A 60,641-nucleotide genomic window follows, 5' to 3' on the forward strand; every position below is an offset into this window, starting at 1 on the left:
TAAAAGCATTGCACAGTTCTGTCTTTTATACAGAACTGGTTTCAGCCAATCCCAGCGGTGGGCTGGCCCAACAGACACGCCCATTTTTCACCCAGACACATGTCAGAATGCATCTCATCTTGCTGGGCTGCCTCAATTCAGCACGGTCAACAAACCGTCCGGTGGGCGTTACAGTTAATCTGCTCATCCGACGGTGTTACGGAGAGTTCTGTCTACAAACGTCCATGTCACGGCATGGCACAACAGCCCTGCTGTGGGACTATAATCTGCCACAGCAGCAGTTAACCTCAGGTTACAGGAGCATTCTGAAACAAAACCATTCCAACGTTTTGCAACATCTACACCTAGAGCCCTTGGGGCCTAATTCAGGTTGAAGTCAACCATGCTGACTTCTCGCCAACTCATGTAGAGTGGCATGTATTCAGGTTTCAGTAGGCATACGTTTTTTAGGCATGACACACGCAGGAAGATAACATCATGGGCTGGTTCACCTACCCGGACAAAATAAGAGCAGATAGAAAACCCTCACAAGTCAAGTTTGATCTCATGGTAATAAAGGTCATCAGGATCGGTTTTAAAGAGGAGAGGTATAGAGATCTTAAAAAAGAAAAATATGCATCTGTGGCAAGGCCGGCACCAGCACCACAGCTGGCCACATTCCTGCATTGCGTGGCAGGGAAGGGAAACACTTGTTGGACAGGTCATCCGTTTTACAGAGTAAAGCTGATGATGCAAACTTCAGGTGTGTCAGGCGAGTCAACCGTCAGGTGAGTCACCTTTGAGTATCGAAGCGTAGCGAAGACATTGTTCCCCAGAAACCAGGTTTGCCTGAATGCAAAGAGTGTATCTGATATCAGGGTGTTTCCTGTTTGACTGTCACATCTCTGAACGCCAGCTGTTTGATCAGCTGTCAGGACTGGGGGGGGGGGGGGGGGCGTGGTCGAGGCATGCACACACCTGGTCTACATACTTGATCCATTTTGCTTAGGCAGGGTTCTAACTGACTGAAATGTCCCGGAAGAGTCCAAGTGGCAGCGAGGATAAGAGCAGTATGAATTCTCTAAATACCGAGGAAAGACTTCCTTTCTTATCTCCTTAAGCATAGGTTACACTGGATCATCCTTTAAGAATGAAAAGGGAGATGAAGGCGGCCCACAATTCCTTGCGGCAGGAACATTCAAAACGTTGCACAATTCATGAAAAGGACAGATCAACATGACCGACAACTATTTGAATACAATCTGGCTAATTTGGATCTACATTGTAGTTCCATAAAGATGAGCGTGTCACATTGAACCTTTATCAATGTCACAAACATTTGGTTTCTCTTTAGTGAATGGTAGCCTATATTCCTATTTATTTATATTCCAAGGTGTGGGTTGCCCTTGTGCTATGGTTGGTATGAGGCAGTCATGGATTTCTGGTATTTAGATTGACTTGGCTTCCTGCTTAACATTCACAGGGCTATATGCCACTGATAGACCTGGCCGCCTCCCTCAATCCCACTCAGTTTCTCTCTCCTTCCTGTCACTGAATCGTATTTGACTTCTGTTTGCGTGTCAAGCTTTTTTTCATCTCTCAGCAGTTTCATATTTTCTAAACTCCTTGCCGTCCCTTTTCTTTCAGCCTTTTTCACGCTCTATGTCTTTACTCGCTTCCTTTTCTCTCCCATCTCCTGCCGAGCTGCGCGGCTCGGCCGGTCTAGGAATCCGTTTGTAAAAAGGGAAAGGAGGGGAATAGCGGAGTGATCGTATTGGCTCCTGGGGTTCTGATCATCGTGTCCCCTCATCTCGTAGACAGACAGAAGGAAGGACGTCCGACTGTCTGCGCGCACCTTAGATACATATAGCTTACTAATAAAGTTACTCCGTGGCCGCCCAGAGAGAACCAAGAAACCCGCTGATACTGGCAGTTTCAACGGCTACACGATGATTACAATCCAGCAGCCAATAAGAACACTCTGCTATTCCCTTGCATTCTCTAACCCTTTTACAAACACTCGTCGTTAAACCGGCTCAGCCGCACGGCTCAGCATGAGGTATAAAGAGAGAGAGCGAGTAGAGAAAAAGAGCGTGAAAAGGTTGAGAGAGAAAAGCGAAAGCGAGGAGTTGAGAAAATATGAAAGAACTGCAAAGAAATATAAGAAAGATTGACAGACCATCATAATTGCACATAGAGAGAATTGAGATTGAGTGAAAGAAAGAGCGACAGAACGAGAGAAGGAGCTTGAGAGAACCAGTGAGATTGACACAGGCAGCCAGGTCTATGCTGGCGCGTGGCATAGAACCCTCTGAATGTTGAGCAGGGAGCCAAGTCAATCTAAAGACCAGCGCTCCATGACAGCCTCATAGCAACCATCGCAAAAAGACAGCCAAAACCTTCCTAAAGAGATGGCCTTCTAACAGAGGCCCAGGGTCAACATACCAGTGGTAAACAATGAATTGACATAAGCGTTCAATACTCTCAATTAATCCAAACGTATAATACACCTCCATAGCTGGCCGCAGGGGGCGCATGGACACATTGGCTCGTAGCCTCAATATAGTGGACAAGAACAAGATGTACTATCAACTTAAACTATTTGAAGGATTGTGGATTTTATTTTGAAATAATGTCGAGTGCTAGCCAATACAGAAAAGCTGATCATTGATATATTTTTTTTTTTACCTCAAACAAGATCATTTTTGTGTTGGCAGTAAGCAGGAGGCGATGAGGGCGCAGTTTCTATACAGTATCCAAATTTACAGTATCCAATTTACACAAATTCTAATTCAAGAGGGGGGGGGGGGGGGGGGGGGGGGGTAGAAACAAATAAAAGGGCCCGAGCCCAGCTACGAAAAATATATAATTATATTAAACCGACAGGTTGTGTGTAGTTTAAGTAAGGAAAAACGTTAATGTATTAAAATAATTTAATAAAATAACTAATTCTTAAGATCGTTATACAGCCATAGGTGGCTGTTCTTTATTCCGAATAGTTCTTTATTCCTTTATTCCGCCCATTCTCTCAACTGAGCATAATTTACAAAAGATTACTGATATGTTAACTAACTATTTTCAGGACAATTAAATACTTAACCCCTTATTCATGGCCACAAGTTGCAGCTGGTGGGCTTGACCAAAAATACTTCTCTCTAATACGCGCTACAACAATGGGAAACCCCAAACCCCAATTAGTGTTCAACTCTCTTCCCCGAAAGCAGGACTTTACAACGTTTTTTTAAAAAAGTGCAACCTCTGGAGAAAAACTCAAGCTAAACATTCAGATGACCCTTGGAGATCACCAGCTGTTGATGAGGTTTCCCCCTGGTTACATGGCCATTTCGACACACAAAGCGCTGCAAGCCAATAAATCAAAACCACACATGCCCTCACCCCCTTGTACAATCTACAAGTGAAGCCCTAGTCAATGCAGAAGTTTGTACTTACCTTTCTGAGAGCTAGTTGATTTGTGATGGCCTGGAACATGATGTCCACGCTTTAAACACACTTGGAAGCAACGTATGGATGTGGGCGTGGCCACGTGGTCACGTGTAGCCGCACATAGAGGCGGCACACAAAAGACATGCACCATGGTGGGTTCACCTTCATCCATGCGTTGCTTATCTCAATGCCATTTAATAACACCGTGCAAGTCGGCATCCTAGCAGATGTTTTCGCTGGTAGGCCTATATTGGGTAGTTGGTTTGTTCATTTGGTATTGGGTGTGTAGGTAGCGTATTCATGACCAGTTGTGTGTGTATGAGTGTGTGTGGACGGGGGTGGGGGGTGGGGGGGAGTCGTTTCAGTCATAATTACTCACCTGACCAAGTCATCTGGAAACCAATACAACGTGTCTCCCTTTCTTTACATCACAAACATACACAAACAAATACAACACGCGCAAGCGCACACACTATTCCTATCTTTGTCGCTCTCTCCCTCTCAAAAATGAAAATTCAAAAAAGCCTAAGAAACATGGCAGTTGGTTTGCATGTGGTGTGTTTTCAATGTTCATGCATGTCTGTGTAATCCAAGGGAAGTGTGTATTCTTGATGTTAATTTGGTATGACTGGCAGGAAGTTAGAAAGTGCAGCTCAGTTTCCAGTTGGTTATGTGTACAGTGGGCACACACAGTCTGTCTTCTCTGGGGAGCCAGATCTGTATGTGGCCAGGTTGTGTTTACTGAGTCTATTCATGTCCAATATGGTATTCCCCCCCCCCCCCCCCCCCCCCCCCCCCCCTCATAATTTGCCTGATGGGGTGGTTGTTGTGTGTTGGACAGAGTCCCAGGACCAGAAGGCTAAGTGGACTACTTCTGGTTGTCACCATGTTGGTGAGGACCTTGTTGTAGAGCCTGTTGCTGTCACTTTCCTTCAGGTGGTTGTACAATTTCAGCGCTCTCTCCTGGATTGGAATAATGATTGGATATCATCCCATTTCTGCTCTGCATGCATTATTTGATGTTATCCATTGGACTATGTGGATAGATTTGCAGAATTCTGCATGGAGAGTTTAATTTAGATGTTTTTCGAATTTTATAAAATCTTGGTGGACCCCAGACCCCACAACCATAGAAGGCAATGGGTCCTATTACCCACAGATTTTGAACCAGGTGTTAAATGGGATGTCTAGTTTGACGTTTCTTTTTTTATAGGCATAATTGGTACTCCTTGCCTTGTCTCCCAGGTCATTTCAAAGTTGTTGTACCGTGCCATGGCATGACTTTCTGGAAGAAAATAATGATTATCGAGAAAAGGTCACTTAATCTTTTTAGTCTGCTGGATAGACAGCGACATCTAGTGGAGATAAATCAATAGAAAAAACTAAGAATATAAGCCTTTGCGCTAATTATTTAGTAGGCCTACGATTAAATACTTATGTGCAGGGTTAATGAATAATAGGCCTCTTTCATTTTAAATATTCAATTGTATCTAAAATAGTTGCACTGCACAATCACAAAAATACATTTGCTGTAAAGAAAGTTATTTGGAAAGTAAACAGCAAGGCAACTCAGTAATTATACACACTAAAAGAGTGAAAGGGTTGACCATGGCTGGGTTGGGGGCTATAAGGCATGGTTGCTTCAACTTTCCTGGCTGCAGGTGTTACGTTAGCATCCAAACCTTTCCATTTAAGAGAGGAAGGGAGCCATATATTTATCAACTACTAAGTCACTATATCATTTCTGATATTATTACTAAAATAATTTTCTGCCACAACCTGATTGCTTTTTACTCGGGGTAGTCAACGTGGGCAGTGACCCAAGTACCAGATGGGCCATGCTGGATTCAGTGTCAAACTTATTGTGAATGTTAAAAATGTACCCTAGTTGAATCAACTACTAAACAATTTCCCTTAGCGTCTGCTTTTGTGATCTGTACTTTGGATTTTTTAATTTTGGAATAATATATAGTACTTTATTTTACCCAGTCGGGAAGATCCTAGCTACTGTAGACCATCCTGATATTCACATTGGCCTTTTACAGAGAAACCGAATGTGAACCTGTGCTGTGGAAATAGTAATTCTAACGCTTATATACAATTATAAACATTACATTAACCTTGTTTATACAATTACTAGTCAATCTAAAAGGAGCCGTTTACATTCTCCTTGGACCTAAAGATAGATCCCTTACTCTGATATGTTAAGATGGTTTACATTTGCATTCCCACTTAATCCAGTCTGGTACTCAGGCCATGCCAATCAACTGACTTCTTTAGCTGTGTTGCAGCCTTGCTTGCATACATGGCCACTTACTCCATTAGTTTATCGAAGTTTAACTTGGCCTCTCCAGCCAATCCTTAGCTCTCCACAATGGTCACTCCAACTCACCTTTGGTACCTGTGTATTCACTACCCACAATGCAAACATTTCCCTGTAAGAATCTTGTTCAGCCAGTCTCACTGAATGTGGTAATTTGATACCTGTACTTAATCATATGTACTGACTCAAATGTTAAAATCAACTGTTTTGCTGGCAGCATGCCCTAAAAATAAATTTCTCTTCACCTTGTGACATCAGGATGGTCTCACAACTCTAGGGTATTGTGATGCAACAGCATCAAGCACAGGACAAATAAAATGTTATGCGTTCAGTCTTTCAGATCACTTACCAATAATTTAGTGAATCAAGTGAATTACCACATAAGAAATTTTTCATAACTAACTCTGCTGGCCAAGAGTAGTCAAGCACTGCACCGCAATCTTATTGGTTTAAGTTTTATTGAGTAAGAATCAGGTGATTTAGGAAATAATTAAATAAGTTGCTCAATGATGCTACCAGACATAAAGAAAGCACAGAACAAATACCACCGGACGGACCCGAATTAACTTCACATTCACGGCTACGACCTTACTGTACACGGTTCGAACATCGACCTATTTCTTCAAAAAAACCCTCAAGTGAATTTGGAACAATTTATTCAAGAACATTTAGATCCACGAGTCAGAAAAAGGTTTTTCATACAAGCTACACAACATAATTTAAAAAGCTTCAGTCAACGTTCGGTCAAATGATAAACTTCACATCAGGTCACGGTGCTGGAGAGGTTGTTTTTTAAACTGTTGACCAAATACGACGTCTTTCTTACGGACCGGCGTTTCCCCCGGTGTGGGCGAGCCAACATACAGTGTACGCTAGACGATCGCTATGCTAATCCTGGTTCTTTAGTCGATGGGAGAATGCCACCACTTCCTGTCCCCCCGCCAACACTTTAGTAACTCGCTTTAGCTGCCTTGAGATAATGTTTGGGATTAAAATTAAAGATTAAAAAATCCACAATGTAGGAAAATATCTGTATTAATCAGCAGTTAAAAAAAACAAGATTAGACAAGTTGATAGTTGTCTGGACGGCATCCTTTAAAAATGACATTCAAAATAAAAAATAAATTGGATATGAACATGAGAACCCCCCGCCCCACCCCCTCAAACCCTCAACATCAAGTGCCCTAAAGACAGCCCTAAAGATAAAACATTTTTAATATAAAACTTGGTAAAAAATACTTGAATCTGTACAGTCACCAAGTACACACATGGAGGAAAACTTCAACCGCCGGCTTATTTGGCGTCTCCTGCTGCCTCCACCTTTGGTGCCTGTAAATGAGATAAACCACAGTTAGGGCTGCCTACGGTCCCCAGACACTCAGCCCTCCTCTGTCCTCTATCCTATACCCAGAATACTGTCCTGGGATACACTCATCATCCTCATTCGCGTAAATGCACCCCTCTGGTGGTCGTCATTAATAAAGTCATATACTACACCCCTCACTGCATTGTCATAATAAAGTCCTGTAATCAGCTGTTATTGCATCCTCAGTAAAACAAAGTCCTATAATACAACCCTCCGGTGTTGGTCATTGATAGTCCTGTGATACAACACACACCAATCGTACTCATTTAGTCTTCTACCACCCTTAAACATTGGTTTGTACATGTGTATCCATGTGGATGTACACACCTCGGTCTTGGCGTCTCCGTTCTCAGCTGGGGCGGCCTTCTTTCCCTTGGCTACCTTCTATAAAACAAGTCACTCAATTAACACCAATAGCATACAGACATCTTTATTTATACTAATAAACAGACCGTGAGCAACAATATTACAGCAACAATTTGTGATTACGTATTTAATATCAGTATGTTTATGTTAGTGTATAATGATTAAATATAGCATTAAATAACTGATAATATTGTGATATGTATGTATTATAAGTCGATATGTCTTTAATAACGGCATCAGTGATAACAGAATATGTATTTCGTGACAGTATCAAACCGTGACATAACAAAATAGGTATGTAATCAGTCAATCAATCAATTCTTACTTTTGGTGCAGCCTTCTTGGCTACTTTAGCGGCTGGGTTGGCTGAGTCTGGCTTCTAGAAAGGAAAACCACATAACAGATGTAAGTTTTACTACAGAAATACACATTCACTACATAACACAAACATTGCATACTTTAATAAGAAATTAAAATTAAATAATGAACAGGAAAAGTCTGTCTTACATCTGCCAAACGCGAAGACCGCCGGGCTGGCTGTAGAGGGAAACAATATCTTATTAGAACAATTCTGTAATTCTGCATAATACAATCGCTACACAGTTTCTTATTTTGATGTTTGTAATAGTATTATTCAACATCACAATGCAAATTAAATCACAATGCAAATAACTACATACCGCAGCGGCAGTTTTGGCGTCATTCTGAAAAAGATACAAATTAAAAAATATTAGATACACAAGAAATCAAACTGATATTTTTCAATCTATCGGGAAAGGTCTGAATAACTTCAGTGGGTAACAGTTACAAACAAACTAGAGCTTAATAACGACAACATTGTTGTTTTACAGCATAACCATGAAACCATTTGTTACAAAACTATTTTGATGAAGATTAACATAAAAGTTCAGTGGAATAAAGTTAAAATAACTATGTAAAACTAAGTAATATAGAGAATTATTAAGGCGCGTAAAGTGCACAGCGAGGACAAGTCTGTTGTCTCGAGCCTCACAAAGGGCTTCCCGCGCATATTCGAATTCAAACATACCTCGCGCCGTCACCATGACATCGCTTTGGCGCGCGGACACTCTTTGTTGTGCTGTAGCCGACAGCTGCTCGCGAGATAACATTACAGAGCCCGACTAAAGGCATGGACCAGCTATACATGATTTAACTATACCGAGCTTGTATTCGACCGGGAAAGAACACACCTATAAAAACGTGAGATGTTTTAAAATTGAGAGTCAAAATAAGCTCCAAGAGACCGTCCCTGCCCCGTTTGCGATAATAACGTGTCAGTGTTATAGCGTGTTTATAACGTAACTACGGCACCACGAAGTCTCGCCCCGTCGTAGCAAACTTAAGCTGTGATTGACCGAAAACAAAGTTTTACTGCACATTTTTCCTGCGCGCCCTTTTGATTATGAAAATATAATATGTCACCACGCGTTATCCAAAGTCCGTGGTAAATATCGCATACGTTTACCGCTTCCCCACCCCCCGCCGATTGTAAATACAACTATTAAGGTCAGTCGACCCTCCCCCCATATCTACCAAGTTTAAAGGAAGCGCTTCTTCTAAGTTGCCGAAGTCAAGTATTACATTGTGAATAAAACATCGAAATATGTCGATTTAGAATGTGGTATTTTTTAAACCATCGAGGAAATAACGTCGGCCGACTTATATTATTATTGCGCGGGCAGGCTCATCATATGACGACCTAAGGCGCTGTCAATGCAACCAAATAGAGCGCCAATATTTTGCATCGTGCGAATAAGAACATCGGGAACTTGGATTTTAAGAAAATTAATTATACGGCTATAGTGTGCAGATAAAATGCTACTATGACTTGGATTTAGACCGTGTGTTCGATGCCTAATAAGGATCTCCACTGTTTGACCGCCATGTCAGCTCTTCTCTGGTCTGCAACCTAACCCTAAACCCCTGTAAACAAAACAACGGAATTTATCGAAAATGTTTTTATCTTACCTTTCTTTTGGGCATGGTTGGTTTTGTTGGTGGGCAGATTCAGTGAGTAAAATACAAATTAAGTGTAAGACTGCGTCGTCCCGGGATATTTGACCACTATACGTTAGGAGTGTACGGTGGCGAGTGTAAATTCGACGCGACGATTTAATAGTTTATACATCGGAATATAAGAACGCAACCGGTTCCAACTGGTTCAGTATTTTGAAGTCACTCATTGGATGTAAATATATCACGTGGTTTCGGGCACCGCCCATTCTTTAAAGAGACAGCGTTCCCAAAAGTCCCCCCAAACTCTCCAAAGACTCGCAGGGTGAAGTCAGGGAGTCATTCCGTCATTTGTTTGTTCCTTCTCAGAATGTAACTCTTCAAGAATAGTTTTAGAATATTTACTTATATACTATACTTACTAATGGTTGTTATACAAGGTTAGGACTTGATTTTGTTGTAAGATAATTCTATGGTCATTATAGAACTATGCTACAACATACAAAAAAATGCTTCATGAGTGGAGCAAACCCACATTTGATAGTTTTTAGTTTTAAAACCAAACTTCCTTCATGTTCTTCCACGATCTAATTACAATAAACCCCTCAAATTATTGAAAAACAAAAGTACTGTTGCAAGGACTTCAGAAAACATAACATGAATCAGGCCGCTTTTTACTAACATTAATATACATATAATCACAACATTAGCATCACTATCATTAAAGTTGGTCAAAATATAGTTCTGTAAACTGTCAACACAACAGCATAAAGAATGGCACGTTGTGCTTTCAGACCAAGCTCATTCTTATGGCTGGTGGCCTTAGTAACGTAATCCAAACATTTATATCTTTCTGCTCTGTCCCACGTGTCGAACACAACAGATTTATGAGCTACACCTTGACCAGTTTTGGACATTGAAACATTTTATCTACAAACATAAATACCCCTCTTAGAGCCCCATAGGGGTCAAATTGCCCTCCTTCCGTCCTCGTAGAAATCACAGATAAAAAAAAAATCAACTTCGGCCCAGACTGTCTGACTGTCAGACCTCTCTTCCGGTTGCCATGGCAGCACAGAGTGGAAGAGGAAGTGGAGGGCGGGGGGGTGGTAAGCACCGTGCTACCCTATGCTACGGTGGCTTGACTGGCGAGCTGGGTGAGAAAAGAGTCTCTCTTGTTCCGCAGCGCTTCCAGGAAGTCCTTCACCCTCGCCTCCCGCCGCAAGCCGTACTCCACGACCGCTTCCTGTCTCCGAGGGCCGTCGGCTGGCTTGCCGTTTCCATGGTGATGCAGGAGTTCGGCGACGCAGGCGTGGTCCCCCTCCAGCTGCTGCCGGCGCTGCTCGTCCTGGTGGAGCTCGCGGGCTTTCTGCAAAACCCACAGAGGAACACGATGTAGAGCCCAGGGTGTAGTTGTGTCACCGTGACGGAGGCGTGGTTACACTGGTACTGGACGATGGTGTGGTAGGGGGAAGTAGTGTTCAGGATAATGTGGTAGTGGGTAGGGTGGTGTTAGGGTGTAGTCGTGGTACCGTGACGGAGGCGTGGTTACACTGGTACTGGACGATGGTGTGGTAGTGTTCAGGATAATTTAGTAGTAGGTAGAGTGGTGTTAGGGTGTAGTCTTGGTACCGTGATGGGAGGCGTGGTTACACTGGTTCTCGGTGTTGATGTGGTGTAGTAGGTTGTAGTTGTGTATAGGATGATATGATGGCGGGTAGGGTGGTGTTAGGGTGTAGTTGTGTTACCATGATGGAGGCATGGTTACACTGGTACTGGATGACAGCATCACAGAGGTTCCAGAAGGAATACTCGGGCCAGAGGACCGACTGGAACACCAAGCAGGAGTGGGACGTCTGGTGAGATACACACACGCACACAGTTATAATAAATCACACGCACACTTGTATATGTAATACTAGCTGTAACAGAGGAGTTAAGGGAAGAAAATATGGGAAATAACTGCTCTAACAGGCTACTTGCTAAAACAAGCTTACTGTTGGTAAGAGACCCAACCAGTTGGTCACGCCGTTAGATCGTTAGATAATATAAATCAGATTATATCACAGCATTGTTAAATACTTAATCCTGATGTTCTGCAGATTTATCTGGTTGATAGATTTTAGATTTTCTTATTATTTGACCCTTGTTTTCAATGTTGACTGATTTGGAACTGTTAAAGGGCAGAGAAGACCCGATACGGACAAATAATGCACATCCTTGGAACGTTAATGACCAATCGGGATCAAGCGTTTTAACAATGCTGTGATACCATTTTCAAATACATTTTCTACAAATGTTTTTACAAATACAAAAATACAGTCAAACATAACGACGACTTGATGGTTTCTTGACAATGCAAAAAAAATAATATTACAAGGTAATCTAAAAAAATTCAGGTAATCAAGTAGATAAAAAATGAATAATGTTGGTAACTGTTTTATTAGCAGAAAAAAACACTCTGAGGTGTCCCGTTATTGTAAATTATCTTTGGTGGTGGTGACATTATTTTCAAATAAAGGGGGACAACCCGTCGTGGTTTATCCCTTACTTAAGTCAACAGCTCTCTCAACCTACTGAATAAAGTTCAACATCAGATCAGAGCCAGTGTTGACATAAAGCATTAAATAAATAGGTAGTGAATAATACATTTTGTGGCTCTACACAGCTCTTTCTGTTTCTGGCCAAGACAACACATTGACGATTTAAGAACCAAGGGTGTGCATTTTTATAAGCAGTATCTCATAGAACTATGATCTGGTCATGTTCAGAAGACTGAGCAGACTTCAATATGAATTATTAATATCCTATTTAATTTATTCATATATGTATTATCTTAAACAAATACTTGATGGTATGCTGCTAAAACAATTAACATTTCTCAAAATATATTTTTATTGTTAAATGTTTATGTTTTACTAAATCTGATATGTTGATGTGTTATTAAGTCTTCCAGCACTGAGGCAAGATAGAAAAAGACTCAGATTGATTCTCAGATCGACTCTCCCGTCGAACCCTAAGGAACATGTCAGAAAACATCCACAGCAACATGGACAGGAAATGCAACCCCCTAGCTTCCGGTCCGTACCTGCCAGAGGAGAAAGTCACTGAGGCGCACCTCCCCGGAGGTTCGGATGAGGAGGTCGGGGTTTGGGGAGTTACTGCTGTACAGACACTCACTGAGCAGGGCCTCGGACACGTCACTACACCGCACAGGGAGAAGAAGAGTTAGCCGTCACGGTGATCAAATAAAACTTCATTCATAGAGTGGGGGACATGAGGGAAAGAGCATCATGCTGATCACATGTACATGAACATATAATTATACGCCAAAGCATCTTACAATTCCATCAGTGTGTTCTTAGCATGGTGGGACCACAGTGCGAATCAAAGCCCCAAACCTGGCAGTGTTAATGTCTTGTTCTACAAGTTGAACTAGAAAGGGACCAAAACTCTTAACCCTGGCGTGGTTAACACTTTGATCTACCAGTGGATGTTGAATCCCAAACCCTGGCAGAGTTAGGGCGCACTCACACTAGGCCTACGATAGAGATTTTAATTCTATCGCTCTATCGCGATAATGCATGTTGATGACGCAAAATACAATGTTTAATTTTTGGTTTGGTGCAATTCCTTTTCACATTGCAATTTTCGCAACAGTGCCAGAATTCGTCAACAAACCTGCATGTGTGTAAAGAACGTTAACCCATTTGTACCAGCTGCGCGGAGCAATATTGTATCTACTAGATACAATGTTGCGCCGCAATGGTAAACACGCATTGATGCGCAATCCGGTCTTAAAGGTAAACACGCACAGATGCGTGATCCGGTCTGAATGGGTTAAATCATTGGACAAAAAGGTCTGGGGCGTTGTAAAGCGTTAAAGAAAAAGGGGGGGGTGGGGAAGCACCGGTGAAAGTAAACAATCATGGATATCCAGCGTGATAAACATTGATCTGCGGACTTGTCCAACTCCTTCTCCCTCATCCTGACTTGGAATGTGTTAAATGCATCGGCATTTTTAAGTTATGTTTTCCAGCATACTTTTTACTTGCTTTTGTCGGACCGTCGGGTGGTGGCTCAACATGGAGCAAAGAGGAGACGGAATGTCTTTTGGATATCGGACCCAAATATCCAAAAGACGTTCCGTCTCCTCTTTGCTCCATATTGAGCAACGTCTCCGAGACCACCTCTCCGGCTGGGTCAACCTCCTTTTGATGGTTAAAAATATCACGTAATCGACAAAAATCTTAACAATCAATGATCGATCATCAATTAATCATGCCCATCCCTAATTGTCAGTACAGTGTCTGTTCCTTATCTAGAAAGACACCCGTTTTTCCTGTTCTCTGCATCTTGGGTGGCATTTAAGAACCAAGGACTTAAACTAAGTGTAGTGCCTTTTAGAATGGTTTGCACTAAAGGAAAGAAACCCAATACTAATTTTATTTATCTGCAACATTATGTTGTATGATGACAGTGTTTCACAATAAATGTTCTCGAAATGACATACTATATTTCTCTTTTTTTTAAATACATTTAGCAGTTTGGCTTTCCTTAGGGTCTATGTAACCTGTTCTGAAACGGTTATTTTATGATTTTATATCGTGATATATATAGTTATCGCAAGAGGCTGCAATGTATATCGCAATATGGATTTTAGGCCATATCGCCCATCTCTACACTAGGCCATCTGTACCGTGCCCAAGTCCGTTTCACACCTGTACCATGCTCAAGTCTAGATCGTTTGGCTAGTGTGAGCACGCCAACCGTACTCAAGTACAGTTCAAATCCGTGGCCTGAGCACACTTCGGAGAGGTGTGCTCAGGCCACAGTACAGATGCTAATGAGCCGACACGCGCACACCCACGGCTACGCAACCTGAGCTGGATGACGTATAGTCCCTGCGACCTTTCTTTCCCATTGAACAATAAACATGACGGCAAGCGGTTCACGAGTGGGTTCACGTTGGTGCGAAGTGAAGTCGAGTTTTTGATCAAAAATCCCCCGTTCGTCCCGGCGCAGGCTTTCTTGGTTCACTGGAGAAGGCGGGGCTGCGCACGGAGTCTAGACCTCTTTAGAATAATTTGTGTACTTGCGAATGTTTATACATTTTTATGATTGAAGACACCAGCATGCAAGAATAAGTTCACGTCTGAGTGTAGACTACAAACGCGATCAACTATTTACAAGTGCAAAAACGCCAACATATTCTTTATTTTGCTGACCACTTGTTTTTTATCCCGACAAAAGCCTCGTAAGGACAGTCCCTCTGCGTCTCTCTCGTAGATCGCACCATCTTTCAACGTCTTTGTTTTTAATACGACTGCATCACCTTCTCTCACATCATCATCAGCTCGCGGATTTAACTTTCTCTCCAGTTATAACTGCTCATGATCATATCGCTGCGTTGTCTCTGTGGAGACTACGCAGCGATATATTTTGTCTCCACAGAGACAAAATATAAAAATAAAAAATTTAACAATAAAAAAAGGCGTGCATAAAACGGCATATTTGGCAGTGTACAAACACTCAGTGAGAGAGGGCTGTATCTGAGTAGAACGGCTCCAAATAAGCAACAAAGTCAGTAAAGTGTCAATTGTGTTCTCTGTGTTGTTCTACAAAGCAGCGGACGCTTGGTGGCGACGTATTATGATGTGATGACGTCTGTACAAGAGGCAACCGTACTCAGGCCCAGTTGAGATTGCCTAGTGTGAGCACAGGCCGGTGCACAGGGGGGGGGCAATCGTACTTGAGCACGGTACAGGTGTGAAACGGACTTTGGCATGGTACAGATGGCCTAGTGTGGGTGCGCCCTTAATGTTTAGCTGTCCCAGTGCGAATCAAAACACTACCCCTGACAGTGTTATGCCTCGCTCTATTAGTTGAGCTGGTTCAGACCTAATGTATTCACATGATCATTAAAAGGTCCATCACATTTCCTTTATTTACAGCATATATGTGTACATAATGACATTCCAGCCAGCTAGTTCCAGTCAGGAAGGTTCTGGTGTGATTCCCGTAGGCATTCTTTCATTCTTTCATCTCTGGTTTATGGTCCGCAATAAGGGAAAAGGTGTGTGTTTGCGTGTATGTCTGAATGCTTGTTTGAATATGCATGAAAGGGGTAGTCCACCATTTTAGTTCTAGTGCGAGTTGTAGTATCATATGGTCTTCAAGACAGCATTGAACTTGGAAATAACAAGCTCCGAAATGGTCTCGGAATGGTTGTGAGAGTGGTGCATGTGAGTTGGGAACGGTTTCCCTACTGTCATGCAAAGTTGTGTTTGTGGTCTTGAATGCGGTATCATTTTAGTTTACCTGGCTTTGATGAGCCCTTGCTCCACCCCCCATGCCATCTCTCTCACCGCGTTGGCCATCTCATGTCTCGAAGTGTAGGCAAAACACACGTTCAGAAAACATCTGAAAAACAAAAAACATTAATCTACGACATGAGATCATAAACACTTCTTTATATTAACTAAATTTTATTTCAACAAGATTCACTTATTTACTCATTGTATTTGACTGTTAATAAGATAGTGTATGTCTGTAGCTACTTTTAGTACTAAAAGTTTGGTTGTGTCTGGTAGCGGGTGAAAGGCTGCTAGTTTGATCCTCAGCCCCTCTGAGATATGTTGTGTATAGTAGTTAGCGTGCTAAACTACAAATTGTGTAGTTCTCTTTGGAAGGGTGTGTTAGCGGTTAGAGAGCCAAGCTAAGGACTAGTGTACAAGCTGTGTTTGGTAGTAAGCGTGCTTAGCCAGGACTAGTGCAGCGGTTGTAGTCGGTCTTGACCGTTAACATGCTAAATTAGGATTAGCATACCTGTTGTGCATGTTTGTGAGCATTAACATACTATGCTAGGACTAAAGGGCTGATTATGGTCCCACGTTCACGTAATGACCACGCCGACGCTTCGACGCAGTCCTGAACCTTTATGGTTCTGCGTCGGGTATTAGTAAGCAGACCAATCACAGCCCTTGCTGCTGCGTCGCCTCGACGGAATGTTCCAATTTTTGGGAGGCGCTCGTCAGGCCCTTGTGTTGGACGCAAGGAGGGTCCACAAGGACGCAAGGGGTCCGTAACCTCCTTGAATTGCGTGAAGGTGGGACCATAATCGGCCCTTTACGTACCGGTTGTGTTCTCTGGTTGCGACCACGGCCTTAGCAATGAGCTGCTGGAGGTCGAGGGGCAGTAGGGTGAGGTCACCGAGGACACGGATACACACACCGTGTTTCTCCAGCTTATCCCTACAGTCACACACACACACACACACAAAACAGGAAGATTCCCAAATTCAATTCTCAATTGTTACGTCTTCTTATTCAACTACTGTCCGTTATTTTCTGCTGCGGCACCCATATTTTCCGTCTGGGATTAATAAAGTACCATTATATCTTAAACTGCTGACTATAAGATATTACTTAATTATTGAAGACGGAAAATTATTTAACTGAATAAAAAAAAGGACATACAGAAAAGATACCTAAATACACAATATGCAATGTTAATTTTAATGCAAACAATACTCATACTGGGTGCAAGAGAAGGGTTGGTCATCTTGAGAGGGTTTATTGACCTTAAAGCTCCCCAAACACAGGGCAACATTGTCTAAAACTAATTGATAAGAATTCCATGCCATCATTATGTATTTTCTGCTCCTAAATGTCCTTGAAGGAAGGATCCTTCTTCTGTGTTGCTTCTCAATGTTTTGGCCCTCTGGCTTTGGGGATTTTTTGGTCCCAGAGGGCTTTAAATTAGGAACATTTGTAGGAACATAGTCGTATAATATGGGTCTCGGAATTCATTTGGAATTGTGATTAAGGGCTACACCAATAAAGTTAATATACTGAAGGAATAATATAATTGATAATATAACATCTGAAAGACATCCCTGTCCTCATGTGAGCCAAGCGTGACATTGCCATGAAAACCACAACTGAAAGACACAAAACAGCTAATTTCTTGTTTCCTCTTATATCAGAGTGTCCTTTTGTGTATTTAGTAATACACGGTATATACTTGGTTCCAACACAATTCCTCTTCTGGTTCAAGGAACAGATGAGTCATGGGAGGTCTAGAGAAGGGGACGTTCACGTCATGTTACATTTTGACATTTCGAAGACTGTGTGTGTGTGTGTGTGTGTGTGTGTGTGTGTGTTTGTGAAGTACTGACCGCTCATCAAGCAGTCTGAGGAACTTGAGTTTGGCGAGCTCCATCAATCCGTCCACCTCCTCGCGCGAGCGGTTGAAGTTCTCAATGCTGAAGGCATAAACAGTCACCTCCGGGATGTCCAGCTGGAGGCACCAGCGCAGCGTCTGCACCGGAACAAAGACAGGAGTAGGGGTGAGACAGTCAGTACAGAGACAGGAGTAGGGGTGAGACAGTCAGTACAGAGACAGGAGTAGGGGTGAGACAGTCAATACAGAGACAGGAGTAGGGGTGAGACAGTCAGTACAGAGACAGGAGTAGGAGTGAGACAGTCAGTACAGAGACAGGAGTAGGGGGGAGACAGTCAGTACAGAGACAGGAGTAGGGGTGAGACAGTCAGTACAGAGACAGGAGTAGGGGTGAGACAGTCAGTACAGAGACAGGAGTAGGGGTGAGACAGTCAGTACAGAGACAGGAGTAGGGGTGAGACAGTCAGTACAGAGACAGGAGTAGGGGGGAGACAGTCAGTACACAGACAGGAGTAGGGGTGAGACAGTCAGTACAGAGACAGGAGTAGGGGGGAGACAGTCAGTACAGAGACAGGAGTAGGGGTGAGACAGTCAGTACAGAGACAGGAGTAGGGGTGAGACAGTCAGTACAGAGACAGGAGTAGGGGTGAGACAGTCAGTACAGAGACAGGAGTAGGGGGGAGACAGTCAGTACAGAGACAGGAGTAGGGGTGAGACAGTCAGTACAGAGACAGGAGTAGGGGTGAGACAGTCAGTACAGAGACAGGAGTAGGGGGGAGACAGTCAGTACAGAGACAGGAGTAGGGGTGAGACAGTCAGTACAGAGACAGGAGTAGGGGTGAGACAGTCAGTACAGAGACAGGAGTAGGGGTGAGACAGTCAGTACAGAGACAGGAGTAGGGGTGAGACAGTCAGTACAGAGACAGGAGTAGGGGTGAGACAGTCAGTACAGAGACAGGAGTAGGGGTGAGACAGTCAGTACAGAGACAGGAGTAGGGGTGAGACAGTCAGTAAAGAGACAGGAGTAGGGGTGAGACAGTCAGTACAGAGACAGGAGTAGGGGTGAGACAGTCAGTACAGAGACAGGAGTAGGGGTGAGACAGTCAGTACAGAGACAGGAGTAGGGGTGAGACAGTCAGTACAGAGACAGGAGTAGGGGTGAGACAGTCAGTACAGAGACAGGAGTAGGGGGGAGACAGTCAGTACACAGACAGGAGTAGGGGTGAGACAGTCAGTACAGAGACAGGAGTAGAGGTGAGACAGTCAGTACAGAGACAGGAGTAGGGGGGAGACAGTCAGTACAGAGACAGGAGTAGGGGTGAGACAGTCAGTACAGAGACAGGAGTAGGGGTGAGACAGTCAGTACACAGACAGGAGTAGGGGTGAGACAGTCAGTACAGAGACAGGAGTAGGGGGGAGACAGTCAGTACAGAGACAGGAGTAGGGGGGAGACAGTCAGTACAGAGACAGGAGTAGGGGTGAGACAGTCAGTACAGAGACAGGAGTAGGGGTGAGACAGTCAGTACAGAGACAGGAGTAGGGGTGAGACAGTCAGTACAGAGACAGGAGTAGGGGTGAGACAGTCAGTACAGAGACAGGAGTAGGGGGGAGACAGTCAGTACAGAGACAGGAGTAGGGGGGAGACAGTCAGTACAGAGACAGGAGTAGGGGGGAGACAGTCAGTACAGAGACAGGAGTAGGGGTGAGACAGTCAGTACAGAGACAGGAGTAGGGGGGAGACAGTCAGTACAGAGACAGGAGTAGGGGTGAGACAGTCAGTACAGAGATGGGTAGGGGTTGGAGAGTGTCTCCTTCACCTCTGCTAGTTTGTTGAATCCCTGGGAGTGTCCCTCCTGCCTATCAACGTGTTTCTTGCGAGCAAAGCGTCGGTTTCCATCCATGATGAAGGCAACATGTTTGGGAACAGGACCGGCCTGGGGGGGGGGGGGGCGGACAGGAGGGTCAACTTCAACGTTTTTTTTTGTCTGACGCCAATACTGGTCTGCACCATGACAAGCTGGTGTTGTCAGACTATGAAACATATAATTGCTTAAAGTAGAGAAATTATTAAAAGGGTATTTTTGTATTCAAATTTACATTTTCCAGGTAAGAAGTTGGGATTTAAAATCTCCTTTAAAAGGTTGTCCTCGCCAAAAAGGCAGCTAGCACAGGGTCACATACACAAGAACGTACAACATTATAGTACAAACGTAGAAAAGTGACCAGAACATTACTAATATTAAAACCAGGAGTAGTAAAGTACAGGGTACAACTGACTGCTCAAGAATAGCCAACTGGATCCGTGTGATTCTGTATGGTTAGGATAGTATTACATAAAGAATGTCTTCTTACCTTGAGGACGTTTGCCGAGAGACGCTCAATAAGGTTTAATTCTCCTTCTCTTATCCACGACATCTTCAACCATTAAACGCTGTGAAAGATATCCACCAAAGGTAAGAGAATACAGCCATTGACCAGAGCACATTGACTGTGCTGAATGTCTATGGTCCTCCCATGTCAAAATAAATACATAGTAAATCCACATAAAGTAAAAGCTATACATTCAAAAACAGAGGCTGATTTCAAGAACTGAAGCAAAACATTGGTAATTTTCATTCAAACCCTGCAGTCGTGCACTTGTCAATTGTTAATGTATGATCACAAGACACTTAGACAAATCATTGCATAAAAAACACACCAACCTACACAACGTCTCCAAGCAATGCTCCGATACATACAGCAAAACGCTGCTGCAACCCATTCGTTTACTGCTATTGAAATATCTCCAATACTTTAAAACACAATTATATCGCTAATACTTTAAACCCATTTCATATCTTCCAACTCACAGCTTTTACGCTGACGTCCTCTTCCTCATGCGAGGCAGTGACGCTGGCATATGTGCGGGGACGACTTCCGGTGAACGTTTCCGCAGATGTCCGTGTCATGGGGATAGGTTGTTTTGGTGCGGCCACGTTACCGTAATAACCATGTTCCGAACTGTAAATAACGTTCTCGCCATCATTCAACTTGAAAATACAATGTATCTTAGTATATGATTTAATTCTGCGCACTATTCAATGCTGTTAGAAAAACTTAAATTCTAATATTCTACTAGCATATTACCATAAGCTACATTTCCATCTAGAATATCTTTAATGATCCCGGGGTTAAATTGTTTATGTTACAATCATTTGGCTCTAGAAAATAAAAACTTAGAAAATTGGAAATGTAGGTAAGAAATGAAATAATAACACATCGTATTTGGCCTCAAGTTGAAGACTTGATAAATTGTTCAATCTGTGGTGTCGTATCCGCAGTCTACCTCTGGGTGGAGACTGATAACCGAACTGGGCTTTTGAATCTTTGGGAGGCGGAGAAGAAGCGTGGGGGTCTGGGGGCCTTTTTTGTTCGGCTGGAGAGTCCTGTCTGAGCGGCCAGCAGGAGGACAACACACCGCATAGGGACTGCAGCTTCACCGACACTCCGCCACTGCGTTCTCCGCGGAACTGATAACCGCCCACAGGATCTATTTGAACACCACCACCAGGCTCGGAAACGTACTGTTACTGGCCCCTTTGGATCCTGGGTCAACCTCCAGGTTTTATCCGCCGTTAGCCAGAGTTTTTGCTGCGGGGTCTGGGGGTGTGTTGGACAGCGGGCGGGCGTTCAGCTGCACGCTGCCTGGAGGGGGCTGGAAGTCCGATCCGCTGCCAGCCTGAAGCGGCCGGCGCGGTGGCCGCAGAACTTGGACTAGTCGGCCTGTATCCTCGCAGCTAAGTGGATGGGATGGAGCCAGGAACGTCTGGCGCTGGTAGGTCCATTTATAACCCCTTTATATGTCCTATGATCATCTGCCCCTTCTGTTTGTGTAAGCTTTTACACTCTGGTGGATACTGGAAGTGACCACTCGAGCTCCTTGGCCCTTCGGACCAGGGAGGATATTCTGAAGGAAACCCGTCCGTTTGAGCAATCGAACCGCGATGGATAATTCCCAGCACTTATCTCGCACTAAGCAGACCCCATCCTGGTTTAATAGAGAGATACCTTGGATTTATAGCCATCGATTGTTCTCTGGGTTAGTTGACAATGTCCACCGGCGGGGTCGTGGGTCAGGGGGTCCTGGGAACCTCCGGAGAGGATGGCGGTACATCCCCAGAGGTGAAGCCCGCCTTGGAGTCTCATTGGGCTGAGCCAGCAGCTGGCGGGTCTCCTCTCTCCCTGGGCACCAGACCCCCCTCACACTATTCTATTATGGAGGCCCCAGGGATGTCAGAGGCGCGAACTACCAACACTGAGACGGTGATTTGAACTCCAGCACTGGCCTGCGATCTAAAGTGATGGATAAATTAAATATTTTTTTCGCATTTAAAGCAGAAATTGAACTCCAGTGGAGAACGGAACTTTTAGAGACTGGAGGTGTCATAATTACATTCAGGTCACTATTACCATTACCCAGCACATTGTTACAACTACTACCATATGCAGAAGGCCTGTTCATTTTTATAAGATACACGTCAATTCATACATTTTATGATACAATTATGCATACCAGGTGTAAATAAAGTTTTCCGGGTCTGAAGTTCAATAGCCAAACTTTGTTGTGGATAGTCAACAGATTGTGTTTCAGAGCAGGCCAAAGGTGTGTGTGTGTGTGTGTGTGTGTGTGCGTGTGTCTGTGTGTGTGTGTGTGTGTGTGTGCGCATCTCTTACAAGCCTGAATAGTGCTTGTAAGAGATGCTGATTCACTTTTAATATAAGCCCATGTCTGAATGTGGCGCCCCCCAAAGAGTGTCTTCATGGGAGTTTTTTTATTTCAAGGTCTGGGGGGGAAGGGCCCTAGGGGTCTCTCATCTCCACGCCTCTCAGGTCCTTGTGTGAAGACCAAGTTAGGATTGGGTTTAGCTAACAGACTTAATAGGTCCAGAACAAAACACACTGGTCCACAACAATACTCTTATCCAGAACAATACTCTGGTCCAGATCACTACGTGTGTCCACACCAACTTGCTGGTCCACAACAATCTGTGTGGTCTCTTGTTGGCATCTTACTGATAAGATGATCAAATATATAAAAATACATTAATATTGAATATGAATATTATAACTTGTATATCATCCCTGTGCTTAGTCATCACAAAATCGATAAGACAATTCTACTAAAATAAAACTCCCAGAATCCTGTATAGTCACAGCAACCAAATTATGCTAAATAAGATTTTATATGACTACTTTTTTTATCCATGGGATAAACAAAGCGATGGGAAAAATGGGTGTGGCAGAGAGAACGGACAGATAAAAACTTAAAAAATGATAAAAAAGAATATTTTTTTTCTAAAAAAACATACACAAAAGAAAGTAGGAGTAGTAGATGCAAAAATAAATGTGAACATTTTTGACAGAACGCTTAGGTACATTGTTACATTATATTGTGAGTCTTTTGCGATGATTGTCAATTAGCATTGAGAGGTGGTGACTTAACTCCAGAGAAACATTATGTAGGCTTCTGCCCAGTGGTTCACACTTGCAACGATCACCAGGGATTCATTTTAGATCAATAATCAGGAGCAGCAGACTCACCTGTAGCTCCCCCTCTACCTCCTGGGTAAGATTGACACATCAGAGCCCCTTGACAGGCATTCCCCCCTGCATCTCTCTGTCTTACTCACTTACCTGTTAGTCATCCAGCAGGGATGCTGTCATCCAAAGAGACTGGCAGTGAAATTAGGTACACATTAAGGAGCCGTAGGGGTTAGGGGGCCTACAGGTTGGACTGCGGACATCGGGGATCGAACCCAGAACCTTTCAGCTCAGAGTCAAACACCCATAAACCATGAGACTAGCCCCCCCCGCCCCCCCCCCATGTTTTAGCAGTTGGTTGGAGGTGTGTGTGTGTGTGTGTGTGTGTGTGTGACAGCTATTGTCTGTAGAGATGTGTGAGTCCTGCCACGCCTCTCTCACCATCTGCCTTCCCTGGCACTCTGCTGTCAGGGCGTGCACGTAGGCTGTGCATGTTAGTGACCATGACTTTGTGTGTGTGTGTGTGTGTGTGGACTCCAGGCGAACAAGCTGGGTTAGCAGGGTCCGTGTTTATCCAGACTGTCCTGTCACGCACATCTCACACCGTCTATCACTGTGGTTTAAAATTAGAAGTTGTGGTTTGGTGATGCACTAAACCACCACCGACCCCCCCCCCCCCCCCCAAACACACACACACACACACACACACACACACAGATATATACTCCGAGGTCTCCTGATCTCCATGACAATACTTGTTGCCGTGGTGTTGCCATGGTGAGGCTGGGAATGTGGAGGGGCCCGTGTGTGTGTCCGTGTGTTTGTGTGTGTGTGTGTGTGTGTGTGTGGGGCAGCTGGGGTCTTTGTTGGGAGGGAGAGGGCCGTTCTCTGGGACCTGAAAGGTTAAGACTCGGGGCCCCTCGGCTAGGAGTCACCGGGAGCTTCTCGGGCCCCTGTTCTGCTACGACCCAAACCGTGGGATTACCATCAGCAGTAGCTCCTTGCTAGTGGGGGTGCTATTATAGCGCTTCCTGCCCTCCTAGGCTAACTCTAGCCCAATCAGTCCGCCTTCATCCACATCAAACCTTTGAACTAATATCACACCTATATTTAATTATAATTGATCATAATCTAGAAGTATTTCTATTTCTGGCCTGAACGTTATTGATCAGAAGCAATCAACATAACACGCATGCATGGTTTACATTTAAGCTTTGTAGGTGAAGATAAACATTTTTAGTCACATTGCCCTTGGTTATGCTTAGCCCCTGTAGGTAACCACCTGGCTGACTTAGCACCCTGTACGGCTAGCATGCCCTCCATGGCTGTAGGCTAACCTTCATGCTAACCCTGGTGTCTATGTTATAGAACACCCTCACTGTCCGGAGGGTGGTAGTCGCTTAACAAGTATCTGGTGTAATTCTTTGTTGTGCTGCTGGTTGCAAATCAGTGTTAAATATTCTTTTATCTTCTGCTTCCCGCCTTTCGAACACCACGGCCCCCCTTCGTCTCATTGTTCCTTCTCTCTCTCTCACTCTGTCCCTTTCTGTCCCTCTCGCTCGCTCTCTCTCACTGTCTCTGTCTTCCTATCTGTCTCCATCACTCTTAATCTATTGCCGCCCGTTTCTTTTTCTCTCTACATCTGTCTGTCTGTCTGTCTGTCTGTCTGTCTGTCTGTCTGTCTCTCTGTCTGTCTGTCGCTCTCTTTGCCTTTCCCTCCACTTCCCTCTTTCTCTTCTTGTCTATTTTCTTCTCTCTCTATAATGAAACCTCTCTCTCTTCCTTGTTCCACCTGGTTTGGTCCATGCCTCTCACCACCTGTCCCCTTTCCCTCCAGTGCCCCCCATGGGGGCCTTCCCCCCTCCCCTGCAGCAGGTGTTCCAGGCACCGCGGAGACCAGGTATGGGGACGGTGGGGAAGCCCATCAAGCTGCTGGCCAACTACTTTGAGGTGGAGATCCCCAAGATGGACGTCTTCCACTACGAGGTTGACATCAAGCCGGACAAGTGCCCCCGCAGGGTCAACAGGTGAGAGATCTTCCCATACCAACACACACCTCAGTACCTCATAAAGGTTTCAGCTCTTGGAGAGAATAAATCTTGAAGAACATTAGTAAAGGCTTCAGGTCTTGGAGAGAATAACTCTCGAAGAACATTTAAAGGTTACAATTACAATTACAATTAGGGCATTTAGCAGACGCTTTTATCCAAAGCGACTTACATCGGTTAATGCAGACATTGACACACCGACGGCAGAGTCAACCATGCAAGGCGACAGCCAGCTCGTCAGGAGCAGTTAGGGTTAAGTGTCTTGCTCAGGGACACATCAACACGATGTGTCCCTGAGCAAGCCACTCAACTAGCGAGAAGGAGCTGGGGACCGAACTAGCAACCTTTCGGTTACAAGACAGTAAAGGACATCAGACATTAGTAAAGGTTCTAATTCTTGGAGAGATTAACTCTTGGAGAACATTAGTAAAGGTTCAGCTCTTGGAGAGGAAAATTCTTGGATAACATTAGTAAATATTTCAGCTCTTGGAGAGGATAACTCTTGGAGCACATAAATGTTTGCTCTTGGAGAGGATAACTCTTGGAGAACATAAAGGTTCAGCTCTTGGAGAGGATAGCTTTTGGAGAACATTAGTAAAGGCTTCAGCTCTTGGAGTGGATAGCTGTTGGAGAACATTAGTAAAGGCTTCAGCTCTTGGAGAACATTAGTAAAGGCTTCAGCTCTTGGAGAACATTAGTAAAGGCTTCGGCCCTTGGAGAGGATAGCTCTTGGATAACATTAGTAAAGGCTTCAGCTCTTGGAGAGGATAGCTCTTGGAGAACATTAGTAACGATTCTGCTTCTTGGAGAGGATAGCTCTTGGAGAACATTAATAAAGGCTTCAGCCCTTGGAGAGGATTGCTCTTGGAGAACATTAGTAAAGGCTTCAGCTCTTGGAGAGGATAGCTCTTGGAGAACATTAGTAAAGGTTCTGCTTCTTGGAGAGGATAGCTCTTGGAGAACATTAGTAAAGGTTCGGTTTCTTGGAGCGTGCACAGTTACTCTTTGAGGGCTTTTGTGTTGTGGTGGAGCACCCTGTGGGTCTGAATGGTTGGAGACAAAGGTTGTGAGAAGGTTGCCCCAGGTCAAGGTCTCATAACCTTCTCTTTTCAGACCAGCACCCCTCCTCCTCCTCCTCCTCCTCCTCCTCCTCCTCCTCCTCCTCTTCTTTCTCCTCTCTTTGCTTCTGCCCCTTTCTCCATGACCATGAAATATTGCTTGGACCAGATGCAAGGCGCTTGATCAATATCCTCCAGCCCCCCACCACCTCCCTGGGAGCTCACTGATAGGGTGTCACGTATCACTAAGACCATGGGAGCTTGTGGGGTCGGTGGTCCATGTTAACTCTAGCCCCCCCTATTGGGAGGTGTGTGCGTGTGCGTGTGTGCGTGTGCGTGTGCGCGCGTGTGTGTGTGTGTGCGCGCGTGCGTGTGTCTATTCCAGAGAGGGGGTTGTGTTAACTGTGTGTGTGTGTGTGTTCCAGAGAGGTGGTTTTGTTACCTATATACGTGTGAGTGTGTATTCCAGAGAGGTGGTTGTGTTAACTGTGTGTGTGTGTGTGTTCCAGAGAGGTGGTTTTGTTACCTATATACGTGTGAGTGTGTATTCCAGAGAGGTGGTTGTGTTAACTGTGTGTGTGTGTGTGTGTTCCAGAGAGGTGGTTTTGTTACCTATATACGTGTGAGTGTGTATTCCAGAGAGGTGGTTCTGTTAACTGTGTGTGTGTATGTGTTTCAGAGAGGTGGTTTTGTTACCTATATACGTGTGAGTGTGTATTCCAGAGAGGTGGTTGGGTTAACTGTGTGTGTGTGTGTGTGTGTGTTCCAGAGAGGTGGTTGAGTACATGGTCCAACACTTCAAGCCACAGCTGTTTGGTGACAGGAAGCCGGTGTACGACGGGAAGAAGAACATCTATACCGTGCTTGCACTCCCTATAGGGAGCGAGAAGGTACAGTGATTAACGTCATGTCATAAAAAATGGTGCATTGCCATGGTTACGTGTGATGACGAGTGTTTCTACCTAACAAGCTTAACCACACATCGCCATGTGAACAAACGTATTATTATTATTTAATATTTACTAACCGTAGAAGTGTGTGGAAAGTCATTGCGTATCCTACACTGACCAAGAAATTTCAGATTTCTCTTCATTACCAGTGGAGTGTCAGTGTTACTGTAGCTCACGGTAACACCAGGTAGTAGTCTATAGATCACAGTAACACCAGGTAGTAGTCTGTAGCTCAGACCACAGTCACACCAGGTAGTAGTCTGTAACTCAGACCACAGTAACACCAGGTAGTAGTCTGTAGCTCAGACCACAGTCACACCAGGTAGTAGTCTGTAACTCAGACCACAGTAACACCAGGTAGTAGTTTGTAACTCAGACCACAGTAACACCAGGTAGTAGTCTGTAACTCAGACCACAGTAACACCAGGTAGTAGTCTGTAACTCAGACCACAGTAACACCAGGTAGTAGGCTGTAACTCAGACCATAGTTACACCAGGTAGTAGTCTGTAACTCAGACCACAGTAACACCAGGTAGTAGGCTGTAACTCAGACCACAGTAACACCAGGTAGTAGTCTGTAACTCAGACCACAGTAACACCAGGTAGTAGTCTGTAACTCAGACCACAGTAACACCAGGTAGTAGTCTGTAACTCAGACCACAGTAACACCAGGTAGTAGGCTGTAACTCAGACCACAGTTACACCAGGTAGTAGTCTGTAACTCAGACCACAGTAACACCAGGTAGTAGTCTGTAACTCAGACCACAGTCACACCAGGTAGTAGTCTGTAACTCAGACCACAGTAACACCAGGTAGTAGGCTGTAACTCAGACCACAGTAACACCAGGTAGTAGGCTGTAACTGAGACCACAGTAATACCAGGTAGTAGTCTGTAACTCAGACCACAGTCACACCAGGTAGTAGTCTGTAACTCAGACCACAGTAACACCAGGTAGTAGGCTGTAACTCAGACCACAGTTACACCAGGTAGTAGTCTGTAACTCAGACCACAGTAACACCAGGTAGTAGTCTGTAACTCAGACCACAGTCACACCAGGTAGTAGTCTGTAACTCAGACCACAGTCACACCAGGTGGTAGACCACATTAACGCCAGTTCCCTTCCCGCAGGTGGACTTTGAGGTGACCATCCCAGGCGAGGGAAAGGACCGGATCTTCAAGGTGTCAATCCGCTGGCTAGCCAAGGTGTCCTGGCGTCTCCTGCAGGAGACGCTGGTCAGCGGGCGAATGCAGGTTCCCCTCGACTCAGTCCAGGCTCTGGACGTAGCCATGCGCCACCTTGCCTCTATGAGGTAGCTACGCCTACACCTTAGCTGCCAGCCTCAGCTGCTACACCTTAGCCACCACCACACCATAGCACGGCAGCCTTAGCCGCTACACCTAGCACTAGCTACATCTACCTTAGGTTGTATGTACTTTAGAGAAAGAGAGTGTTTCAACTAAATACTACTTTATCATACATGGGAAACTACAGGCTTTGTTCAAAATATTAACTTTGCCATCAGGGTTGTCGAATTCAATATGTTCCGATCTGGTAAGTAAACTTTACCCTGTTGTTGGATCGATGGATGTGTTGAGGGATAGATGGATTGATGAACCCATAAACCAATAGATAAATTGATGAATGGATGCACAAAGACTTTATTGATTATGCATTACATTACATTCATCTAGCTGCAGCTCTGATCCAGAGCAATGTAAAATAAGGGTATTCAACCATGAGGCCCAGCCCAAAAAGGGCATCGATGCCCTCTGGATCATGAGGGGATTTGTGGTTTTCATCTGAGTCAGACTGAATCATCCTCGACTGGAGAATTTAAGTCGTCTCTGACCTCATACCTCCCTCCTCCTCCTCTCCTCCTCTAGGTACACCCCGGTGGGCCGTTCCTTTTTCTCCCCTCCAGAGGGGTACTACCACCCGCTGGGGGGGGGCAGGGAGGTGTGGTTCGGCTTTCACCAGTCCGTCCGCCCCGCCATGTGGAAGATGATGCTCAACATCGATGGTGAGTCACCGCTGCGCTGGAAGTGATGTCACTGACTGGTCACTGACCCGTCACAGCCCAGATGAGGCGGAAAGCATGAGGCACTTTTTATACCATATCGGACTCATATTTCAAAACACACCGCGGTCGTATGCTGAGGTCGTATGCTTCTCACCATCACGCACCGTGATGTGATGATGTCCTAACTCCCCTCAAAGGAAACTCAACATATAGCCAACCAGCCTTTGCCACAACTCAAATGATAGATCATACTTTGATTATTTTCTATCTCTTCTATTTCTATTTCTCTTTGAAATCACATGACTATAGGAGCGAAAAGGTTTGGGTGCTCAACCTGCAGGCATCCTTGAGAAAGAAAATTGTATGACCTCTGCCTGCTTAATATGTATCTGAATTCACTGAAAGTCTCTTTGGATTAAAGTGCTTCCTATTAGTTGTATTAGGCAATCAGTAAATGAGTCATCTCTGTTTACTGCCGCCCTCTAGTGTCTGCCACCGCCTTCTACAAAGCCCAGCCGGTCATTGAGTTCATGTGCGAAGTCCTGGACATCCGCAACATCGACGAGCAGCCCAAGACTCTGACCGACTCTCAGAGAGTCCGCTTCACCAAGGAGATTAAAGGTGGGCTCCTGAGCAGTGGTAAGAACTTCAGGGACAACCCTCGACCATCTCGCACACCTGCATCCACCAAGGGCCTCACTAGTGAACGACCATCTCACACCTGCACATACCAAGGACCTCACTAGTGCATGACCATCTCACACCTTAAGCTACCACAGACCTCACTAGTATCAGACCATCTCACACACATGAACATACCACAGACCTCACTAGTGTATGACAATCTCACACACCTTCAGATACCAAGGGCCTCACTAGTGTATGACCATCTCACACACCTGCACATACCAAGGACCTCACTAGTGTATGACCATCTCACACGCTTGCAGATACCACAGACTTCACTATTATCAGACCATCGCTCACACCTGTACATAGCACGGACCTCACTAGTGTCAGACCATCTCACACCTAAAGATACCACCGTCCTCACTAGTATTAGACCATTTCACACACATGCAGACTTCTAGGTATCTCAAGAGGGACTCATTATGGGCTGTCGTGAGTGTAGAATGTTTGGTGTAGCCTCCTCCCATTGCCCTCTACATACCGTAATCCTAAAACACTATTTTGTTGGCATTGGTTGTTTCATTGTTTTGTTTCATTCCGAACTATTCATGGAGTCCGGTCTCAAGTACAATGCTGTCCCGCTCTCCTCCTTTCGCTTGCGTGCGTGCATCCAGGTCTGAAGGTAGAGGTGACCCACTGTGGGCAGATGAAGAGGAAGTACCGTGTGTGTAACGTCACGCGCCGCCCAGCCAGCCACCAGACGTGAGTAGCCCTTGGATCCCATGACTCAGCAAAATGGACCTCCTACCTGCTTTTAGTTTAGTTTGTGCTGATGATGATGATGAAGAACAATGAGGGATTCATTAAATGACCGCCATTCAAATACATATCAGATGTTCTAAAATACAGGTTATTCAAAAAGCAACACACAATCACAGATCCAATTCCAGAATGCGGTGGCAACTCAATCAAACACCCGCTGTCTGTGTGTCTGTGTGTGTTTGCGTAGAACATATCTGTGTGTTGCCTAGGTGAGTCCAAAAGTGAGACTCCATATTCTCCTTCTCCATCCCAGGTTTCCCCTGCAGCTAGAGAGTGGTCAGACAGTAGAGTGTACGGTGGCTCAGTACTTCAAACAGAAGTACAACCTGCAGCTGAAGTACCCCCACCTGCCCTGTCTCCAGGTGGGCCAGGAGCAGAAACACACCTACCTGCCCCTGGAGGTAAGAGAACCCACCATGCCCTTCCCCACCTGCATTAAATAACTCTTATACCTGTTCAAGGTAATAGGCAGAGTGTTAAAGGTGTGTGTCTGCAGATGTGTAACATAGTAGCAGGTGTGACAGGTGTGTTGTTCTGTCCTCAGGTGTGTAACATTGTAGCAGGTGTTACAGTTGTGTTGTTGTGTCCTCAGGTGTGTAACATTGTAGCAGGTGTAACAGGTGTGTTGTTGTATCCTCAGGTGTGTAACATTGTAGCAGGCCAGCGCTGCATCAAGAAGCTGACTGATAACCAGACCTCGACGATGATCAAGGCCACGGCTCGCTCTGCCCCCGACCGACAGGAAGAGATCAGCCGGCTGGTGAGAAGTGGAGACCACTGGTTGGACGGATGGGGTCTTGCCTCCTATGAGAGGTCGTGGACAGGGGTTGTACTACCAGACAGAGAAATGACAAAGACTGACCTTTGATCTCTGTTCGCCTGCAGATGAAGAACGCCAACTTCAACCTGGACCCGTACATCCAGGAGTTTGGGATCAAGGTGAAGGATGAGATGGCCGAGGTGACAGGCAGGGTGCTGCCTGCACCCATCCTGCAGTATGGAGGCCGGGTGAGAGGAGCTGCTGTGTGACACACCGTAGAGCTATGTTCATAGACACTACTGGGTCGAACGAGTCACAACCATGATCTGATTATAACTTAAGAGCTTGTGGTTTTTTTTCCTTCTTGGACCAGAACCGGGCCATCGCCACACCTAACCAGGGGGTGTGGGACATGCGGGGGAAACAGTTCTACAACGGCATTGAGATCAAGGTGTGGGCCATTGCCTGCTTCGCCCCCCAGAAACAGTGCCGAGAGGAGGTGCTCAAGTACGTGGAGATGACGTCCGATACGTTTTTATGAATGCTGATGGTCCTTACAATATGATAAAGGAGATGGAGAGGGAAGATATGGAGAGAGGAGGGAGTAAGAGAGGAGGAGGACGAGAGAGAAAGGAGAGGAATGGGAGGAGAGACGGATAGAGGAGAAGGAGGAAGAGAGGAAGGAGGAGAGATGGATAGAGGAGAAGGAGGAAGAGAGGAAGGAGGAGAGATGAGCGGGGTTGGAAGGAGGTGACACTACATTGCTAATACTATCAAGTAGTAGTGGGTCGATGCAGGTTCTCACCTTACGCTCTCTATCCCGCTTCCTTCCTAGGAACTTCACGGACCAGCTGCGTAAGATCTCTAAGGACGCTGGGATGCCCATCCAGGGCCAGCCGTGCTTCTGTAAATACGCCCAGGGAGCAGACAGTGTGGAGCCCATGTTCAGACACCTGAAGAACACCTACGCCGGCCTGCAGCTCATCATCGTCATCCTGCCTGGGAAGACCCCCGTCTATGGTCAGAAACCACATCATACTAGTCTAGAAAGTCCCAAAAACCTCTAATCCAGTCTACAAATACCCCTGTCTGCAGTCAGAAACCACCTCATACTCACTCTAGAGACCAATAAACCACCAGAAACTATACCAGATGGACCCAGACACCTCCTCAAACGAACTTAGAAAGCTTCTTATCTTTTCTAGGAAGTACCTAGTCTGCACTGAGAAACCTCTTTGAACTAATCTAGTTTTAAATCTTGGCTGACTAAAAAGTGGTTATATGTACAGGATGTTTTAAACAATATGAATAATGTGAACTTAATGGTATAGGTAATTTGTTCTAGAGTGTTAATGATGACCTTTGTTTCAGAGAGGGTATTTGTATGCATATTTTCTTTGGTGGTAAAGTTAGTTCTAAAGAGCAGTAAAGTGTGTTTGTAATGCAATGTAGTGTAGCATAGTATTTTCTAGACCGTGATAGTAACCGTGAAGTGTGTGTTTGTGTGTAGCGGAGGTGAAGCGTGTGGGAGACACCCTGCTGGGCATGGCCACTCAGTGTGTCCAGGTGAAGAACGTGGTGAAGACGTCTCCCCAGACGCTGTCCAACCTCTGCCTCAAGATCAACGTGAAGCTGGGAGGAATCAACAACATCCTGGTCCCTCACCAACGGTCAGTAGCCCCTCCCCTCCTCACTGCCCCCTCAGCTGCAGACACACCCCTCTGACCAGGCCTATGCTCCTCCTGGCTGATCAGGCTATCTTAGTTCTCCCTCTCTGCTCCCCTCAGCTCGGCGGTGTTCCAGCAGCCTGTTATCTTCCTGGGAGCGGATGTCACCCACCCCCCTGCTGGGGACGGCAAGAAGCCCTCCATCACTGCTGTAAGTTTCTTTTATTACTTTTTGACTGCTGTTAGTAGCTTTATGGCACTCCCAACCCCCCGGCCCCTTCACGGCCACCAGCCAGCCAGGCTACGCTAGTTCACATCACACAGTTTCAAAGCCAGTTAGAGCATACAGAACACTCAAATCTGAAGTCGCTCGCCTCTGACTGGGATGGACAATATCATTTAACAATCCGCTCATTTAACAGTATAGTACTCAAATTACGTTGTTGTCGTGACAAGTAACATGACTTGTTAGTTTTACAGTTCAGTCATTTATTGAGCTAGGTTTTCAAGCAAGGAACTTGTTTCTGTTCAAATCCCAATGTCATTCACTGTTTCTGTTTCTATTCTACTTCTTGGTGGTAACTGCCTACTATGAATGTGTAGCTCGGCTAGCGAAATGCTATTTATGATGCAGTCTGTTTTTTGACCTAAACATAGCACAATTGCGGCTGCTTCACGAGGAGTTTTGTTTGAATATAAACAAACTAGTACTGGAGGAGGGGGAGGAGCAAAGAGGAGAAGGGGAGGAGATAATGAGAGGCCGAGGAGAGAGGGGGAGAAAATAAAAGGAGAGATGAGGACGAGAGAGAGGTGAGAACATAGAGGAGACACTTGTGACTCGGTGCTGAGTCATTCATTCCCCTGCTACCCCAAACAGGATATTACATCATTGTAGACCTCAGCCTCCGCCTTCATAACATTTACGGTGGGGTTGGCAGGAGACTGTGAGTATGAGAGAGGTTCAGACGGGGGACATGTTTTGGCCTCAGAGAGAAAAGGAGAGAGGGTTTAGCTTGTCAGCATTATGCATGATGGCAGGGGCTGAACATTGTTGGAAAGTAACCTGCAGCCCACAGCCCACATCTGTATTCTCTGGATATTTTACTAATATTCTCTCATTTCATCCATGGGGGATTTTTATTAATCATATTTTTTTAATGGTAATGGAAAAAAAAAGTACCCAAACAAACAAGTAAACTTAAACAAATATATACTATAAGTAGTGTAGAGTATCAAGTCTGAGGGATACAGATTTACTTCCATCCTCTCCCCAGGTGGTAGGCAGTATGGACGCCCACCCCAGCAGGTACTGTGCTACGGTCCGTGTCCAGAGGCCCAGGCAGGAGATCATTGAGGACCTGTCCTTCATGGTGCGAGAGCTCCTGATCCAGTTCTACAAGTCGACCCGCTTCAAGCCCACCAGGATTATCTTCTACCGGGACGGGGTTCCTGAGGGACAGCTGCCCCAGGTCCGGCTACACCCCAGACTCTGTTCTGGGTTATTGTTTTGAGAGAAATTTAGTAGTTACCGTCAACCACATGGCTACATTGATTATATTGCTTCGCACTTTGAGGCCAAGGAGGTGGAAAACGACAAGACTGATGGGTCAAAACCGTAACATTTAGTTTGAACTTTTTAAGTCCAAGGGAACGTTACTATGGATGACCAAGTGTACCGCAGAAATAATGTGTGAACGTTGGAACGGGCTTAAAGCTTGGCGTTCTCGTCATTGTGATTGGACTTGCCATTCATACTGAATGTAGTTACAGTACATGGTGGTTGTAGCTACACTAGCTTCATCTGATTGTAAGTATTAGGATTGTTGTAACAGTTGGTTCATCTGATCACTAGGTTAGTCTGATTGTTGTTCCGTTAGGTCAGTCTGATCAGCTGCTTAACCTTAAGTTCTGTTCTCCTCTAGATCTTACACTATGAGCTGCTGGCGATCCGGGACGCCTGCATCAAGCTGGAGAAGGACTACCAGCCCGGCATCACCTACATAGTGGTCCAGAAACGCCATCACACCCGCCTCTTCTGCGCAGACAAGTCGGAACGAGTGAGTACACTTGACGCATCTTACTGTCTGTCCCTCTCGGATTCAGTGATGTGTTGGGTTGATGACGAGTTGTGTACAGCTATGTATAATGAGGGATTTGTGGTTGCCAGATTGGGAAGAGCGGGAACATTCCAGCAGGAACCACCGTGGACACCAGCATCACACACCCCTTTGAGTTCGACTTCTACCTGTGCAGCCACGCTGGAATTCAGGTGAGCATACTGACACACACACACACGGCCTCATAAATACACAACAACGGATCTACAACAGTGCAACAACGACCAAACTACACCGCTAAAGAACTACATGGCTTCAAGCTACATCACTGCACAATTGCAGTGCAACAAAACTGCACTGCTACGTGTCTAAACCGCTAGGATCATCTACACTATTCCACAGCTATACCGTGACACAGCTGCCCTGGGACATAGCTAAACTGCAACACATTAACACCACTATATATCAGCCCCCTACACATCTACACTGCTGCTCGACTGCACCGCAACACAAGAACTATGCTATGAACACAGCTAAACTACCACACCTCTGCATTATAACTCCCCTACAAACCCTTCGACATAGCAACACGACTACACTGCTAATTAGTCTCACCGCTAAACAACTGCACAGTGACAAAACTGCAAAACCTCACCCCTAAATACTACACAGCTATAATGCTACTGTGTGTGTGTCTGTGTGTGTGTGTGTCTGTTTTGTTTTGTGTTGTGTTCTCCAGGGCACCAGTCGGCCCTCCCATTACTACGTCCTGTGGGACGACAACCGCTTCACGGCGGACGAGCTGCAGATCCTCACCTACCAGCTGTGCCACACATACGTCCGCTGCACACGCTCTGTGTCCATCCCCGCCCCGGCCTACTACGCACGTCTGGTCGCCTTTCGCGCTCGCTACCACCTGGTGGACAAGGAGCACGACAGGTGAGATGGTCCAACGTCCTCATTGGTCCTCTCATGGAGGACATTACTATGATTGGATTATAAAAGTGATTCAAATATATTGATTAAACTCCATTGCATATGATATTCGAAAACACGATTGTCTCAGTCTGCTCAATGATAACATTTAAATGTGCATAATGCCTGATGCCAAGTGTGTTGTGTGTGTGGTTTTGTTTGTGTAGTGGAGAGGGCAGCCATGTCTCTGGTCAGAGCAACGGCCGGGACCCTCAGGCGCTGGCCAAGGCGGTCCAGATCCACCATGACACCCTGAGGACCATGTACTTCGCCTGAGCACCCACCCTGACCTAGCCCGGGTGTACCCATGCTGCCTTGCGCGCGATTTCATTTCGCGCTGCTAGGCAGCCTGGATTCCATGGATCCGATTTTCGCCTGAGATAGGGAACCAATCACAGAACGGGGAGGGACGATGACAACGTCTATGCGACACACCGAAGCTTGTAGTTTACGGATCCAAAATGGCAGCAGACGCGTTACCTTTCGATGCAGCCTTAGATAGTGTTCTAAGTAGTTTAGGACGCAAGTTTATTTTGAAAAAAGGACAACTTTCAGCGTTGAACTCTTTCATTACCAAGAAGGATGTCTTTGCCCTGCTACCAACAGGCTTTGATTGGCTATGAGCTACCTACAGACTCATATGATAGACATTCGTAGCGCCCAATAAACGGCTCCGGGCAATCGTAAACCACGCCTCAAATACGAGAAAATGAATGTGTGGTTCCCATACCTCATCTCAATGTACATTGAGATGAGGTCTGGCGTTAGCCAGGCTAACCCTGACCCTGGCCCATGCCAAACCCCACTTTATCACTCTCAGAGTGGGCATACAGCCCCCAGTATGCCCCTCCCCCACAACCACCACCGCCGCCACCACCACAATGGCCTCCATCACCATGGTTAGCCCGGTTAGCCTTGGCTAGCTACATCGCGGCTAGCAACGGTGTGGCTAGCTACACCAGGGTTAGCGGTGCCATATGTAAACCAGAACAAACTACAGAATCGAAGAACGCTTGTGAATATCATTGTTTTTATTGTTATTTTTTAATGTTACTCTCTGGCACTATTGCTTTTTTATTTGATATAATTTCAGACTTTGTTTTATTGACGTTACAGTATTGTATGCTTACTCCTCTGTATGTAAGGATGCAATACGGACGGGATGGTCAGAATCGAGATCTGAACCTCTACCTGTTTATACAGTTTCCATGGCGATACCTGATGCTAGCTAGCTACTGCGGCTAGCTCATGCAGCGCCCAGGAGCACACTACACACATACCTACCTATCACCTGAATCAATCGCCACCTTTTCTCATGTTTTTATGTAAAATTATTATTATTATTATTATTATTATTGTTTTAAATGCCTTGAAAAGTCTGTCATGGTACATTAGCACTTAGTACTAGCATGTAGAAGCCACTAGCCCTGCACAACGGCGTTTGTTAGCAAATGGGGTGCTAGCCCAATGCTCTATATATGAGAATATGTGGTGCTAGCGTGAAGTGCTATATATGAGAATATGTGGTGCTAGAGCGAAGCGCTATATATGAGCATATGTGGTGCTAGCCCGCAATACTATGTATTAGCCTATACAATGCAAGCCTACCACTCTAGGTATTAGCAAATGAAGTGATAGCCTGCTACACTATATATTAGCATATGTGGTGCTAGCCAGCTGCCCTATGTATTAGCCTATGTGGTGCTAGCGTGCAGTGCTATGTATAAAGCAAAGAAGGAGAGAAGCTGTAGCATATCATATAGCATATCATAGCATCAAGGCTACATGCTGTTGTGTGGCAGTTGGCCTAGTCCCGTAGAGATTTAGCCCATGGAGGAAGTTAGCATTTAAATAGAGGGACCATTTAGCATCAAGTGTATGAGATGTTCTCGCACCTAAACCAGCATTCTCAACCAGCCAGACGATGCCACCTAACATACTCTTAGCCAGGAGCAGAACCTGGGCAGCCCTTAGGGATAACGTGGCACTTTTTACTCATCTAATCGTTTTACTGGAGGACCAGTAGTTTCTGTATGACGGAGGGGTAATCCAGTCTGATCTAGTCTGTTCAAAAACCTCACTGCCCTCATACTTCCATGTCCGAACCCTGGAGGAACCAAGCTAACAGGCTAGCTATGGCAACTCTTAATATTTCTGTTAGCGGCTCAGTGACCACTAAGTGCTGCACAGCGGAGCGCTATGTTAGCCAGACACCTTGTTGGCGCTTCTCTGCACATTGTCATGTGCCACACAATATCCAAGAACACACACACACACAAACAGTAGGCCTATACGCTTACACCGCACCAAACAGACCTTACCAGGAGATACTTGGTGGCAAACACAAACCTGGTTAATGCAAGCCTACTTACACCAGATTTGCGAACACAAACCTAAGCGAGGACAAACTTAAGCTAACACAAGTCTGTTCTCGTCTTCCCCTCCTCTCCTTGCGTGCTCACCTTTGCCCCCCCAAAAACACCAAACTTTCTCTCATATTCCTGATCCTCCCCCTACCCTGCCTCTCTGCCGACTCCCCCCCCCCCCCCCCCCCCCCCCCAGGCCTGTGCTAGACCAGCCCCATTGGTGCGCTGTGTGCATGCAAGCAACACAGATAGGGGTCGGCTACAAGGGTCTGGGCCCCTCCTGAAGACCCCCCTGCATGAGAGACACTCTCCAAGTATCGTAAGCTGGTATCCTGAGCCTCCTCCTGAGCCGGCTCACAGCTGTCCGTCGCTCTGCCTCAGCGTGTCACGGCGATGACGGCTTCCCTTTTGTTTACGTCCTGTTTTTATGAATATGATTGTTATGTCGATAGTATTATGATCGTGTGTAGGTTGAGAGTCTATCTGCCCGCCCCCATCTCAACTCCTGTCTGGCCGACGGTTTGATTCCCGCTGAGCTCAAGGGGACCACGGCAGCAGTTACGTTTGGACGTTTTTAAAAAAAAAAGAAATCATGTTTATGAACTTGCGTAGTTGAAATGCCTTTATACTCCCTTTTACTGATCCGGTATTGTGTCTGAGGTGATTTGTACATATTAATAGATATGAACCTGATATGTATTTGGGCCCAGCGTTGCCCCACCTCGCCCTACCCCTCCTCCTACTACAACCCAAATCAGATGCGGTTGTCCACGTATTGAAGCCACAAAGCACCTTGTATACAGGGGTTCTCTACCCCCCTCGACCCCTGACCCCTGGATAGCAATACGACGCCACAGATCTCATCGCAGCACTTCCCCGGACACCAACACACAGCAGCCTACCTGGCCACTCTGTGTCTGTAATAATAATATTATGAGGCTATATCTGTTGGGAATGGTTATTTTTCAAAGAAAATAAAATGTGATTTTTATATGAATCCTGCCTTGTTTTATTGAGTTTTTAATTAACTTGTTGATTTAGAACTTGTTACTATAGTTTGTTAATATATTTTTATGATTATTGTTAATGATATGAAGCAAATATGTTCATTAGATTGAAAGGTTAATATTTGTTTATCTTTTTTGACAACAGGACGAATAATAATTGATCATGGTCGGTCAACAATAGTAGATTACTGTATGCTTATATGCCAACGTATTATATATAATTATTTACAAAACAATGAATTGATTAATATCGATTTAACGTGGGAGGAGTGGATACGAACGACGTCAGACGCCAGTGCCCCGCCTCTTCCCATCGCTGTCAGAAGAGGAAATATGACCATATTTAGACAGCAGCTGGAGTCCAGAGAGTTGATATGTCAGCTGGACTGGAACCACCGATAACTCAGCAAGGAGGGATTTAACTCGCAACCTGAATTTAGACTGAATCTTAACCTAGACCGTGCAATCCGGGATGTTTTGGACGCGTTCAGGACTTCCAGCGTCATCGGAATCCGCTTCCCTATGAGCTTGGGGTCGTGACAGCTTCCCCATATCGCGATAGGAGCGGTTTTGTCGCTACAACTTCAAACTATTCGGCACCTACTAGCCTAACATATCGCTATAACCCGGTTTCTAACCCGGGTTTTGGAGTACCAGCATGTCTGTGTAACCACTGTCAAGTTCCAGGATTGTCTGGGGAATGTGAGGACGCTGTTCTTACGGTTTGTTGACGGCGAGTGTCGTCTGATTTGTTTCTTATAGAATTTGGTTTTAGTCACTTTCCCCACCCCCCACCCCCAACGCCTGGCTACCGAGCTAGCAGACATGGCTAACAAAGTGTAGCTTGTGTTCACTGAGCGTTAAAACACGGCTATGCCGACACGGCGACACCATAGAGCCCGATAAATAGGAGTCCCGGTGACGGAGTGCAGTAGAGCCCGGTGTGACAGTCAGCACGAGTGTGGTCGGAGGGCCAGGACGCCCCGCCAGGACACGGCCCATCGCCGTGGGAGACAGCGGACCTTACGGAGGACGAGTTCCCAGCTTCAGACCGCTTAGGTCCCGGCAGAGACCGGGGCACTGACCTCATGAATGGACACCGGAACAACAGGTAAACTGTTGTCGAGTGGACGTTCAGTACAATAACTTGAATATGAATTGCATTATTATTTGTCCGGATTACAACTTGTTCACATGTCCTCCTGTATGTAGACCTTCTGTGGATTTATAGAGCTATCTATGGTTTTGTGGTTTGTTTTTACCTGCTACGGACTCACCAAGTCTTACAAATATGTTGTCTATCGCACATAATGTCAAATTGTTATAAGTTGACCGTAAGGTCTCCTCGTGTGTTTGACAGCTACTAGGGAGCCACCGGGCTGTTTATGTTGTCAGTAGGGAGGTTTGGTGGTTGTCAGTAGGCTACCTACAACCATCTACTTGCTTTCTTACAAGTAGGTCTACAGTACTTATTTACTTCCCTTGTTACGTGATGGAAATCTCAATCAAAGTGAAACTTTGCTAGTCATCGCTACTCTGCGCTTAAACATTTTAACCTTTTCAATAATTAAATGTATTGATATGGACAGGATATAGAGTGATGTTGGGTGCTGTTTCGTCCATGTAGCTTAAGTTGGTTATGACCGATTGGATCAGGTAACCCTAGCCCTTAGCTGTTTTCAGGCTGTATGAGGGAAGAACTTATTTCACCAACCCACTGGCTACATCATGCAACATGTTGAGTCCCAGTGAAACCTTGTGTCGCTGGGTGTTCCTGCATGGTTGCTGTGTGTGTCAGCATTTAACATGTTATAATAGGAATACATTTCTATTTACTATAGGGGTTGGATCAGGAATAAGGAAGCACTTTGAACACCACTGTTGAGTCTGCCATTCAGAAACCCAGGGATTCCCGCCAGTGGTTGCCACGACAACCCCTTAGTCTGTCTGTTGTGTTTGTTGTTCTGCACTTTCCCACCCTTCCGAAAACGTTAACATTACAGGATGTGATGTCATCATACACCTGTTGCTGTTCCCAGTGTCTCATGTCGTTGGACAGATGTTGCTGAAGAAACGATTTATAACGATCTTATATATTTCTCAGAACATCAGCAACGACTATGATAAACAGACTACAGATAGAGACAGAGAGAGAGCATTAGTGAGAGATATTACCCTAAGCGAGAGAGAAACAAGTAACGGGGGTTTTATTACTGGCATATTTTTCTATGCTGTATTCCCCTCCACGTGGCCCTAAACCCCCCTCATCCCACGCATGTAGTGAATCACATGCGTGTCTTGCTTTGAACCTGTCCCTTTGTTGGGGAAGGGGGCCTGGAGGGGTGTGACACATTCAGTTGGCTGCAAGTGGTTTTCCCCTCACACATTTAGAAAGTTAATGTTGTTGTGTGTCACTTCCTTTTTAAAAGGTGCCATCTAAAATACCCTTTTTCAATTTAATTGTAAAAGAAAAGAAGTAGTGAGGAGTTCCAGGATTTAGAGATGTACCGCAGAGTAAAACAAAACAATTAAACAATTATTAATGGTTTCTTAGAATCCAATCTTCTCACTCTCTCTCTCTCTTCTCTCTGTCTCCATCTCTGTCTCTTATTTCCCCACCCCCCCAGCAACGGTAGCGGTGGAGGCCCAGGCTCTGTTCCAGGTGCCCAGGCGCCCGGGCTTCGGCTCAGCAGGGAAGCCCATCAGGCTCCTGGCTAACTGCTTCCAGGTGGACATCCCCCAGATGGACGTCTACCTGTACCAGGTGGACATCACACCTGAGAAGTGTCCTCGCAGGGTCAACAGGTAGCCTGTCGCTACCGCTCACATACATACAGGCTAAAATGATGCATATATTTCAAATGGCCAACCGCTAGCCAGTACCTACCGCAGAGATGCGTAGAGGCTAATGTTATGGTGTTTTTCTACATGGGTGAGCTTAGATAGCTGCTGCTAAGTGACTAGATCACAGACCAGATACTAGCTAACAGACTATATTCCAGACTATGTTACAGACTATGCTAAAGACCAGATTAAATATTTGATTAGTAACCAGTTTTCTGATTGGGTTATATACTAGATAACAAAAGTTATGAAATACCATTTTACAGACTACAGTATATCGAACATTAAATTTCAAACTAGATTACTAAACAGATTACTGACTAGGTTATTCACTACATTACTAAACAGAAGACGGACTAGATTGGAGACAAGAATGCAGAATCTGCTGAAGACGAGATGAAGAATAGATTTTATAGCATTGCATACTAGATTACAGTCTACAGAACACGTCAGATTAAGGACTAAATGAGAGCTTTTAACGAAGCGGTCCCTTTGCTGTGCAGGGAGGTGGTCGACTCTATGGTGAAGCACTTCAAGGTGACCATCTTCGGGGACCGGAGGCCGGTCTACGATGGGAAGAGGAGCCTGTACACGGCTAACCCACTACCTCTAGCAGCAGCCGGGGTGAGAGACTCACTCACTCAATCACTCTCACGTTCAATCACTCCCACACTCCCACACTCCTTACATCGTCTGTGACCTCGTTCCTCCCGTTGCAGGTGGACCTGGACGTCACTCTACCAGGGGAAGGGGGGAAAGACCGCCCCTTCAAGGTGTCCATTAAGTTGGTCTCCAACGTAAGTTGGCACACATTGCACGATGTGCTGTCGGGCCACGGGACCCCAGACCCCCTGGAGCTGGACAAGCCCATCAGCACCAACCCTGTTCATGCCGTCGACGTGGTGCTCAGACACCTGCCCTCCATCAAGTAAGTTGTAATCTTTTACGGACTGATGTTTGCTTCTTGCTCACTTCCTGATTTAGTCATTACTTCTTGTTTACCCAACGGTTTACTTCCTGTGTTTTACCTCCTGGGTATGATTCCTGTTTACTTCCTTGTTACCTTCCTGTCCACTTCCTGGTTAGGTGACCTCATTAGGTTACCTGGTTACTGCTGCCTTGGTACTAAAACCATAAACTCTGTTAAACTTTTTGAAAAGGACCCAAGGGATATTGCCACCAAGCCTGATATATTTAGACGCTCCTTGTGAACACGTATTTGTGATGTTGCTTTGATGCTGACCCTTTCCTAATAATATCTTAAGCCTTGCTTAGCCCAGAACTTTTATCCTCACCCATGGCATCAATTTCCATCATAAATCCAATGTGAGGTCTCTGATCTCAAAGAAAAAAAGACCCAGTGTTACTCCAAAGCCTACCTTGCCTCCTCCCCTGTAGTGTGTCTTTATCCGCCAGCAAAGACCTGTCAACACCACACAGCTCTCTATTCCTCAGTGAGGGACTCTGTGTATCATGGTCCATGCCGGTGTGACCAAGATGAGCACCAGAGGAGACTGATGGGTTCTGGGTATTAAGGTCACTTCTCTTTGTTTGGTCCTAAAAGTTCCTTCTGTTGATAAAACCGTGTGTGTGTGTGTGTGTGTGTGTGTGTGTGTGTGTGTGTGTGTGTGTGTGTGTGTGTGTGTGTGTGTGTGTGTGTGTGTGTGTGTGTGTGTGTGTGTGTGTGTGTGTGTGTGTGTGTGTGTGTGTGTGTGCGCGCAGGTACACCCCCGTGGGCCGTTCGTTCTTCTCCCCTCCAGAAGGTTATGACCACCCGCTGGGCGGGGGGAGAGAGGTGTGGTTCGGCTTCCATCAGTCTGTCCGCCCCGCCATGTGGAAGATGATGCTCAACATCGATGGTGAGGTCCACTGATCAACAAATACCTCATTAACAAATACATCGCCTGGTCACCTGTTCAATAGATACACCACCTGATCAATTAAGGCATCATTGATCATTAAATACATAATCTGAAGAGAGAGAGAGAGACAGAGGTCATATTAGAGTTGTGGGACGTTGGTCGTTGGCTATATGGGGGCCAGCTATTACCGTGGAGACGGGTGTGTGTGACGGTATATGTCGAAGAAAGACTCTCCCGCTTTCTCACCCTCCATTAGTCTCTATCTCTGTCTCTCTATCCATCATACTCTTTCTATCAGTCCTCTCTCCTATCGCACACTAAATCTCTCTTGTATTCATCTCTCGCCCAAAGTAGTAAATGAAGAGTGTCTGTTAATAGCAGGTCAACGTTTAAACAATGATGCAAACTATATGCAAACGCACTATAAGCATTGGGGTAAACCAAAAGAGGATGTCACTTCTCGACTTGCCGTGTTACACAGGGTGCTACAACCTTCACATAAAATCCAATCAGACAATCGTTCAGAGGTCTTTTCTAGATATAAATAAATAATTTTAGCTGTTACACTATACCAAATTCCTTAACACTCAAAGAGAATGTTTTATGAAGATGCGCTCTAACAATTAAATAAACAAGATGGAAGATCTATATTCCTATTATTCTCTATAAGAACACCATGTTAGTTTCATATTTATTTATATATTTTTATATACATTCTAACGATATGAAAACATCTATTTTTGGGAGTATTAATATTGAAATGTGTTAATCTATGTTTTTGTATGTGTGTAGTGTCTGCCACGGCGTTCTACAAGGCCCAGCAGGTGGTCAGGTTCATGTGTGAGGTTCTGGACATCCACAACATCGATGAGCAGCCCCGCCCTCTCACAGACTCCCACCGGGTCAAGTTCACCAAGGAGATCAAAGGTCACTGCTGCGTACCTGTGTGTCTGTGTATACTTGTCATTACTGTGTATATATGTCTGTGATGTATGTGTGTATATTTGTCTATATGTTGGCGTGTGTTTTGTCGTCGCTCTGTTCACTTTCTCTGTCTCCAAGTCCATCTCCTATGTATGTTAAATGTAATCTCCCAAAAAAATACAGAATTTGTATTGTGGAGTTTTGTGCAGGTTGTATGTGCATTTTTTGTTTTTTTAGTACTGCAATGGTGACTGTCTCTCTGTCTCTCCAGGTCTTAAGGTAGAGGTGACCCACTGTGGGACAATGAGGAGGAAGTACCGTGTGTGTAACGTCACTCGCCGCCCAGCCAGCCACCAGACGTGAGTCTGTGTCTGTGTGTGTGTGTGTGTGTGTGTGTGTGTGTGTGTGCGCAGCGAGAGACCGACCACATTTACACCAATTCACCATAAGCAAAAGTGAGTCATGTGTTAGCTTGTTGCTTAGCATCTCATCAGGGCTACGTTTAGATGTAAGGGTTCTTTTACCTCTCTACGCTGCACTCACCGTACTTCTCATCTGGCAATGTGTCATGCTTCCAGGAAATAAATTCTAATACTATGAGTAATCATTTAAAGAGACAGTCTCGCTTTTATTTTCCATTTCAAGACATCTGAGAAAAGCGGTTTGAGAAGGACGAAACGTGTAAAAAAGGATAGTTTAGTGGTTAGGGTGGTTGACTCCCTGCTAAATGGTCCTGGGTTCAATCCCTGATGTCCACCATCTACCTGTAGGCATTGTTTAGCCATATCCCCTCTTGCTGCTTTACGAGCTGTGTCTGATCTCGTACGTCGCTTTGGAAAAAAGAGTCTGCTGAAATAGCAATAGTATATCAGAGAACTCTCCCTACGCTTCCACATCATAATAAGCAGTTACCCTCTGACCCACCTGCTGTCAATCTAGACGGGAGTTAAACCCAGACACCCCACTGTCAATCTAGACGGGAGTTAAACCCTGACACCCCACTGTCAATCTAGACGGGAGTTAAACCCAGACACCCCACTGTCAATCTAGACGGGAGTTAAACCCAGACACCCCACTGTCAATCTAGACGGGAGTTAAACCCCGACACCCCACTGTCAATCTAGACGGGAGTTAAACCCAGACACCCCACTGTCAATCTAGACGGGAGTTAAACCCAGACACCCCACTGTCTATCTAGACGGGAGTTAAACCCAGACACCCCACTGTCTATCTAGATGGAAGTTGAACCCAGACCATTCTGCTAACGCCTCTCCCTTGTCTTAGCTTCCCCCTGCAGCTAGAGAATGGCCAGACGGTGGAGCGCACGGTGGCGCAGTACTTCAAAGACAAGTACAGCCTGCAGCTGAAGTACCCCCACCTGCCCTGTCTACAGGTGGGCCAGGAGCAGAAACACACCTACCTGCCCCTGGAGGTAAGAGTACCATCCAACCCTTTCCCCCCAACCCCCACTAACTACTTCCAGTACTAAGGTTTAAGTTAACTAAGGGTTTAAACTAGCTTCATAACTAGTTTGTGGGTTAGGCTCATAACTGGGTATTAATGGTGCGTCTCCAGTTGTTTAACATTGTAGCTGGTGTTAAAGGTGTGTTGTTGTGTGTAACATAGTAGCAGGTGTGACAGGTGTGTTGTTCTGTCCTCCGGTGTTTAACATTGTAGCAGGGGTTACAGGTGTGTTGTTGTGTCCTCAGGTGTGTAACATTGTAGCAGGTGTTACAGGTGTGTTATTGTGTCCTCAGGTGTGTAACATTGTAGCAGGTGTAACAGGTGTGTTGTTGTATCCTCAGGTGTGTAACATTGTAGCAGGCCAGCGCTGCATCAAGAAGCTGACTGATAACCAGACCTCGACGATGATCAAGGCCACGGCTCGCTCTGCCCCCGATCGACAGGAAGAGATCAGCCGGCTGGTGAGTAGTGGAGACCACCCCCCCCCCTAGTGGACGGGTGGGGTCTTACTCTTTCTTTCTTTCTTTCTTTCTTTCTTTCTTTCTTTCTTTCTTTCTTTCTTTCTTTCTTTCTTTCTTTCTCTCTCTGTTCTCCTTTGCCCCCCACCATTTGCTCTATAATGTCTCATTTAAGGAATTATAAGATACGACACACTGAAAGGTGGTTGGTTAAAAATGTTGACAGAATTTGTGTTAAACTTCTTGCCATACGACTCCTCTTCTCTACATAAAAAGCTGGTAAAACCTGGTACCAGGAAAGTATTGGGTATAGTATTTCACAGGAATGCCCTCACTACTAATGATAAACCATGAGCAGATGTGTAGACCAAGGTGTCTCATCCAAAGGCCCTGGCCCCCTGGTTCTCCCCTGGTTCTCCCCTCAGGTGCGCAGCGCAAACTACGAGGCGGACCCCTTTGTGCAGGAGTTCAGGTTCAAGGTGCGGGACGAGATGTCCCAGGTGACGGGACGCGTGCTTCCCCCACCCATGCTGCAGTATGGAGGTCGGGTGAGCACAGAAAACTACCTGGTACCTACACCTGTCTGTCTGTCTGTCTACCTGTCTACCTGTATGCCTTACTGCCTGGAACCTACATGTGTCTGTCTGTCTATCTGGTACTTACAGCTGTCAGACCGTTTACCTGTCTATCTGACTACGTGGTACCTACATGTGTCTGTCTGTCTACCTGGTGCCTACACCTGTCTGTCTGTCTACCTGTTTGCCTGACTGCCTAGAACCTACATGTGTCTGTCTGTCTATCTGTTACTTACAGCTGTCAGACCGTTTACCTGTCTATCTGACTACCTGGTACCTACATGTGTCTGTCTGTCTACCTGGTACTTACACCTGTCAGTCTGTCTACCTGTCTGTCTACCTGGGACTTAAACCTGTATGTCTGTCCACCTCTCTGTCTGACTATCTGGTGCCGACATGTGTCGGCCTGTCTACCTAGTACTTACACCTGTCTGTCTACCTCCCTGGCTGACTACCTGGTACCTACATGTGTCTGTCCGTCTTCCTGGTACTGACACCTGTCACTCTGACTAACTGCCTACCCAGTTCCTACAGATGTTTTTCTGTCTATCTATCTGTATGCTTGTCTGTTGTTATCAAGTCAATATTATCTTTATCATATTAGCATGTTGTAGTAAAAAATGGGTTCTGATCAAATCAAGTTGTTTGTTAACTTAAAGCTGTATAATATTGTTGTTTTGAGTATGTTTTGTTTGTGACTTGTTTTGCATACAAATGTTAACCGAGCCTCCATGCTACATTGTGTGTGTGTGTGTGTGTGTGTGTGTGTGTGTGTGTGTGTGTGTGTGTGTGTGTGTGTGTGTGTGTGTGTGTGTGTGTGTGTGTGTGTCCCCTCAGGAAGTAAGTTTTTCTGGTTGTAAACAAATGTTGGTATCAGTGTGTGAGATAGGATGCAGTATGCTGCATAGGCACATCTGTCTCCAGTCGTGTCTGTATTGGTGTGTCAGTATGTATGTGATATCATTTTGTGGTGTGTCTGTGTTAGCATTTGTGTGGGTGTAAAGATATGACTGGTGTCTGTGTGGGTGAGTATTTGTGTGTCTGTATATTGGGGGGGGATATCCCTGGAGTGTGAGTGTGTCTGTGTCAGCATTTGTGTTTATGTATGTGTTTAGCATTGGTATGTATGTGATAAGACTGCGGTGTGTGCGGATGGTGTGTGTGTGTGTGTGTGTGTGTGTGTGTGTGTGTGGGGGGGGCATTACTGCAGTGTCGTGTGGATGTTGTGTGTGTGTGTGTGTGTGTGCAAGTATTGCTGTGTGTGTGTGACACGCCTGCGGTGTCTGTGGTTTCAGAGCCGTACGGTGGCGACCCCCAGCCAGGGCGTGTGGGACATGCGGGGGAAACAGTTCCACACCGGGGTGGAGGTCAAGATGTGGGCCATCGCCTGTTTTGCCACGCAGAGACAGTGCAGAGAGGAGATCCTCAAGTATGGAGCCACCTCGTCTCTCCTCTACAATCCTCTCCTCCTCTCTCCTCTACAAACCTCTCCTCCTCTCTCCTCTTCAATCCTCTCCTCTCCTCCTCCATCCTCTACAATCCTCTCCTCCCCTCCTCCCTCCTCTACAATCCTCTCCTCCTCTCTCCTCTACAATCCTCTCCTCCTCTCTCCTCTACAAACCTCTCCTCCTCTCTCCTCTACAATCCTCTCCTCCTCTCTCCTCTACAATCCTCTCCTCCTCTCTCCTCTACAAACCTCTCCTCCTCTCTCCTAAACAATCCTCTCCTCCTCTCTCCTTTACAAACCTCTCCTCCTCTCTCCTCTACAATCCTCCCCTCCTCCCCTCTACAATCCGATCCTCCTCCCTCCTCTACAATCCTCTCCTCTCCTCCTCTCTCCTCTACAATCCTCTCCTCCTCCCTCCTCTACAAACCTCTCCTCCTCTCTCCTCTACAATCCTCTCCTCCTCTCTCCTCTACAATCCTCTCCTCCTCCCTCCTCTACAATCCTCTCCTCCTCTCTCCTCTACAATCCTCTCCTCCTCTACAATCCTCTCCTCCTCTCTCATCTACAATCCTTTCCTCTCCTCTACAATCCTCTCCTCCTCTCTCCTCTACTCCTCCCTCCTCTACAAACCTCCCCTCCTCCCTCCTCTACAATCCTCTACAATCCTCTCCTCCTCTCTCCTCTACAAACCTCTCCTCCTCTCTCCTCTGCAATCCTCTCCTCCTCCCTCCTCTACAATCCTCTCCTCTCCTCCTCCCTCCTCTACAATCCTCTCCTCCTCCCTCCTCTACAATCCTCTCCTCTCCTCCTCCCTCCTCTACAATCCTCTCCTCCTCCCTCCTCTACAATCCTCTCCTCCTCCCTCCTCTACAATCCTCTCCTCCTCTCTCCTCTACAATCCTCTCCTCCTCTCTCCTTTACAATCCTCTCCTCATCTCTCCTCTACAATCCTCTCCTCCTCCCTCCTCTACAATGCTCTCCTCCTCCCTCCTCTACAATCCTCTCCTCCTCTCTCCTCTACAGTCCTCTCCTCCTCTCTCCTCTACAATCCTCTCCTCCTCTCTCCTCTACAAACCTCTCCTCCTCTCTCCTCTACAATCCTCTCCTCATCTCTCCTCTACAATCCTCCCCTCCTCTCTCCTCTACAAACCTCTCCTCCTCTCCTCTACAAACCTCTCCTCCCTCCTCTACTATCCTCTCCTCTCCTCCTCTCTCATCTACAATCCTCTCCTCTCCTCCTCTCTCATCTACAATCCTCTCCTCTCCTCCTCTCTCCTCTACAATCCTCCCCTCCTCTCTCCTCTATAATCCTCCCCTCCTCCCTCCTCTACAATCCTCTCCTCCTCTCTTCTACACTCCACTCCTCATTTCATACTTGTTGCTGATTAAACCAGTTTGAGGAATGATGTGTAGTTTAAGTATAAGTGTAAATATTTTAGTATTTGAGGCGTTGTATAGTATAAAATAACCTAGGTTAAGCAAGTGTTAATTAAGTATAGCACTTAAGTAATGAGTTTTTCATGAGATTGATGGAAACTGAAAATACTGAATAATAACAGTAGTATAGTATTTGAAGTAGCTGGCTTCTGCTGCAGGGGCTTCACGGACCAGCTGCGTAAGATCTCTAAGGACGCTGGGATGCCCATCCAGGGCCAGCCGTGCTTCTGTAAATACGCCCAGGGAGCGGACAGTGTGGAGCCCATGTTCAGACACCTGAAGAACACCTACGCCGGCCTGCAGCTCATCATCGTCATCCTGCCTGGGAAGACCCCCGTCTATGGTCAGAAACCACATCATACTAGTCTAGAAAGGCCAAGATACCTCTAATCCAGTCTACAAAGACCCCTGTCCACAGTCAGAAATCCACTCAAACTAATCTAGAAAGACGCCCATCTACAGTCATAAACCACCTCTAAACAAGACTTAAAAGAACCCTGTCTACAGTCGGTAGCACCAGAAACTAGTCTGACTAGTCTGTTCAGAAATAACCTGTGGTCAGGCTTAGCTTAGTCTTTTCTGGAGAGTATAGTAAATGAAGTGTGTGTTTGTGTGTAGCGGAGGTGAAGCGTGTGGGAGACACCCTGCTGGGCATGGCCACTCAGTGTGTCCAGGTGAAGAACGTGGTGAAGACGTCTCCCCAGACGCTGTCCAACCTCTGCCTCAAGATCAACGTCAAGCTGGGAGGAATCAACAACATCCTGGTCCCTCACCAACGGTCAGTAGCCTCTAATGGAGGTTAAGCTAGCATCATGCCAACTCATTTATTGCTCGTCGTACAGATAGCATTGTGTTCTGTCTGTTAGCATGGAGTTTCTGCGACGATGATTGTAACTATGTTAGCACTCGGCTAGTCTCTTGCTAACCCAGTTAGCATGCAGGTTTTAACTCCTAGTTCAGCTAGCTTCCTGCTCAGTATGTTGGCATGGGGGTTGTAACTCTGCTAGTATTATGCTAACTCAGTTAGCACGCAGGTTGTGATGTTGTTGTGTGTCTTGCAGGCCCTCAGTGTTCCAGCAGCCTGTTATCTTCCTGGGAGCCGACGTCACACATCCCCCTGCTGGGGACGGCAAGAAGCCCTCCATTGCAGCGGTGAGTGAACTGGCTAACCTAATGTGTCATGTGGGACTCACATGGTTTACATGCATTACGATACATTAACAGTATATGATACTGGTGTGTACCGTACCCAGACCCCAATATTATTTATTTGTATTTGTGTGCTTGTACTTCTTGTTGTGCTGTCTTGCTCCGTGTGGGCTCATGAATCTGCAAAGGGACCTTGAGTGTGAGAAAGGCGCTATATAAAATAAACATATTTTTATTATTATTATATTAGCTCCTCTGGCACAGAAGGCAGCAACAAAGTCCAACCACCTCAGTCTCTGTCTTTGCAGTCCACAGTCGAGCAGCCCTCTCCATGTCAGCACCGGAGGACTAAACCATGTTGTCTTTTTGGAACTGCTCCCCAGGTGGTAGGCAGTATGGACGCCCACCCCAGCAGGTACTGCGCTACAGTGCGGGTCCAGAGGCCCAGGCAGGAGGTGATCCAGGACCTGTCCTCTATGGTGCGAGAGCTCCTGATCCAGTTCTACAAGTCGACCCGCTACAAGCCCACCAGGATCATCTTCTACCGGGACGGGGTGTCCGAGGGACAGTTCAGACAGGTCCGTGCTGGAGTTTGGAGTCTGCGGGAGTCTACTTAACTGCTGCATTGGGATACTGTCGGCCATGATTGTGAATTGTACTCATTTTTTAATTGTACTATGAACTGCTGTGTTCCAGGTGCTGTACTATGAGCTGCTGGCGATCCGGGAGGCCTGTATCAGCCTGGAGAAGGACTACCAGCCCGGCATCACCTACATAGTGGTCCAGAAACGCCATCATACTCGCCTTTTCTGTGCTGACCGCAATGAGAGGGTAAGATCCGGACACACACACACACACACACACACACACACACACACACACACACACACACACACACACACACACACACACACACACACACACACACACACACACACACACACACACACACACACACACACACACACACACACTTTTGTGTGTGTGCACGCAAACGTACACACACACTTGTGGATTGAGTGTCATAAATATTTGGCCTGTTTTGAAATCCTTTGAGACTGTAATGGTGATTAAGGGCTATACAAATACAATTGAGTTGAGTTGAGTGCTGCTCTGTGTGCAGGTTGGGCGCAGTGGCAACATCCCTGCCGGCACCACGGTAGACACAGACATCACCCACCCCTCCGAGTTTGACTTCTACCTCTGCAGCCACGCCGGAATACAGGTATGTGCTGGCTAGTTGTCATTGTGATGGTGTCGAAGGTGATGGTTTCAATGGCAACAGTTGTCATGTCGTTGGGGAAGCTCGGCACGATGATGGAGATGGTTGTCGTGGGGATGATGTTGAAGGTGACGGTGGTCAAGTTGATGCGGATGCTCGGCATGCTGACGGCGATTGTCCCCGTGGGGATGTTGTAATGCTGTTCCTGCTGTTTCCAGGGTACCAGTCGGCCCTCGCACTACCACGTCCTCTGGGACGACAACTGCTTCACCGCTGATGACTTCCAGGTCCTCACCTACCAGCTGTGCCACACATACGTCCGCTGCACGCGCTCTGTGTCCATCCCCGCGCCGGCCTACTACGCTCACCTGGTTGCCTTCCGCGCTCGCTACCACCTGGTGGACAAGGAGCACGACAGGTGAGGGAGAGGACCACAGCTCCAGTCTGTCCTTTAACAGTTACAGTCCTTTAGTTCTTTATCACAGCTACTGTCTGTCCTTTGTCACAGCTACTGTCTGTCCTTTATCACAGCTATCGTCTGTCCTTTATCACAGCTACTGTCTGTCCTTTAACACAGCTATCGTCTGTCCTTTATCAAAGCTATCGTCTGTCCTTTATCACAGCTACTGTCTGGCCTTTATCACAGCTACTGCCTGTCCTTTATCACAGCTACTGTCTGTCCTTTATCACAGCTACTGTCTGTCCTTTATCACAGCTACTGTCTGTCCGTTACCAACGCTCCAGTCTGTCCTTTAGCAGTTACAGCCCACATCTTTATCACAGCTACTGTCTGTCCTTTATCACAGCTACTGTCTGTATTTATCACAGCTACTGTCTGTCCTTTATCACAGCTACTGTCTGTATTTATCACAGCTACTGTCTGTCCTTTGTCACAGCTACTGTCTGTCCTTTATCACAGCTACTGTCTGTCCTTTATCACAGCTACTGTCTGTCCGTTACCAACGCTTCTGTCTGTCCTTTATCAACGGTACTGTCTGTCCTTTTTAACAGATACTGTCTGACCTTTATCAGTCACAGTTCTTTATCAACGCTACTGTCTGTCCTTTATCACAGCTATCGTCTGTACTTTATCACAGCTACTGTCTGTCCTTTAACACAGCTATTGTCTGTCCTTTATCACAGCTATCGTCTGTCCTTTATCACAGCTAATGTCTGATCTTTATCAGCCACAGTCCTTTTTCACATCTACAGTCTGTCCTTTTAATTAGCCCAATGTTGTGTGTGTGTATTCAAGTCTGTTTTCATTAATGTGTTTCAGTGCGGAGGGCAGCCATGTCTCTGGTCAGAGCAACGGCCGGGACCCTCAGGCGCTGGCCAAGGCGGTCCAGATCCACCATGACACCCTGAGGACCATGTACTTCGCCTGAACACAGACACACAGACACACAGACAGAGAGAGTAATATACACAAACACACACACCAAGTAATATACGCACACACACAGTAATATATGCACACACATAGCGTGTCAGTCTTGGAGTATATAGAGGTGTGTGTGCCCCTACATCCTGTCTATCCAGACCAGACACTGTGCAAGGAGGGACATACATATACAAACACAGATATATTCTGGACTGAGGACATGAGCACTGCTTTAATATCAAAAGACTTTTATGCAATACTGAACCAGCCAATCATGATTTTAGTTTCCCCCCCCCCCCTCCTCATGTTCCCCTGAAGATGTAAGGGCGTTCTCTCTAACCTTCAGCCGCTATCACATCATGTTTCTTCCGTAGCCCAACTCGGTTTGAACAGCAGCCCTTTTGGATTGGTCAGTTTTTATTTTTTTGTGTGTGTTTTTATTTTTATATGACAGCGATATAATATATGTGCCTGTTTGGGTTCCCTCTGTCTGGATGTAACCCCAAAGCCTGGCTGCAGCACTCCCTGTACGCTGAAGGCTTCAACTGCCTCCTTTTATTTAAGACGGTGTCATGCCCCCATCTGGCCACACAGGGGAGTTGTTGGCCCTCTGGTGATGTAGAGTGACACACTGGGGGAGATCGGGAGGGGTTTCAACTTCATCAGCTCTCTATATTTCTAAGGTGTTTCATATTTGTTTCTTTTTGTTTCTTTTCCATTTTTAAGAACAATCCTTTCGGTTCCCATATGACATTTAAATGTGACGATATTTCCGCCTGCCTTGGTTGCTACCCTAGCTCTCATTCCCTGTCTGAAGGAGTGAGGTAACACTGTCTCAAATGCGAGTAGGAAGCTTCCGCGGTAGTGCCCTACCTTGTGAAAGTGGTAAATTAAGTCCCACCGCCTAATCGGCTAGCATCATGTGATGATCACATTGGTCCTATCCTACGAGGGGGAGCGTCACATCGATCCTACACCAACCGAGGGTCATTCTGACATTTCCTTTAAGCCAAGCCCTATGTTTCCTGCTGAATTGGGACAGCCCTATGCCACCATAAGACCTTTAATTGCCACCTATTTAGGAAGCTTCCATGCAATTGAGACACAGCCCTTGGGAAGATAATTTCCTGACAAATATTTTGGAGATGGTAGGGGAGAGAGACAGTTTGAAGAGCGATGGTAGGGCAGAGAGACAGTTTAAAGAAAGATGGTAGGGCAGAGAGACAGTTTAAAGAAAGATGGTAGGGCAGAGAGACAGTTTAAATAAAGATGGTATATTGACAATTTTAGAGAAAGATGGAGGCAACAGGCAGTGAACAGGCAGTTTAAATAGAGATGGAACAGAGAAAGATAATAGATGGTACAGTTTGAAGAGAGATGGTAGGGCAGAGAGAGTTTAAAGAAAGATGGTTGAGAACATAGACAGTTTATAGAGCTTTGGTAGAGAGACAGTAAAGAAATCTAGAGAACAGTGACAGAGATGGTGTTTTTGACCTCTGGAAAATGACCCATCGATATGTTGGGGAGAGGAGTGTGTGATTCCCTATGAATATAAAAATGCTTTATTGCATTTCATGAGAGCCTTCACCCTGTTAGGCTTTTAAACACCTCATATATTTTATTTTAAGTAATAGCCCTTTTTATGTTATGAAATTGCCTCCTGCACAGCCTCCTCCTTGAAGCATGAAGTTGATCAAGGGTTTTGATATCACAGTATATATCAGTGTGTATATATAGTGGTGTGTATATACAGCTGAATACCTAGTAGAGCAAGGTTTTTAGAATGTCGCGTATGGAGAGCCAATGTTTTTAATAAGAGCAGTGATAAATGACAGTAGTGTGTATGTATATATGTGTAATATAACACTGTAGTGTATCTTGAGCAGTAAGACCGCAGTACTATTAATATATCTACTGCAGTATATTTGGAAATATTTTAAGTGCCTGGTGGAGCGACATGGAGGTTAGAAGTAATTTTGATTCTTGATTCCAGTAACTGACAAAACACACATCTTAGGATGGTTCCACGCTAGCCATTGGTGAACAGCCTTGAACTTTGCTATATTATAATGTTTTCCTCTTAGCTCTGTGATGGCTGCGGTCCTCATATGAAATAATGATATATATAAATATATATCTCCGCATTCTGCTGCTATATTTAGTTAGGTAACGGCCAGTTTCATCATGCACATGGGGAAGCAAACGCGCTTGTGTGTGTGTGTTGGTGATAAGCACTGGAGACTGATCGCAGGCATGGTGCTATTCTCAGAGTCTGGGTCTCTGGAAGAGGAGGGTGAAGGGAGATACAGGCCCAAGGGGGGGGCAGAAATGGTGGAAAGCTTTCCCAGGGAGGAGTGCTTTCCCTGGGGCGGCGTGGTCTAGAGCCATGGGGTCTTGACCGATTTGAGCCTCCCGTTACTTCACTAGGGTCTGAAAGTACTTTTGACATAGACAGATAAACGTAAGTTTGTACATTTAGACAATGTTGTAATGCACACCACTTATTTTTGGTAACAGAAAAGTTCTTAAAGATGTTGTGCTGCTGCCTGGTTTAACTTAAGTAAGTGTCTTGCTGTAGACTGCTGTGTGTGTGTGTTTTATGCTGTGTAGTCTGTATAGTAGCGAGCGTTAATATACCGTCCCGGACTGACAATGTTGACTTAATAACCATCTTTCAACCCGGTGAAGAAGAGCTATGGAGATATTGTGGTGTTGCAGTCGTTTTCTTTCTTGTCTACGTGAGGACACCTAGTCCGAGGCTGCGGCTGATGGGTTTTGATATGCTGTTTCCCAACAAGATGGACTGTCTGGTTTTGTAAAGTCCTTCTAGGTACCAAGAGCAGAGAGACTTTAGATTCTATCCTAGCCGAACCCCCATTGATGTTGGACCAGTGCTGGTACTGCTAGAATGTTGTGTGTTGGAGGAGGGGGAATTGGACGAGGTTTTTGAGGTGGAGGGGTGCCCAGGGAGGTGTCTTTGAAATCTTTAAGGAACCAGAACACATGTTTACAGATCAGATGTGTTTCCTGCTCCGAGCTGGTTTCTGGAAGGTCACCCATCATGCAGAGAGAAAAATCCCATTCAAAGACTGTTGAAGCTTGAAGCTAACCTTTCAGCTCGAGGGTTGAGCCTGACATTTCAAGTTCTTAAGCAAGTACTCTGCTTTATTTCGAATACTTTTTTTTTTTTTTGCCCTTCCAGAGATAGGTACTACAAGGAGGTGCTGAATGTTTGTTTTTCTCCAGTGATCAGATATTCCATAACACTGCCACAGGTCAAGCTCTCCCTTTTTTGAAGGTGTCTGGATATGAACTAGTAACCCTTAATCTGACTACAATGGAAGGAGTCTTTGGATGGATGTCTGTCTATTTTCTCGACAACCGTTGCGATCGACTTCATCCTGAACGGATGTTCTCCTGAAGACCCAAGGAAGTGCAGTTTTCAGATGTCTGTATTATTACCGGAGGTCAAGCTAGTTTTCCATTTCGAACAGGCAGAGATCGAACTGTCACTGCATTATTAATTCTAATATATTAAAAACTAGCTAGTAGCGATGGTGTGAGAGAAAACCCCAGAAAGTGCCTTTCCTCTCCAATGAAATAAGTGAAGTATTTTCTCTTGAGGACCTCGGAATTAAACAACTTTTTATTTGTATCTTTTATCTACAACACTGACTTCATGCTTGTGCATTTAAGGGTTACTACGTCGTCTCAGTGTGCCAATGGGGAGTAACCGGTGGTGACTGACCATTGCATGTATTTAGTGGTTTTCCTTTGGTGCTTGGCAGTGCGTTGAGTCTTGAACCAGTAGTTTGTCTCCGGTACAGAAGGAACCGTTCTGGTTTTACGACGAGATGGAGAGTGGTCATGAAGAATGAAGTAGTCTTTCAAAATCTGAGTAGAGCGAGAATAGTTCTCCAAAGTATTGTGTGAGTGAAATCTGGAACCCGGACAAGCTCTTTGAGAACTGACTCGCCTTTGAGATTTTGCTCTACTGCACTGCCCAAAGCCCATGCCAGGGGTCTTAACTGTGCTTGGGCTAATGGAAGAGCAGCATTAGAGTCAGGATATTAAGTCAAGCTTTCATTCAAAATAAATCTACTGATTCCGATTTGATGAGATACAACAAGGAAAGGTTGTGTTAGTGGAGCTAGTTGCTTGTGTCGGAGCTAATATTGTGGAGCCTGCATACTGGCGCTAGTGTGATGGCCCTAGCATGGTAGAGGTAGCATGGTTGGGCTAGAATGGTGGGGCTAGCATGGTAGACGTAGCATGGTCGGGCTAGCATGGTGGAGCTAGCGCATTGGAGATTGCATGGGTAGAGCTAGCATGTTTGAGCTTGCACTGTGCAGTCAGCGCAGTAGCAATAGTTCTGTGGGTACCTGTTCAGACACCAAAACTTTCTTTCCAGAGATTTCTAAAACACTGCACCTCACGTACCTCGGTATGCTGCAAATGTTGACTGACCCAAATATTGCAAGTATTGCTTTTATTATGACTTATAACGCTTGACTAAGGCTTGATTACAATATTATTATAGCTATTTTAGAGGTAAATATCTTATTTTGTCTTATCCAAACTCAAATGTCAAGCCCACTATATTTTGTTGTCCTATTTAAACTAATTATTCTATAAATAAATGTTGACTAAAAAATATCTCTCTATATATATAAAAAGTATATATATTTGATGCTGTATTTATCGAGAGCTCTTTGAAGTGGGTGGAGTCTCTGTGGTGAGCAGAAAGGGCGCGTGTTAACCCCAACCCTTCCTTCATGATGCCTTAACGACAGCACACTGATATGGAGGAGGTGCAGGGGAGACGTTGGAGACCAGAGACCCCAGACCCGGGCAGCCCAAAGATGAATAAAGACCAGACCAGAGAGGCTAGAATAGACTAGGCCAGAGGAGTCGATGGTGCCAAACCCTCCGCGTTGAGTCCCGGTTCTGTCTGTATCTAGTCATCGATCAGACTCTTTTATTCAAAGAAATTTACAGTGAAAGTTTTAGCTACATGTCATTAAGGAGCAAGTGGGGGCTAGGGAGCATCTTGCTCAAGGACGACTACAGGTAGACTGCAGACATTAGGAGATCTAACCCAGAACCTTTCGGCCGGGAGTCGAGCATCCTCACCACTAGACTATCCTCTCTTCAACGTTTACATTCCAGGAGCCACTGTGAACCCAATGCCGCTCCAGAGATTAGCTTTCTGATCTTCAAACGACGACCTTTGGACCTTCACCCCTCAATACTTTTTCAATGTTGCAAAGACTCTGTTACCCAGAATGCTTCTGTTCTTCTCTCTTTTAGGTTGTCAGCCCTTGGCTGTTGCTTTGTGTCATTCTCAAGTGCTTTCTTCACTGAAACTTGCAATAAAAGCTTTGCTCTGTCTAGCACGTTTCTGTGTGATGTGTTTAATGCTGGAGAGACCCCCCCCCCCCCCCCCCCCCTTTGATTTAAAAGTAAATCCTTTCATTCAGGCAGTTCCCATTGCAATAATATAGTCCTTTGTGAATTTTCAGTTCAATATTAAGTTTAACAATAGCAATGAAATAAATCTCTTTGTATTATCATAGATGTGTATTCTATTTTTATTCAGTATGTTTTAATTAATCCCATGGAAATAAGAATCCTGTTTACATAACCCTAGAATGAGTCCTTTATATCTACAGAAGAAGCGGAACCCACTCTTGAATAAAAAAATAAAGCTATTGTAATGTGGAAAAATGAAATCATGATGGCTATATTACTTAACCTATTACCTATAGTTTTACAGACTTTTTATTTTATTAAAAGCAATTCATCACGAAACCTCCTCGCTTGAAACTTGCCTACTCGATGCTGTCGTACAGGCAACTGTAGCTTCTACTTCTGTGGAGAGGGGTGTGTATTCAGTTTGTTGCAATCTGAAACCGCCACTTGATACCGCTTAATCCTACACTACACCACTTGAGAAATGTCCGCCTCTGTACTGAAGTAGATGCAGTTCATCTGCTCGCCAGATGGGGGCACACATCACTAAACCAGAGGAGTGGTAATTCCCATGGTGCTCAATGGTTATATCAGGCCTATTAGCTCTTAGATAGAATTGCAGCATGGGTGGATGGGTTCGTTCGTTTTGGGTGTGTATCGCAGGGTATGCGTGTTGAGTGAGCGTGAGTGGCCTTTTGTTTTTAATCTCAGCGGAAGAGGGATCCTATTGGAAAGTTGGGTTTTTTGGCGTCTTTAGGAAGTGAGGTCATAATAAAGGAAATGTGGACGTGTGGATGGGAGCGTTCCTGATGGTCCCCTGGCCTTCCAAACCTCCCTCATTAATCTGGGTTTTACTGACCCTTACTCTGTTTTCTTTTTTCAAAT

General features: G+C 45.5%; 3 protein-coding genes and 1 long non-coding RNA gene across 6 annotated transcripts; 2 read left to right on the top strand and 2 right to left on the bottom strand.

The window, feature by feature from the left end:
* Nucleotides 1–7,439: 7,439 nt before the first annotated feature.
* LOC307091243 lies at nucleotides 7,440–9,644 on the bottom strand. Its single transcript, XR_013812728.1, has 5 exons — nucleotides 9,468–9,644; nucleotides 8,159–8,182; nucleotides 7,986–8,015; nucleotides 7,804–7,857; nucleotides 7,440–7,496 (listed from the first exon to the last, which is right to left on the bottom strand). It is a non-coding gene; the product is annotated as an uncharacterized lncRNA (long non-coding RNA).
* A 524-nt stretch (nucleotides 9,645–10,168) lies between these two features.
* On the bottom strand, nucleotides 10,169–20,498 carry dhdds (dehydrodolichyl diphosphate synthase). Of its 2 annotated transcripts, none has more exons than XM_079746322.1 (9): nucleotides 20,343–20,498; nucleotides 19,989–20,067; nucleotides 19,454–19,570; nucleotides 17,632–17,774; nucleotides 16,589–16,705; nucleotides 15,774–15,875; nucleotides 12,541–12,655; nucleotides 11,201–11,308; nucleotides 10,169–10,821 (listed from the first exon to the last, which is right to left on the bottom strand). In XM_079746322.1, exons 2-9 carry the CDS (start codon nucleotides 20,049–20,051, stop codon nucleotides 10,579–10,581), a joined length of 1,008 nt encoding a protein of 335 aa, XP_079602448.1. In that variant the 5' UTR covers nucleotides 20,052–20,067; nucleotides 20,343–20,498; the 3' UTR covers nucleotides 10,169–10,578. The 2 variants fall into 2 exon arrangements, with proteins under 2 accessions (XP_079602448.1, XP_079602447.1); XM_079746321.1 differs by having other exon boundaries at nucleotides 20,339–20,498.
* Nucleotides 20,499–21,031: 533 nt separating this feature from the next.
* On the top strand, nucleotides 21,032–38,666 carry ago1 (argonaute RISC component 1). Its single transcript, XM_079747472.1, has 19 exons — nucleotides 21,032–21,450; nucleotides 24,994–25,183; nucleotides 27,032–27,152; nucleotides 28,342–28,523; nucleotides 29,098–29,234; nucleotides 29,721–29,873; nucleotides 30,539–30,626; nucleotides 30,940–31,087; nucleotides 31,327–31,446; nucleotides 31,572–31,694; nucleotides 31,820–31,953; nucleotides 32,282–32,466; nucleotides 32,957–33,116; nucleotides 33,234–33,324; nucleotides 34,388–34,582; nucleotides 35,036–35,170; nucleotides 35,281–35,382; nucleotides 35,910–36,109; nucleotides 36,313–38,666. The coding sequence occupies exons 1-19, from the start codon at nucleotides 21,426–21,428 to the stop codon at nucleotides 36,419–36,421; spliced, it is 2,598 nt and encodes an 865-aa protein (XP_079603598.1). The 5' UTR covers nucleotides 21,032–21,425; the 3' UTR covers nucleotides 36,422–38,666.
* Nucleotides 38,667–39,877: 1,211 nt separating this feature from the next.
* ago3a (argonaute RISC catalytic component 3a) lies at nucleotides 39,878–59,671 on the top strand. Of its 2 annotated transcripts, none has more exons than XM_079747453.1 (19): nucleotides 39,878–40,629; nucleotides 42,146–42,323; nucleotides 42,866–42,986; nucleotides 43,082–43,290; nucleotides 44,085–44,221; nucleotides 45,017–45,151; nucleotides 45,420–45,507; nucleotides 46,433–46,580; nucleotides 46,954–47,073; nucleotides 47,496–47,639; nucleotides 48,941–49,074; nucleotides 50,688–50,872; nucleotides 51,148–51,307; nucleotides 51,591–51,681; nucleotides 52,062–52,256; nucleotides 52,375–52,509; nucleotides 52,802–52,903; nucleotides 53,119–53,318; nucleotides 54,180–59,671. In XM_079747453.1, exons 1-19 carry the CDS (start codon nucleotides 40,611–40,613, stop codon nucleotides 54,286–54,288), a joined length of 2,610 nt encoding a protein of 869 aa, XP_079603579.1. In that variant the 5' UTR covers nucleotides 39,878–40,610; the 3' UTR covers nucleotides 54,289–59,671. The 2 variants fall into 2 exon arrangements, with proteins under 2 accessions (XP_079603579.1, XP_079603580.1); XM_079747454.1 differs by having other exon boundaries at nucleotides 47,496–47,618.
* Nucleotides 59,672–60,641: the final 970 nt, after the last annotated feature.

This window comes from Pollachius pollachius (assembly GCF_949987615.1).
Source record: "Pollachius pollachius genome assembly, chromosome: 1".
NCBI classification, from domain to species: domain Eukaryota; kingdom Metazoa; phylum Chordata; class Actinopteri; order Gadiformes; family Gadidae; genus Pollachius; species Pollachius pollachius.

Excerpts from the sequence above, each read along its gene's own strand:
- ago3a (XM_079747453.1), top strand. Across the intron at positions 52,510-52,801 it reads GTGCTGACCGCAATGAGAGG|GTTGGGCGCAGTGGCAACAT; the intron begins GTAAGATCCGGA and ends CTCTGTGTGCAG. Across the intron at positions 52,904-53,118 it reads GCAGCCACGCCGGAATACAG|GGTACCAGTCGGCCCTCGCA; the intron begins GTATGTGCTGGC and ends TGCTGTTTCCAG.
- ago1 (XM_079747472.1), top strand. The coding sequence starts at position 21,426 with ATGGAGCCAGGAACGTCTGGCGCTG. Across the intron at positions 28,524-29,097 it reads CGCCACCTTGCCTCTATGAG|GTACACCCCGGTGGGCCGTT; the intron begins GTAGCTACGCCT and ends CTCCTCCTCTAG. Across the intron at positions 36,110-36,312 it reads GTGGACAAGGAGCACGACAG|TGGAGAGGGCAGCCATGTCT; the intron begins GTGAGATGGTCC and ends TTGTTTGTGTAG.
- dhdds (XM_079746322.1), bottom strand. The coding sequence starts at position 20,051 with ATGTCGTGGATAAGAGAAGGAGAATTAAACCTTATTGAGCGTCTCTCG. Across the intron at positions 11,309-12,540 it reads GTGACTTTCTCCTCTGGCAG|ACGTCCCACTCCTGCTTGGT; the intron begins GTACGGACCGGA and ends GTATCTCACCAG. Across the intron at positions 10,822-11,200 it reads GTAACCATGCCTCCATCATG|AAAGCCCGCGAGCTCCACCA; the intron begins GTAACACAACTA and ends TGGGTTTTGCAG.